This window comes from Seriola dumerili, unplaced genomic scaffold (genome assembly GCF_002260705.1).
Source record: "Seriola dumerili isolate Sdu_G_001 unplaced genomic scaffold, Sdu_1.0 BDQW01001040.1, whole genome shotgun sequence".
Taxonomy (NCBI): Eukaryota; Metazoa; Chordata; class Actinopteri; order Carangiformes; family Carangidae; genus Seriola; species Seriola dumerili.
In genome coordinates, this window is record NW_019175295.1 from 459,652 (window position 1) to 527,362 (window position 67,711).

Here is a 67,711-nt window from a genome sequence, read left to right on the forward strand (position 1 = left end):
GTTGTTGATCAGACTTTGGAGGAATTGCTTTGCATTGATTGGTGTGAGCTTTGAATTTGATTCAAGGGAAACGGATCCAAAATGTCCCGAAACCTGTGCTTGGGAAGCCTCTTCAGATTTCTCACCTGGAGAGTCTTTGAATGATGCTAGGACTCTGATAGTGCGCCTCAGAAACTCATCTTCTTTCAAAAGTGTGACTGAATGGGCCTGGAGTTGCTGAGACAGGTTTGAGAGTTCAGACAGGACAACATGCATAAGTCAAAGGTCACACAGAAATTCTTGGCTTTGCAAACGATGTGCCAGGCCTCTGTAAGTTTACCTCTCTTTGCTGTTTCTTGTTTGGTCTCTCGCAGCATTTTCAAAGTGTTTGTTTAGTGCTTCATATGACCTCCACACGGCCTTTACAGAACGAAAACTGCTGGCCACCCATCGTGTACTTAAAACTCTGCCAATACTCAGGACTTGTGAACCCACTTCTTGTGCTGCCTGCTGAAGTTCACGTGCATTCTTACTGGACTGGCTGTAGAGATTGTGGATCTTCTCCATGAACACCTTGAAGTGGTTGACTGCCTGAATTTCATCGACAGCATCAGATACAGCCAGTTCCAAACGATAGTTCATGCAGTGCCATGTGAAAAGGTTAGGGTATCTTGCAGTCAGCCTGGTTGCAACGCCAGTGTTCTTGCCTAGCATGACACTGGCACCATCAAATACAAATGAGACCCAATTCTTTTGAAGCCATTCTTCACTGAAGCCTGCAGTGTTTAAACACTTCAACAGAGCTTCCTCTATACCCGCTGCTCTTTGGCTTTCCAGCTCAACTAAATCCAGAAACATAAATTCAGGAGTAGCTCCATCTATAGAGGCTTTCACATAGACAATCATGACAGATTTGTGGCTGAGAGATGTAGCCTCATCAATGAGAACAGACAATTTGCTTGAAGATGACACAATAGTGCCAACAATTTTTTTCTGCATCTCTTTTGCTATGTGTTGCACAATTGCTGTGGAACTGTACCTCGAGTGCAGACTAGTACCCATGTTGACACCATTTTTTTGCTGAAGCTCAATAAGATCATAATGATCAGTGAAAGGTCGGTTCATTTTGGGAAGATAGTATGCTGTTCTGAATACAGCATCAGTCTCGGCTAACACAGTCTCTGACATAGTTCTTACTATATTTCCAAGTTGATCCCGTTTTCCTTTTTCTGTGAGCTCCTGAGCTATTTCGTGCGCCCTAGACGTCTCATGTCGCCGAATTTTGTTCCTATAGGACGCTAGAGCTGTTAGTCTGTCACTTGTGCCTGAGCACTGGATTTTAAAAGACACCCACTCCTCAGATGTTGATACCCTCTTCTCTGTGAGGACACCAGTGGACTTTGTGGCACTGCAGATAGCACAACCTGGATGTAAACAAAAACGTCAATAAATAACAACATAATACATATTGTCCTTTTTCTATTTATATTGGCATTAAGACTACAGAACAGGGCCAAATCCAATTAATGAACTGTATACAACCTTCAGCTATGGCAAAGAATCAATTTTTTAACAATTTCATTTTCAAATTCACTTTAACTTTGTACATTTAAATTGTTTTTTTTTTCAGCTTAAATGTTTTCTAATATTACCTACCTTTCCGTTTCTCCATTCTAACCAAGGATGCCTGCTTTTAAAATCCCTTGCCTGACTTTCACTCCACACGGTTGGCCAGGTTAAGCTCTTGTCTGTACACACATACAGAGAGACAGAGAGAGAGAGAGAGAGAGAGAGAGGCGGAGAGAGGGAAAGACAGGCAGAGAGAGGCGGAGAGAGAGAGAGAGACAGGCAGCAGTTTCACCAAACCACCAGTTCGCTAGTGTTAGTGCCGATCATCTACTCTTACAATAGCGGTTAGTATTATTAGGACACACATGAGTTCCACTTACCAGGCACGGCGCTAGCGTTAGCAGGCTCCTCTTGGCTGCCATCAGATACTAGAGCCTCTTCATCAGACTCTTTCTGAGATGTTTGCTGCTCCATCTGTCCTATCCCCCGAAGCGGCGGCAGTATTTACCGGACGAGCATTGAAACACTGAAATAGAGTCAATTGGTTCTTCTTTCGTTTCATTGCTTTTTCTTTGATGATGAATAATGTTCACCCATTAGTTTACTTTTTCCCGCCAGAAAAATTTCAACTTATGTAGGTTTCACGTCACGCCTGACGGAAGCCCCTGTGGTCCAAAACAGCCCGCTTCGTGACCGTTCGCGACACAGATTTTAAAGGGAATTGAACGTTATGTCAAAAACCCCTACTGATACGTATCTTTGCGCATTTTTTAGTGGTTGTACGGTAAGTTGGGACCTTTTCTAGTGGGTATACGGTGTATACCTGCGTATCACGTAGACTACACTACTGCAGAAGAGACTAAGCATCCACTCATTCTGTCAAAAGATTAGTACATCTCCATGTTCATATTGAGGCACATTCACCAACAAGTGGGTCATGGTGGAAGAAATCTCACTCTATCAAAGCTGCGCAACAATTTTTGGATAACAAATTCCAATGCAGCTGTGAGGAAAATTATAACACAATGCTGCTTCTGCAGGCGATATAAGGGAAGAGTAGGCGAGCAAAAAATGGCAGACCTACCAAAGGAAAGGCTTCTTCCTGATCTCCCTCCCTTTACAAATGTCGGAGTAGATTACTTCGGGCCTTTGGAAGTAAAGAGAGGTCGAAGTCTCTGTAAACGTTATGGTGTCATCTTTACCTGTCTTGCAAGCAGAGCCATTCATTTGGAAGTCGCTCCATCCCTGGACACTGATGCATGTATTAATGCTATACGAAGGTTCATCAGTCGAAGAGGACAAGTGTCCAGTATGCGTTCAGATAATGGAACCAATTTTGTGGGAGCAGAGAAAGAGCTGAGGGAAGCGCTATCATCATTAAATCACAACCGGATACAGAGAGTTCTTTTGCAAGATGGCATCCAGTGGAACTTTAACCCACCTTCAGCATCACACCATGCTGGTGTCTGGGAACGTGCTATCCGCATGGTGAGGAAAGTTCTCACTTCTGTGCTGCATTTGCAAACTCTGGATGATGACGGTCTGCATACAGTCCTGTGTGAGGTTGAGTCTATATTGAATGGTCGTCCCCTCACCAACCTTTCAGACGATCCTAATGCCCTCGAACCTCCCACTCATAACCACATTCTTCTGTTGAAAGGGAAACCAGTCATGTCACCTGGACTTTTTAACAAGGATGACATGTATGTGAAAAGGAGATGGCGACAAGTGCAGTATATTGCAGATCTATTTTGGAAAAGATGGGTACAGGAATACCTCCCTCTGCTGCAAGAACGCCAGAAATGGAATCAGACAAGGAGAAACTTCATTCCAGGAGACATTGTTGTTGTTATGGATTCTGCTGCTCCTCGTGGATCTTGGCTTCTGGGCAGAATTTTGAAGACTTTCCCGGACAAAAAAGGATTAGTACGCTCTGTGCGTCTCCAGACAAAGACAAAAATTTTGGAAAGACCTGTCAGTAAGCTTTGCTTATTGCAGGAAGCCAGAAGCACTTAGGGATGAGAGATAGTGACCTTGAGAAAAAAAAAAAAAGTTTTTCTTTTTTGTTGTTATTGTTGTTAGATTCACTTTTATATGCATGTCACTCAAGTTATGGCTCTTTGTTTACATGTGAAGGTAATTGTAATGTCTGTTGTCATTCAATTAGGGGCTGGCGTGTTAGAGCCATTTGTATATTTGTGTGTGTGTGTTAGAGTAATGCACTGGTTGCCACTGTAGGTGGCGTATTGAATGGCAACACATGAAATGTATAAGTAGAAGAAGAGGCAATTACTCCTCAGGTGTGCTGCTTACCGGGGAGAAGCACACAGTTTTTGACCGTCACAGTTTAGAGCCCAATGTTTACGCCTTTTTGTTTATTTTCATGCAAGTTATTGGTACAACCTATGTGAGTGAATATCAAAGGCTGTTTTGTTACACTGTAAATAAATACATCGTAATCGTAAGCACAAGTCGGATGTTTTGATTTATCATATGGAGCCACCTTATGACGATGCGTCAACTACGCATCCCGGTAGCAGCCCCTCACTGTGGCTTAGGTTTATTTTGTTGAACCCAAGTCACTACAATAATAATAATAATAATACTTCTGTCTCTCACCTTCATGATTGTTGCTGACCTCTTGAAGTTGACGTCTCCTCACCGTCTCTGACCTGCAGTCAGAACTAGACTGGATTTCATCAGACCAGGATCACGTGACGTGGATGAAGATCTGTGAACCAATCAGCAGGACGTAGAGCAGTGAGCACACTGTTAGATATCTGCTGCTGTGTTACAGCCACGGCTCGGACACATGGAGAGACTGGACACATCTTTATTTCCTGTCACAGTTGCACATGGTGACGACCAGAGAAACACAAAGAACTTCACTGCTGAACTCGTTACAGAGAATTAAGTGTTCACTGATCAGGAAACAGCAGCATCTCTGTCACATAATGAAGACGACAGGTCACATTGAACGGACTCACATCAGCCCAGATGTTACACCCTGCTGAGCTGATGGAGATTCACACACATCTAACACACTGAGGAGGACCGGGTCATGTGACTGTGTTTACAGAGACAAACTAATTCATTTTTAACAACAGCTTCACTCCCTGTCACCCATCAGATACAGTGTTCACTGGGACAGTCACATGACAGAAAACATAACACCGTCAAACTGCAGAATCAACAGACAAAACGTCTGCTCACGAACTACTCAGCAGCACCTTTTCATCACGAGACCACATTCACCTGACGTCACATCAACAGAGATTCTGACTGATTGTTTCTGTTCGATCGATGAGCAACAGAAACCTGATGAGAAGTCGACTCATATCTCAAGGTAAAACCACATATTTGATAAACCATTAGCTACAGCTAACGTTAGCATACCACTTCTTAGCTATAATTACTGTTTGACAGAGCTGCGTGATACAAGACGAGAGAAATGAATTCATTCTGAAACATCAACACAGAGCTCAGACATGTTTAGTTCAGTCTGGAAGTGAAACACTGGATGGAATCAAGCTAGCCAAGTGGCATTAGCCACCCTGCTAGCTCTTCACCTGGTGAGGTTAGCAGTGAAGCTCCTCTGTCATGTGACTGTATCATTGATGCAGGTTGATTATGAAACCAGACAACGTTAGTTCATGTTTAACCAGTGGATTCATGTGTCATCTGACAACTTTAGAAGCGCTAACTCTGACATTTATGTTATTTGTAAACTTCCTGTTTGCTAGCCTAGCATTAGCTTACAGTGTTTCCAGTGTGGGCCTGTCCCCACCTTTAGCACCTGGAGAACTCATCTGTCCATTAATCAATGTGGTCAAAAGAAGGTGAAGTAAACAACGACGACTCACAGGATTCATTCAGAGACATTAAAGTGTTCAAGACTTCCCGCCCTCAGTGTGACGTCAGAGGAAAATGGCCGCTGTGTGTATATGGTCTATTCCCCAGGTTTTCTGTTGCACATAAATCTGTAGTCTCCACCCTCTGTGACATCACTATGACATCACTGGGGTTATTCTCTCAGACAGTTATCCTCCTGTTTTTACAAGCTAAGTGGAATAAAATATGATTTATGTAAAGTAATAAGCAACACTCAGAGTAATGTCTGTCAGAGCAAAGTACTGATGAATTATTGGTAAATTATTTGGAGCATATTGACAATAATATTCAGTTTGACATGTGTATGTGATATATGATGTGTCCAAACTCAGTCTGGGCAAACAGCTGTGACATAACAGCAGATCATAGTTACAGTGAGGAGTCGATACACAGGTGGACAGGTGGACAGGTGACATGAGACAGACACTGTTCACAAGAACAAACAGTCATTTGTCCTTTCAGTGACAAGTCTTCATTAGCTTTAATAAACAGCATGGCTCATGGCTGAGTATGTGGACGTCCCAGTGAAGACAGATCACATGACGATCACATGATGGTGACTCTCTCAGGTGAGACGTGGGCGGCCGAGCCCACCGGCTCCAGGCGCTGGCAGCGGTACTGACTGCTGTCCTGGCCCCGCCGGATCCGATGGAGCTTGCGGGCGACACAGGGGAGCAGCATCAGCACTTTGCCCAGGATGACGCACACCGGCAGGGCCAGGGCCACCACGAAGCTGGGGGGCAGGTAGAAACGGTAGGCCTCCTCCTCGAAGGCTCGCTTCCAGCCGAACAGCAGGCCGTGGAGGGTGGCGATGAGCAGGGCGATGTAGCCCAGAGTGGACTAGAGCAAAGACAGGGAGCAGGTCAGACACACAACTCCAGCTACACTGCTGCATTCCCATGAGACACTGTTTACTGTTATATCTCTGAGGTGTCCCTCCCCAGGGCGAACAGGACAGGTACAGGGGGGTGTGAAGGGAGAGATGTAGGGGACAGGTGTCTGCTGCTGTTCTAAAAACAAGTACAGGTTAGTTATTGCAGATTTTTTTTTTTTTTTTAAAGTATATTTTTTTGGGCTTTTTTATGCCTTTAATGGACAGGACAGTAGAGAGACAGGAAATGGGGAGGCAGAGAGAGGGGGAATGACATGCAGCAAAGGCCGTCTGATGCGGGACTCGAACCGGGGCCGACTGCAGCGAGGACTGTAGCCTCTACACATGGGGCGCCTGCTTAGACCACGACGCCCCAGTTATTGCAGATTTGAGCACTCGCTAACACCAGAGGTGTAGTGCCATTTGTCCAAGTACCAGAGCACACCTATGACGTGCGCACATGCGTGCACGGGCACAGTTAAGTTGTGGCTTGTTTCTATGGTTATGTAACCACTGTTGCTACGGCGACAAGTTTACACAGAGCAGTGAACAGTGATCACATGATCAGATGTCAGACTGACTGTATGAACAGGTTCATTAAGCTTTATGAACATTAGGATGTATATGAATTAAGACTATGCAGGTATATATTAAGGTGTACGTCCAGTATGATAAATATATACTGTATATATATATTATTACGTTTTCATTTACTGACTTGTGTCGAGCAAATGAAACCACATTGGAAACACCTCTTCAGAAGAGAAGCTAAGCTAACCGGCTAGGCTATGAAAACGTAGCTAAGCTAACAGACTAGGCTAAGCTAGCTTTCTGTCCAGGTGTAACAGACGACTCTGTCATGTTTCTGTGTAAAAGCATCACAGATACAGAAACTGTCAGAGAGTGAAGGATGAATGAAAAGATGTTTTTACTGATGAACCATCTGAGCAGCTCAGAGGCTGCCGGCAGCTACCGCCTTTTAAGGTGGAATGTTTTCCTGTGTGTTCCTCAGTGTATGATTGACGTTTGGAAATCAATCAATACACCTTAAAGGTCAATATGGAAACTGTGACCATTAGTTTCTATCAGCTCTCTACATGACAGACTCTTTAGTGATCAGATCTTCAAGCTCTTAAAAATGTAGATGATTTTCAACCTGATCATGTGACCTGTGGAGATTTTATTTCCTCACGTGGAGAAATAAAGTGGCTGAGCGTCACCTACACCATGGCCAACATGCTCAGCAGTTCCAGGCAGAAACACAGCTCTGAGAGGAGGTTCAGGTTCTTAAACAAACCTGTGGAGCTGATGGCATCAAAAACATTCTCCTTCCTGCCAGAGTCATAACTCAGTCAGATGTTCAGTCCACCTCAACTCAAGCTGCAGAACACACAGACAGTGTCAGCCTCTGGTGTGTGTGTGTGTACCTGTATGAAGCTGAACTCCCTCCAGTTGAGCGTGCTGTGGACGGAGGGGATGGAGGTGATGGCCAGGAGGGACAAGAGCCCCAGACTCATGATCCCAAAGGAGACGTACATCTCCACCCTCCACACCTCCTCCTCGTTCCAGGCGTTCTCCACATTAGCGTGGACCTGCAGACACACCGGAGTCACCACAGTCATCACCTGTCACCTGTCACCTGCAGGAGGAGGCTGGGACACAGGTCAGCTGCTTCAGCTCTGTCGAGCCTGAACAATACGACCTGTCTCAGATCTGGTTAAACACATTCATTCAGGAACATGAAGCACTGATGGTGTTCAAAACTACATTTTTATCACCTCACAAATAAAGCTGGACTCACCTTGAAGCTCTCATGAGGTCAGTTTACTGCAGAGTGTATGTAGTTAGCCTATCTTAGCATAAAGACAGGTAGCATTGGAGCTAACCCGGCTAACCTGTCTTCCTGTGCACAAAGAGAAGAGGAAACATGATGATTTGAGGTTTTAGGGAGAGTTATGTGCTGGAACAACAGCAGATCCATCTGCCTGATACTCATGTGCAGCATCCCTAGCTTTAGTGTGGGATGCCAGATCCAGTCTGTGAGAGCAGGTTTTGTTTTAGTATCATTCAGGTACAACAGTATCAAACCTGGCAACATCCCTGTGACGATAAGAAGCTGTGTCCACCTGAACTTACTGGAAGGTCTCCCTCTGCTGACAGTTTAACTGCCATAAAATATATTCATGTTGTCATCTGCTCACATCATTTATGATTTATTTTATGACATGATATATTTTCTTTTATGTGTTTTGACTCTATGCAGGACGTATTGCACTGGGACACTTTAGGTGATAACAGTTTATATAAACACATGGATTGAAGGAAAGGTTCTTTTGACTGTTAAAGTTGAAGTTAAAGGAAGTGACACTGAGGAAGCCTGAACTCTCTCTAACAGATAACAGACTGACACTGATCATATTCCTCAGCTTCGTGTGGTGGAAGTTGAAATGTGTGAGCGTCTGTGTGGACCTCATGTCGTTCCCTCCGCCCCACTGACCTGCTGGTAGGCGGTGTTGAGCAGCAGGTACCTCTCAGACCTCCTCATGGGCAGACAGAGGCTGTAGAGGACGTGCACCGCAGCCAGGAAGAAGCTGAGCAGACCCATCTGTTTGCGGCTCTGCAGCCAGCCCTCCAGCCAGTGAGGGAAGTGCCTGTACTTGGTGCCGTAGTAGAGCTGGTGGGCGGCGGCCAGCTGCCCCGCCAGGTACACCAGAGCCAGGAGGGTGATGGCAACAGTGGGCAGAGTCCGGTTCACCATCTCTATGGGGATCTTGTAGAAGTCACTCTGCTTGTATTTCACGTACGGGTGGATGATGTCTCGTACAAAAGAGTAAGCAAAAAAGAAGATGGAGAGGGCCACGGCTGCGAGGACGGGGCCCTTCCAGCCAGGAAATAACTGCAGTGGCATGTTCTCAATGTCCCGCGAAGAAGACAGAGTCCCCATGTCCACAGGCTGGAAGCTGAGCTGACGGGCCAGCTCCATGATCTGCTGCCGGGCCTCCACAGAATCACTGCAGATGAACACCTGCATACAGGGGGAAAGGTTTGTTGACAGTGATAAAAATATAGAATATTTCCCTTTAAACCTTCAGACAGTCAATTTTATTTCCCTCTGTACACAACAAAAATAATTCTCCTCTAAAGCGTTCAGTTTGATTTCCTCCCTAAATGAATGTCAGTCTTCTCTAGAGCGTTTCTGAAAACACACTGCTGCTTCATCAGGTAAAAATAAATAATCATAATATTTAACTTTATTTGTTCATACAAGAAATGCAGCTGAAAGTGAAATTAACATACAAACTGGGACAGATAATCATCATGGTCATAATTAATGGAAGATAAAATGGAAAATTAAACCCACCTGATAATAATACAAATAAGATCAAAACAAAGATTATCATCATTATCACTATTATTATTACAGAAGTGCAGCAGTGTGAATTAGATCTTGTATCAGGAGAGTGAGAGCAGGTTAAAGTTGAGGTGAAGAGATGAGGTTTTATCTGTCTTTTAAAAACACTCGGTGAGCTTCTTCTTCGGTGGTATCTGGAGGTGATGTACTCTGGGCTGGTTCTCCTGCAGCTGCTGCTGGACCTGGACCTCAGTGTTCTCTCAGGTCTGTAGTGAACCAGGGAGTTAGTGATGTAGCTCTGTCCCATTCAGGTCTTTGTGTTTAAGGAGGAGGCTAGTTCTAACTGTAACAGGAAGTTAAACTGGACTGACGTGGTCTCTCCTCTCGGTTCTGGTTCTGGGTTTAGAGTCGCACTTTAGCTGTTTCTAAGACTTTCATCACCCTGTTGAGGTGGGACCTGAAGCACAGATCTGAATCTAAGACAACACAGAATGTAACCTCAGAGTTAATCCAGGGTTGATCCAGAGCAGTTGTGTTTTGGTGTAGGGGAAGACCGGTAGGATTTCAGGTGTGTCAGTTATTGCCCGACAACAGGTAGTGATGGAGTTCACAGCTGCAGCATAATTTGGTCCAGCAGAGATGTACAGTTGTGTGTCAACATGTAACCATGGCGACACACTGCACGTTGTGCCCCGTGATGTATTAAAGTCTCATCTGTGAAAAAGGCTGAACACCTGTTGGTTCAGATTAAACACACACAGGTGTCCTCTACCTGTACCTTCAGGCACAGGTAGAACAGTCAGGTAGAGAACAGTCAGGTAGAACAGTCAGATAGAACAGTCAGGTAGAACAGTCAGGTAGAGAACAGTCAGGTAGAACAGTCAGGTAGAGAACAGTCAGGTAGAAACAGTCAGGTAGAGAACAGTCAGGTAGAAACAGTCAGGTAGAGAACTGTCAGGTAGAACAGTCACGTAGAGAACGGTCAGGTAGAGAACAGTCAGGTAGAACAGTCAGGTTGAGAACAATCCTGTAGAGAACAGTCACATAGAGAACTGTCAGGTAGAACAGTCAGGTAGAAACAGTCAGGTAGAACAGTCAGGTAGAGAACAGTCAGGTAGAACAGTCAGGTAGAGAACAGTCAGGTAGAACAGTCAGGTAGAACAGTCAGGTAGAACAGTCAGGTAGAGAACAATCAGGTAGAGCACAGTCAGGTAGAACAGTCATGTAGAACAGTCAGGTAAAGAACAATCAGGTAGAAAACAGTCAGGTAGAGAACAGTCAGGTAGAGAACAGTCAGGTGGAGAACAGTCAGGTAGAACAGTCAGTTAGGTAGAGAACAGTCAGGTAGAGAACTGTCAGGTAGAGAACAATCCTGTAGAGAACAGTCAGGTAGAACAGTCAGGTAGACAACAGTCAGGTAGAACAGTCAGGTAGAACAGTCAGGGAGAGAACATCAGGTAGAGCACAGTCAGGTAGAGAACAATCAGGTAGAAAACAGTCAGGTAAAACAGTCAGGTAGAAAAAGTCAGGTAGAACAGTCAGGTAGAGAACAATCCTGTAGAGAACAGTCAGGTAGAGAACTGTCAGGTAGAGAACAATCCTGTAGAGAACAGTCAGGTAGAGAACAATCAGGTAGAAAACAGTCAGGTAAAACAGTCAGGTAGAAAAAGTCAGGTAGAACAGTCAGGTAGAGAACAGTCAGGTAGAACTGTCTGGTAGAGAAAAGTCCGGTAGAACAGTCAGGTAGGGAACAGTCAGGTAGAACAGTCAGGTAGAACAGTCAGGTAGAGAACAATCAGGTAGAGGTAGAACAGTCAGGTAGAACAGTCAGTTAGAGAACAGTCAGGTAGACAACAGTCAGGTAGACAACAGTCAGGTAGAACAGTCAGGTAGAGAAAAGTCAGGTAGAACAGTCATGTAGAACAGTCAGGTAGAGAACAGTCAGGTAGAACTGTCTGGTAGAGAAAAGTCAGGTAGAACAGTCAGGTAGAACAGTCAGGTTCTCTGTTGTTGTTGTTACTGTTGTTGTTGTTACTGTTGTTATTGTTACTGTTGTTGTTACTGTTGTTATTGTTACTGTTGTTATTGTTACTGTTGTTGTTACTGTTGTTGTTGCTGTTACTGTTGTTGCTGTTACTGTTGTTGCTGTTGCTGTTACTGTTGTTGTTACTGTTGTTGTTACTGTTGTTACTGTTACTGCTGTTACTGTTGTTGCTGTTACTGTTGTTGTTACTGTTGTTGTTGCTGTAACTGTTGTTGCTGTTACTGTTGTTGCTGTTACTGTTGTTGTTACTGTTGTTGTTACTGTTGTTACTGTTACTGCTGTTACTGTTGTTGCTGTTACTGTTGTTGTAACTGTTGTTGCTACTGTTGTTGCTGTTACTGTTGCTGTTACTGTTGTTGCTGTTACTGTTGTTGTTGCTGTTACTGTTGTTGCTGTTACTGTTGTTGCTGTTGCTGTTGCTGTTACTGTTGTTGCTGTTACTGTTGTTGTACCTGTTGTTGCTACTGTTGTTGCTGTTACTGTTACTGTTACTGTTGTTGCTGTTACTGTTGTTGTTACTGTTGTTGCTACTGTTGTTGCTGTTACTGTTGTTGCTGTTGCTGTTACTGTTGTTGTTACTGTTGTTGCTGTTACTGTTGTTGTTATTGTTGTTGTTACTGTTGTTGTTGCTGTTACTGTTGTTGCTGTTACTGTTGTTGTTACTGTTACTGTTGTTGCTACTACTGTTGTTGTTACTGTTGTTGTTGCTACTACTGTTGTTGTTGTTGTTGTTACTGTTTTTGTTACTGTTACTGGTGTTGCTACTACTGTTGTTGTTACTGTTTTTGTTTTTACTGTTACTTGTGTTACTGTTGTTACTGTTGTTGTTGGTACTGTTGTTGTTACTGTTGTTGCTGTTGTTACTGTTGTTGCTGTTGTTACTGTTGTTGTTGTTGATACTGTTGTTGTTACTGTTACTGTTGTTGTTGTTACTGTTTTTGTTACTGTTACTGGTGTTGCTACTGTTACTGGTGTTGCTACTACTGTTGTTGTTACTGTTTTTGTTTTTACTGTTACTTGTGTTGCTGTTGTTACTGTTGTTGTTGTTGATACTGTTGTTGTTACTGTTACTGTTGTTGTTGTTACTGTTTTTGTTACTGTTACTGGTGTTGCTACTGTTACTGGTGTTGCTACTACTGTTGTTGTTACTGTTTTTGTTTTTACTGTTACTTGTGTTGCTGTTGTTACTGTTGTTGTTGTTGATACTGTTGTTGTTACTGTTACTGTTGTTGTTGTTACTGTTGTTGTTGTTGTTACTGTTGTTGGGACTCCATCATTCAAGAGACCAAATGTTTCTTTGCTCCACTGGACAAAGGAACTCACACTCCACAGTTCCTCACCGTTCACACCTGGGGACGACCCTTCCCCCCACGGACCTTACTGGCCAGCCAGTGTGGGTCAGCGTGTGACATGTGACCCCCAAGGGTGTCACCAAACAAAACCAGATCTCTGGCCCTCTTCTCGCTCTCTTCTCCTTTGGCTTGCTCTGGAGAGCAGCTCCAGCTCTCTCCTTTCAGTTTTTCAAAGGGCAACAAGGTCCGAGCCCAGGTCAGCCCTGCTACCTGAGAAACCAGCTTTCTCGCCAGCCCGCTACCAGCAGCCTGCAAACTCTCTTCTACTCAACAGCAGCGACCTGCTTCGGATTAACTGTGTCACGACCTGGCTCAAAGCCATGACAAAAACGAGGAGACGTACGGTTTCCATAGCAAAAGCAACATGATTTTATTACAAACAATATAAAAGTAGGAAATTGGACCATAGTCAAACACTAACTAAACTAACAAATAAATTAACTAAACCAAACACAAGGCGCCGAGGGATCGCGGGCGCAGTCGTGCAGCCGTGCCAGGTAGGACCCATAGTCATGCAGGTCAGAGAACGTGTGAGGAGTAATGCCGGCTTTTATATCCTGTGGACTGGCCAGGTCCACCCAGGTGTGGCAAGCCCCACCTACGACCTGTAGGAAAGGACAAGACAACACAACACAAAAGAAACCAACACAAAACCCAACAGCAGGCCCTAGAGGCAGGAGGCCGTCACAACTGTGAGTGAACCAAGTTCTCTTCAGAATCAGCAGCTACGACACAAGGCCAGCTGGTTTTCCAAGCAACAGGAGTCTGTAGCAGAGTTAGCATGGAACAGCTAACTCTGTGAGGAGAAACAAAGGCGATAACTGCAAAAGTAAACACAGCCAGACAGGACTTTACTCACCAGGAAATCTCCTAACTCAACTGGACTTTAACACCAAACACTGGAGAGGACCTCTTTGCTGGTTTCCAAGGACTGGGTAACGTTAACTGACTGGGCCTAACCTTTCCCCAGCACAGCATAGCACCGCACAGCATTGAACTAAGCAGCAGAAGTCTTAACTTTGTTAATGTACTTGTTGATTGATGTCTTGTTGTTGTAATGTTTGCTTGGTTGTGGTCAGTCATACAGTTAATCAGGTACCGTATGTTCACACACATAGTAGTAGTCTCAGCTCTAGAACCTGCATGAAGCTAACCACCCCCCTCTAACCTGGTACCTTTAGATTACATGAGCTAGGGCTAACAAAGAAACTCAACCTTCCCTCCACACAACCCAGGTGGTCCAGCGGCCATTTGAGTAGTTTCTTTGTTTACCGCCATCTTGTGTAGTCTTCTTTGTTCAGATCATGTGGTCACAGTGACCACTTTGAATCGGCCATCTTGCCTTTGTTTGTGTCCTCACAAACACACACACAAACACACACACACACATACACACACCTGTATATACTAGATCAGACATTGTGTTTTACTCTGCTCCATTGTAAATAAATGCCTTTAAGTATAACTACTGGTGTGTTTAATGTTGCACAAGCGTGAATATTGCCAACCTCTACTTTGTAGAATTCCAATCCTTCAACTTTAACTTACTGTTGATTTGGCAGTTTGGTTATAGTTAGTAAGCTAATTGTTAATCAGAGTTCCAGATTAATGGTAATAATTTGAGACTAAAACCATATTGGCTATTTTGCCTATTAGTTTAGGCTGGTGCCCCGTGAACTTTAATTAATTTTAAAGTTATTATTTAATATTAATATTTTTAATATTAATATTTTCTTAATTTATGATAGCCAATAAATTGATAAACAACCAAAATTCAACACATAGTTGGTGTCCAGCTCATGAGGTAGAGCTCAGACCTAACACTGTTTTGTGTTGTTGTTGTTGTCAGGTATGTGTGATAGGTGTGGGTGTACCTGTGTGCTGGCATCCTTGGGGCAGCTCTGCTGCATGGCCCAGGCGGAGATGACGTTGAAGCCTTTGACCACGGTGGAGTCTGGCAGCAGGGAGGACAGGTACTCAGCGTTGGATTCTGGGTACTGGTTCACCCTCCTGTTGTTACTCACGTCCACCAGGATCTTTCCTGTAGGAAACATACGAGTCTGTAGATTAATACATTGAATATACATTAAAGTGCAGCTGTACATTAGACCTCTGAGTCTGAGGGAGTCTCTGCTGCTGCATGAACAGTCAGTGTATTTAAATGAAAGCATGTCATCACATATGTATGATCTGCTTCAGTACGGCCACCAGTCAGAACTACACCATCACCTTCATGTTGCTCTGTCTATAGGATGACTGCATCATTAGTGCAGTATTCATTAATATATACAATCTAAACCTCATACAAAATGTTTGAGCTGCAGCTGTTAGCATCAATGTCTGAGACACAGAAAGAACCAGAGAGAAAACTAATGAGTCCACACTGACAGACTCTGTCCCCACTGGTCCTCATGTGTCCTCTCTTACACACTGTGTATACTGATATATCTATACATCCTGTCACAGTGGATCTACACTGTCAGAGAGCAGACACATCTGAAGCTCAGCGGAGGTTTTAACACTGAAGATCCTCAGTGTGACTCAGACCCACTTTACCTGCAGCTCAGGTTCAGGTGTTCACTCTCATCACAGGCTGTGATGAAATCACTCCCTCTACAATCACTGTACAGTGAGTGTGACGGGAGGAACCTCCTCTCCTGCAGCAGCTCGGTGGACTGGGAGGATCCGGATCCTGTGACCTGCTCTCAGTGTGTCTGTGTAGTTGTGTAGTTGTGTTGTTGTGTTGTTACCTTCCAGTAGATGTTTGAGGTCCCACAGGACGGAGTAGTGCTCACGGCGGATCGCCAGGAACACAACGCTCGCCTTCCCCACGGCGTCCTCATGGTGCGTCACGTCCACCACGTGAGGAAACGACTGGGCTGCCAGTTTGGGGTGGCGGCTGCCTACCACCACATGGAAGCCACAGCGCAGCAGGCGGAGCGTCAGACACTTGGCGAAGTCGCCGGAGCCCAGGATGGCCACTGCCGGCTGACAGGCGGCGCCCGCGTCTCCGATGCCGTTCTTGGTGCCGTTGGGCAGGAAGCAGGCCTGGGGATGGTGAGAGGGGCAGTGAGAGGAGGAGGAAGTGAGGAACACAGGGCTCCGGCTGTTGCCCATCATAGAGATGGAGTCCATCCTTCTTCTCACTCTGTGGTTCACTGAGAGGACGACTTCACTGAGGGAAGAGAAGGACAAGCGGAGCATTGATTATTCATCAGCTCTTGTTCTTGACGTCCTGATCAGACTGACTCTGCATCAGCTGATCCCTGTGGTTGTAATTAGCACCAATCATAAAGCAGGTCGTCACTGGTTACCACTAACTGGACACATAAAGATGATGTCATCAGTCAGAGTCCGTTCTGCTCTGGATTATTATAACAATTATCTATTAATGACTTATTAACAATAATAAATGACTTATTAACCAATCAGAATCTGCTTATAAAGGATTTATAAATATTTATAACTAGGTTATTAATTAGGTTTTATCCAAAATTATAACTGGTGAAAGGAGCTTTATAGTAACTCATTAATAATGATGATATGTTTCACACTTTATAATAAAGCTTATTTACCAGTTTTAAATGGTAGTCAACAGATTAATGAGTAATAATCATTAACTTGCTCTTTCCAAATAGTGATCCTGCATCAATGTATGAAAACGGTTATAGCTTGTTTATAATAGTTTATTTATGACCTATAAAGTGTTAACTGAATTATTAACCTGATTATAAAACATTAATAAATCCTTTATAAGGGTTGTCTGATTGTAAAGTGGAACCCAGAGACTTACCACAGAATAGCTGTCAAACCAAAAGCTGCTCTTATTAATTACTTATAACTGATCATCAGGCATGATTAGAGGATTTATTAAACATTGATTAAACGAAATTACAACGTATAAACTCATTAGAAAGTGGCATCAAAACACAGGCCCTGTGTGTGTGTATGTGTGTGTGTGTGTGTGTGTGTGTGTGTGTGTGTGTGTGTGTGTGTGTGTGTGTGTGTGTGTGTGTGTGTGTGTGTGTGTGGTGGTGGTGGTGGGGGGGGGGTAATAAAGGCCGGTGTGTTCTACATTGCTGACCCCTCCTCTCCTGCAGCAGCTCAGTGGACCGGGAGGATCCGGATCCTGTGACCTTTTCTGACTGAGACCTTGTTCCGGTGAAGGACGCGGAGCGGCAGCTGCAGCCTGTCCGCACCTGTAGCGCTGCAGCACGGCGGCCGCTGCCGCTGCTGCCGCTGCTAACGAGCAGCACACTCAGCGACATGACGACACGCTCGCTCACAGAGATGAAGAACACACAGAGGGACGGTGTGCTACTCACCTGTCCTTCACGTGGACGATGTGTTCACGCAGAGACGTTGACCAGTTGCTAACTGTCCATCCTGATGCTGATGCTGCTGCTGCTCAGCCTCCGCTGTCTGAACACATGCTGCGTTCACGTCCTGTCGGAGATAAGAGGGGCCCATACAGAAATGGAATATATGACATATATGTCACCTACATTAATATCACATATATACATCCTCTGGATATATAAACATATACGTTTATAGCATAGATGATTTACCAATAGTAAAATTGGTGTATGTACAATAATAAAAATATCTGTATGATGAATTTTTATATGGTGTTATGTGTTGCGTAAAAACAACATACAATTTAAATTTCTATGATTATGGATATTTTTCTTGCCTTTTAATGTCTATCCTATCTATAATAATAATAATAATAATAATAATAATAATAATAATAATAGGTTATATATAATAGCTACAGGCTTTAGATGGATATATATTTATGTAACATATGTCTAAAAATAAAATCATACATACATTAACATATGGCTGGACATATAAGTCAATAGGTCTTTTATCCCATTATTATTTAAGATATGTTATATTGAGATATATTTGATATGTGCATATATTTCATATATCGATATTCAATATATGTACATACATTAAATTTGCATATGGGGTGCTTCTCAAAATAATGTGTTAGCATAGCATGTAGGTAATGTATAAACTGAGATAAAATACAATAACAATATAGACAAAATAAATGTAACTTTTTTTTTTTTAATCTTTTTTAATGTAAATAAATTTTTCAGATGGATTGTCTATAGATGAAAAGTCTGCATAAGGCAAAAAACAAGATATAAAACAAGATTTACAAAAACGACATTGACTTCTATAGAAACGATCAGAGCTACAATATTATTACAAAGTTTTCAAAATCTTTGTTCTGCATGAAAAAAGAATTGATGCTACACAGACAATCTGAATATTTGTTAACCAGCCTTTCACGTTATCTCTCTCTGAGGGTTTGATCCCTCTTTTGATAAGAGAAGAATAAAATGCTATTGTGCAGTATTTGCCCTGAAACAGGTTTTCCAGGCAGGATTTAAAAGATATTTTTCTGTGGCACAGAGGAAAGATTTCAGATTTTTCTACTGAAATCCCAAAGCAACGAAAAACTCCTGAGTGTTTGATGTCTGTGGTTCACTTCCTGCTTTCCTCTATACCTTTCTGTGAAAACCAGGCTCTGTTAATAATAAAATAAAGTTTTATTTTAAAGATAAAATTAATAAAGTATCACACCACCACCAGTCTGGACCTTTGACACGGGGCAGGTTGGGTGGAGATCATCCGCCCTCGGCTGGAGGCGGAGGGACTTGAACGCATCTTCAGAGAAGACTGTCTGACAGGCTGAACTCAGGGCTGTAAACCCTCCTCAGCACCTGACGTGGTCACATCCACCATGTCGGTTGTGGAGGGAGCCGTGCTCGCCCTGTTACTCCTCTGTGTGTTATTTATTATCCGGGTTTTTGTCGTTGTGAAGACTGGATCGCAGTTCAAACCCGGAACCAGAGGTCCGGTCTCTGTGCTCGTCGTCGTGGGATCAGGTAACGTTACTAACGTAAACTCACGTCCACGTACTGTCATATCTGCTGCTCTCTGACGTCATACAGATTAACTATTACCTCAGACATGTTCTAGTGACAAACCATTTATTGAACTTCACGACGTGTCACATATTACGTCAAATTCTAGTGCAGAAGGGAGATCAAGCGAGTTCTGCCGTTAGCCGATTTCCTTAGCTTCCATGCTAACAACAAGTATCGTACTGGACTGTACCAAAATATCGGTTAGGATGGGGGTGGTCATCATTACTGTTTTCTCCAGACAGGAACAGTATCTGATTATAGTAAAGACAACAGATAAACTACATGGTCATAATTACGTAGACACCTGCTAATGTGATGTCATCACTCCGGTCATTAACCTCCCGCGGGAACAGCCTCATCACCTCAGGGGACTTTGAACCAGACTGCGCGGATTTGGTCTCATCCAGCCTCCAGAGAACTAGTGAGGTCCAGGACTGAGGTTTGGTGAGAAGGCTTGGTTCTGGTCCAGGTCTGTCCTGATGAGCTGGACTGGGCTGAGGACAGGGGTCAGGGGTCAGGTCTAGTTCCTCCTGTTCAGACTGGGTGAACTGGCTTTGAGCATGGGGGAAGGTCTACAACACTGGGGTTTAGACCAAACCAGGAGAACAGCCCAGACTACAGACTACAAACAACTCAAATACTATCTGAACATATGAAGGGTCTATTAATCTGAAGAACACCTCTGTCTTTCCTGTTATTTAACTTTACATCATTCAGTGTCTCAGTGTTTCTGAAATTAATGCACAAAATAATTATCAATTGCAGATTTTAAAAACAAGGAATCATTGTTCGACTTGTTGAAATCTATAATCTAATCTATAGCAATAACAAAGGGCTGTCAGCTGTTCTCTGTGGTAGTGAATGCCATCAGTTAACATTATCTTATGTCTTATGTGATCACTCTCTTTGTCTTTATCTCGCTTCACCAAATAAATAAAAAAATATATACCTTCTTGTTTAATACATTGAATCTATATGTTAAACTGCAGTGAAGCTGAATGTTCACCAGTGTCATAATGTTTAGATAAAAACAGGGAGTATTCAAACATTTGACCGTGGATATGAAGTGTTTATGAGAGATGCAGAAGAATCTGTAATGGTTAATTGGAATAATACATTTGTTCCATGGTGTGTGTGTGTGTGTGTGTGTGTTACGGTCCAGGCGGTCACACCACAGAGATCCTGCGGCTGATGGACAGTCTGTCTTCAGCTTACTCACCTCGACACTATGTCATCGCTGACACTGACAGGATGAGCGAGGAGAAGATCTGCTCCTTTGAAAACTCTAGACCACACCCAAACTCTAAGTCACAGGTACGTCACAGCTACACACCTGTACACAGGTTCATTATTACGTCTTTATTTAAACCTGAAAATCATATTATATCAATACAGTTAATAAATAACGTATCAACAAAATTAATTAAAGCAGGTTCAAAGAGAAGTTAGAAGATTTCAAATGAATAAGTTTGTACAGTGATTTGCAGTGAGTCATGGGGGATAAAGCAGATCTTCTGACATGGAGTGTAAACCAGTCATCACTGTTACTGTCAGAGAGAGAGAGAGAGAGAGAGAGAGAGAGAGGACACAGTGCTGAGTGTTGGTGAGCAGCTGAAGTCTGTACAGGACGTCACATGATCTGAAACTGACAGAACAGTTTCCTCCACAAGGTGTTTCTACAGAGACAGGAAACAGTAAGTCAGTCGTTTACCAGCTGTGACAGCACAGCTGGACTTGTGTGACACTGGTGGTGATAACTAGCGAGTGATGGGCTGCGGTGTTGGTGTTCACCAGCAGGTGGTGCTGGCGCTCTTCTCGCCTGAGCCTCTCTGCTCCTGACACGGTCTCAGGTAGAAACAAACTGGTTCCTGCTTGATCTGTGTGAGAACTACTTTCTGCTGCGGATGAATCTGGGTCTGTGGATCGTTCTGGTCCTGATGTGTTTGAATCTTTTCCTCTGTGTGGGTCTGGAGACAGGAGGAACAACATGTCTCTGATCCTGGACTGACCCTCTCTGTCCCTCAGTTCACCATCTGTCGGATCCCCCGGAGCCGGGAAGTCCATCAGTCTTGGACCTCGTCTGTGGTCAGCACCCTGAAAGCCCTGAGGTTCTCCCTCCCCCTGGTCTTCAGACTCAGACCTGATATGGTGAGTGAGACCAGACCAGTCCGCTGTTAGATCTGCACCCTCAGTGACACAGTCACAGTCCTGCAGAGTCCTGCAGAGTCCTGCAGAGTCCTACAGAGTCCTACAGAGTCCTACAGAGTACTACAGAGTACTACAAAGTCTTACAGAGTACTACAGAGTACTACAGAGTCCTACGGAGTCCTACGGAGTCCTACAGAGTCCTACAGAGTCCTACAGAGTACTACAGAGTACTACAGAGTACTACAGAGTACTACAAAGTCCTGCAGAGTCTTACAGAGTACTACAGAATACTACAGAGTCTTACAGAGTCCTGCAGAGTCCTACAGAGTCCTGCAGAGTCCTGTAGAGTCCAGTAGACTACTGCAGAGTACTACAGAGTCCTGAAGAGTCCTGCAGAGAACTACAGAGTCCTGCAGAGACCTACAGAGTCCTATAGAGTCCTACAGAGTCCTATAGAGTCCTACAGAGTCCTACAGAGTACTACAGAGTACTACAGAGTACTACAAAGTCTTACAGAGTACTACAGAGTACTACAGAGTCCTGCGGAGTCCTGCAGAGAACTACAAAGTCCTTCAGAGTCTTACAGAGTACTACAGAGTACTACAGAGTCCTGCAGAGTCCTACGGAGTCCTACAGAGTACTACAGAGTACTACAGAGTACTACAAAGTCCTGCGGAGTCTTACAGAGTACTACAGAATACTACAGAGTCTTACAGAGTCCTGCAGAGTCCTACAGAGTCCTGCAGAGTCCTGTAGAGTCCAGTAGACTACTACAGAGTACTACAGAGTCCTGAAGAGTCCTGCAGAGAACTACAGAGTCCTGCAGAGTCCTACAGGGTCCTGCAGAGTCCTACAGAGTCCTGCAGAGTCCTGCAGAGTCCTACAGAGTCCTACAGAGTACTACAGAGTACTACAAAGTCTTACAGAGTACTACAGAGTACTACAGAGTCCTGCGGAGTCCTGCAGAGAACTACAAAGTCCTTCAGAGTCTTACAGAGTACTACAGAGTACTACAGAGTCCTGCAGAGTCCTACGGAGTCCTACAGAGTACTACAGAGTACTACAGAGTACTACAAAGTCCTGCGGAGTCTTACAGAGTACTACAGAATACTACAGAGTCTTACAGAGTCCTGCAGAGTCCTACAGAGTCCTGCAGAGTCCTGTAGAGTCCAGTAGACTACTACAGAGTACTACAGAGTCCTGAAGAGTCCTGCAGAGAACTACAGAGTCCTGCAGAGACCTACAGAGTCCTATAGAGTCCTACAGAGTCCTATAGAGTCCTACAGAGTCCTACAGAGTACTACAGAGTACTACAGAGTACTACAAAGTCTTACAGAGTACTACAGAGTACTACAGAGTCCTGCAGAGTCCTGCAGAGAACTACAAAGTCCTTAAGAGTCTTACAGAGTACTACAGAATACTACAGAGTCCTGCAGAGTCCTGCAGAGAACTACAGAGTCCTACAGAGTCCTGCAGAGTACTACAGAGTCCTGCAGAGTCCAGTAGAGTACTACAGAGTCCTGCAGAGTCCTGCGGAGAGAGTACTGCAGAGTACTGCAGAGTACTACAGAGTACTACAGAGTCCTTCACAGTCCTGCAGATAACTACAAAGTCCTGCAGAGTACTACAGAGTACTACAGAGAACTACAGAGTCCTGCAGAGAACTACAGAGTCCTGCAGAGTACTACAGAGTCCTGCAGAGTCCTGCAAAGTCCTACAGAGTCCTGCAGAGAACTACAAAGTCCTGCAGAGTCCTACAGAGTACTACACACTCCTGCAGAGTCCTGCAGAGTCCTACAAAGTACTACAGAGTCCTGCAGAGTCTTGCAGAGAACTGCAAAGTCCTGCAGAGTATTACAGAGTACTACAGAGTCCTGCAGAGAACTACAAAGTCCTGCAGAGTCTTACAGAGTACTACAGAGTACTACAGAGTCCTGCAGAGTCCAGTAGAGTCCAGTAGAGTCCTACAGAGTACTGCAGAGAACTACAGAGTCCTGCAGAGTCCTGCAGAGTACTACAGAGTCCTATAGAGTCCTGCAGAGTACTACAGAGTACTACAGAGCCCCTCTCTCCTGCAGCCACATGCAGATAATCCACTGATATAAACAGAAAAACGTCCTCATACAAACATAACAATGTTACATAACGAGATCATGCTCTTTGAGTTACAAGCCTCTGTCTCATTCATGGACACAGTCTAATTGTGACGCAGGAAATGTGATCAGTGCAGAACCACAGTCATTATTCCAGTCACAGCTGAGACCTGGTGTCAGGCTGCTGGAGCTGGATGTAGAAGACAGATGGAAGATACACTGAGTGACAGTCTGGAGACAACTTGTCCAGAGAAGACCAGGTGTGTTTGTACAGGATCCTGTGTTCATATGTTCATCAGCTGCAGTAGGTTCACACAGAGCTGCTGTGTGAACACATGTTGGACAGCTGTTTCTGTCCGCCTCCTCACTGTCTCTATAGATTTAACCCTAAACTTTTACTCACCAATCTGCTCTCAGTAATCTATCATGATGAAAGAAAATATGTTTTTGCAAATTTTAGTAAATCTATTAAAAGTCAAAAACTGAAATCTCTCATTAACTCAATCTCTCCTCAGACTCTTCACTGTGTCTCTGATCTGAGATCAGCTGCTTCTTGTTTCCTTTAATTATAACTGAGATGAGTCTACAACTTGATGGAGTTCACCTGTGGTAAAAAACACCTGATTGGACAGTTAGGAAAGACACACACCTGAGTGTATGATGTCACACAGTTCACCTGCAGGTCAGGAGCTTACTAACTCAGATAAAGACATTGAACATGTAACAGAGAGAAAAGCATCAGAGAGTCTCTCTGTCTGTTAGATGTTTGCAGTGTTAGTGACATTACATGATGGTTGTTGTTGTTGTTGTTGTTGTTGTTGTTGTTGTTGTTGTTGTTGTTGTTGTTGTTGTTGTAGTTGTATCTGTGGGTGTCGTGCTGACGCTGTATGAACCTCCTCTACCTGAGCTTCATGTTCACAATGTGTCTCACAGTGAAAATCAAACCAGTCTGTTCACCTGTACACAGAGCTGATACAGTAGATAAGGTTCAGTGGAGCCACACACACACACACACACACACACACACACACACACACACACACACACACACACACACACACTGACACCAGCTGTCTCAGGTAGAAAGTGACACAGGTGTTTGTGTTGAGCAGCTGCACAGACAGACAGAGACTCAGAGACGACATGTCAGACAGATTATTAATGATAATGAATGCTATCTTCTCATTAAAAGAAGAGAACAGCTGTGAGAACAAACACATTCACTCTAGAGAAACAGGAAGTGTCTTTTCTTCTTTAAACTCCATTTCACACATTAAAGGTGTAATTGAAGTGATCAGACGTGATACTGTGTTACTGATCTACAGTCAGTGTGTTACTGATCTACAGTCAGTGTGTTACTGATCTACAGTCAGTGTTACTGATCTACAGTCAGTGTGTTACTGATCTACAGTCAGTGTTACTGATCTAGTGTTACTGATCTACAGTCAGTGTGTTACTGATCTACAGTCAGTGTTACTGATCTAGTGTTACTGATCTACAGTCAGTGTGTTACTGATCTACAGTCAGTGTTACTGATCTACAGTCAGTGTGTTACTGATCTACAGTCAGTGTTACTGATCTAGTGTTACTGATCTACAGTCAGTGTTACTGATCTAGTGTTACTGATCTACAGTCAGTGTGTTACTGAGTGTGTTACAGTGTTACTGATCTAACTGGTCTCAGTGCAGCTGCTGAGTGTCTGGCCAATCAGAGCTGCTGTTTAATATAATATATATAAACGCTTCAAACAGGTAACTGATAACTGAAGATAACGATTAAAGATAATAATGATTGATAGGAGCAATAATCTTTCCAATGGATCAATAACAGTCTACCCAGAACAGCTGAGTGTGATCAAACAGTCCATGTGTCCTCTTCAGAGTTGGTCCATTGAAGGTCAGTTGTGTAGTGTTGAAATAGTTTTAAACAAAGTTTAGTTTTGATCGAGAAATTAAAAGTAATTTAAAGGACTTGATAATAACTATAATATACACACAGAAACACACATATTCAAGTGTTTTGAGCCTGAACACAGACAGAGGGTCAACACTCCCACCCCCACCCCACAGAGAACCAGAGGGACTACCTGTAAAATAGATCATCATCATCATCATCATCATCATCACACACAGAGATTAAACAGATACTGACTCTGTGTGTGTGTGTGTGTGTGTGTGTGTGTGTGTGTGTGTGTGTGTGTGTGTGTGTGTGTGTGTGTGTGTGTGTGTGTGTGGGTTTTTCAGGTGCTGTGTAATGGCCCTGGGACTTGCGTTCCCCTGTGTGTGGCAGGACTGCTGCTTGGAATTCTGGGAATGAAGAAAGTCCTGATTGTGTATGTGGAGAGTATCTGCCGGGTCCAGACTCTGTCCCTGACGGGGAGGATCCTGTACCCGGTCTCAGACTACTTCTTTGTGCAGTGGTCCTCTCTGAGGGACAAATACCCCCGCTCCATTTTCCTGGGAAGAATCGTGTGAAAACATGGGTTACATCTTATGAAAACATCTGTCTGCTGTATGAATGTGAATAAATAAATCTATTTTTATTGTCTGAGCATGAATCATTCTGTGTGAGGTCTAACAGTGCACCTGCTGTTACACAGGAAAACATTCACCTTCCTTCTTTAATGGGATTAGTTAGGGGAATGAAACGTGCACGACTCACTCTGCTGTCAGAGCCGGACTGTATCTGCACAAGCTTTAAACAGTGACACACAGACTCACTCTTTAAAAAAACTACTGCTCAACAATCAACATGGCCGCAAGCAACATCCAGATCACAGGTCAAAGGTCAAATGTGCTGCAACAACAGACAGTGACGAAGGCGCCTTGGACCATAGATCATATTCTACAGGATCTCCTAAAGCAACGTGACACAAATTAGTGAAAAGGTGGAATGACTAATCCAAGTATACATTTTATATTATATAATACATATATATATATATATATATATATATATACAGTATATATTATATATAAAAATAATCTATATAAATAAGGGTTTTCTCTCCTTCCTAATGGAGACAGATCTGTGTCGCCCTGATTGTTCATTACTGAAGTTTTTGCTTGAAAAAACATGTTTTCTCTTGAATGTTGTTTCGTGTGTCAGGACCATTGTCAGTGCTGTTTGTCTTTCTTTGTGTCGTGGTTCCTGTTCCTGGACAGAGCTGTGGACAGGAAGAGCTCCGAGACAGGCTGTTAAACCAAACCACAGAGGAGGAGGAGCAGGAGGAGGGGCAGCAGCAGCAGCAGCCTGACATCTGGAGTTGTTTATAGACTCACTGAGATGCAGCTGTTCACATGATCAGAGGAGGGTCCATCACCTCAGTGTCAGTCTGGTCCTCACTTCATCAGTGATGGAGTCACACTGAACTGACTGTGACACAACACAGATTTAACCCTCTGGAGTCCATTGTGATGATTTCTTTATACATTAATGTGTCTTTGTGCAGCAGCTGCTGAACTGTCCTTGCCCACATGCCTTGTTTCCTTTTCTCAGCACAAACTCCACTGGAACTCTGACAAATATAATACAGTCTATTTACAATCAAAGGGGTTTTATTTTTGGGCCTTTTTCACTAAAATTATAAAACAATGGAAATCATGGAAAATATGAACAATTCAAACTGTGTGATCGTGTGTGAAAGTCACACATCAGCACGTTGAACTGATTTCCTCAGCTGGTCTTGACATGTAAAATTATGTAACTATAAATAAAACAGTGGCTACAGACGGACTCCAGAGGTTAAACTGACTGTATGGAGGCAGGTGAGTGATGGAGAGTCAGACAGCTACTGCTAGAGAGCTGATAATGTTTAAACCCTCCTACATTCAGTCCACAGTCTCATACTGTTGTATAAGTGTGTCTGTATGACCGTCACTGAAGCACCGTCTCATCCCACAGTCACAGTCTGATTCACCAGAGGCAGAGTCTGTCTTCAACAAGTTTCATCACATTTCAAAACCTGAAGCCTCAAAGTCCACAGCTCCACCCCCGAGTCACAGTCCAGCTCCTCTGCTCAGGTATAACATGTATTTATAATATATGATATATAATAAGAGTGGCTGTTGTTCTGCCATAGTTTACTGAGTTAAACTATTGGGGCTGGTAAAAGTAAAAGTCTCCAAGTGTAGAGGAGTAAAGAGGAGTAAACATTGCAGTAAAGGCAGTAAAGGTTGTTGTAGTCTCTGATCCAGCACCAGAACCTCCACCTTCTCTGAGGAGGACCTAACTCTGAACTCCTCTCTGACCTGGAGTGTGACCCGCCCTGAAGAGAGGAGCATCAGGAGGGGGAGTGGCCACAGACACGGAGGCCGCTCTGATTGGCTGCTGGGGCTGTTTTTCTGCAGCCTGAGTCTCCAGCAGGGTCCGTGCTGCTCTTCACTGTGAACGGTCTCGGATCTTCTCCCCCGGTCTGGGTCTGTTCAGGGACCCGAAGCAGCTGCTGATCTACGGGACTTTTCTCCACCAGACTACGAGGATCTAAGTTTGTGTTTAAGCGCGAAACCAAGACCATGACTCATTTTAATAAAGGACCCGCGTACGGATTATCAGCTGAAGTCCGCAGCAAAGTAAGTGACTTTAGAGTTAACAAAGAGTCCACACACACACACACACACACACACACACACACACACACACACACACACACACAGACACACAGTCCGTTACCTCCCGTTCTTCAGACGAACTTTACCGTCTGCACTCGGGCTGCACGAGCTCTCCGAAGTTTTCCGAACTTGTTTAGTTGGTGTCCTGAGCTCGGTGGTGTCCGGAGTCCTGAATGAGGCTCCGTCTCTTTAACTTGACTCCAACAAAGGCAGGAGACAGGAATGTGACCCACATCTCACTGCGAGGTTTCCCGCTGGATGGAGGCCTGCCCGCAGGACCACATAGAACCAGAACTCTATAGAGTCCAGGACCAGGTCTACAGACTGTCTGCAGATCAGTACCCGGGTCTGAGGTGGACCAAGACTGTCCTCTTAGTTCAGAGACTCTGCGTGTTTTCATATGCAGTTCAACTGGTAGAGACCGAGAGTAATTCACTGATTGAACCTGATACAGCTGCTCTGTCTGTCTCTGTGCCTGTTTGTCTCTGTGTCTGTCAGTGTCTCTCTGTTTCTCAGTGTCTCTCTCTGTGTCTCAATGACTTTCTGCGTCTCAGTGTCTGTCTGTGTCTCAGTGTCTCTGTCAGTGTCTCTTAATGTCTCTCTGTCTGACTGTCTCTGTCTCAGTGTCTCTCTGTCTCAGTGTCTCTCTGTGTCTCAGTGTCTCTCTCTGTGTCTCAATGACTCTCTGCATCTCAGTGTCTGTCTGTGTCTCAGTGTCTCTGTCAGTGTCTCTCTTCGTCTCAATGTCTCTCTGTCTGACTGTCTCTGTCTCAGTGTCTCTCTGTCTCAGTGTCTCTCTGTGTCTCAGTGTCTCTCTCTGTGTCTCAATGACTCTCTGCATCTCAGTGTCTGTCTGTGTCTCAGTGTCTCTGTCAGTGTCTCTCTTCGTCTCAATGTCTCTCTGTCTGACTGTCTCTGTCTCAGTGTCTCTCTGTCTCAGTGTCTCTCTGTGTCTCTCTCAGTGTCTCAATGACTCTCTGCGTCCTAGTGTCTCTCTGTGTCTCTGTCAATGTCTCTCTGCGTCTCAGTGTCTTTCTGTGTCTCTGTCAATGCCTCTCTGCGCCTCGGTGTCTCTATCTGTCTCTCTGTCAGTGCCTCTCTGTGTCTGTCTCAGTGTCTCTGTCTGCCTCTCTCTGTCTGTCTCTGTGTCTGTCACAGTGTCTCAGTCTGTTTCTGTGTCTCTTTGTCTGTCAGTGTCTCACTGTGTCTCTATGTCTGTCTGTCTCTGTCAGTGTCTCAGTGTCTCTTTGTCTGTCAGTGTCTCTCTGTGTCTCTATGTCTGTCTGTTTCTGTCAGTGTCTCTTTGTCTGTCAGTTCTTCACTGTGTCTGTCAGTGTCTGTCTGTCTCTGTGTCTCTCTGTCTCTGTCAGTGTCTCTCTGTGTCGCAGTGTCTCTATGTCTATTTCTGTGTCTCTCTGTATCTGTCAGTGTCTCAGTGTCTCTCTGTCTGTCAGAGCCTCACTGTGTCTGTCAGTGTCTCTCTGTGTCTCTGTGTCTCTCTCTGCATCTCAGTGTCTCTCTGCGTGTCAGTGTCTCTCCGTGTCTCAGTGTCTTAGTGTCTCTCTCTGTGTCTCAGTGTCTCTGTCTGTCTGTCTCTTTATCTCTGTCTGAGTGTCTCTCTGCGTCTCAGTGTCTCTGTCGATCGTTCTGTCTCTCTGTCAGTGCCTCTCTGTGTCTGTCTCAGTGTCTCTGTCTGCCTCTCTCTGTCTGTCTCTGTGTCTGTCACAGTGTCTCAGTCTGTTTCTGTGTCTCTTTGTCTGTCAGTGTCTCACTGTGTCTCTATGTCTGTCTGTCTCTGTCAGTGTCTCAGTGTCTCTTTGTCTGTCAGTGTCTCTCTGTGTCTCTATGTCTGTCTGTCTCTGTCAGTGTCTCTTTGTCAGTGCTTCACTGTGTCTGTCAGTGTCTCTGTCTGTCCCTGTCAGTGTCTCTCTGTGTCGCAGTGTCTCTATGTCTATTTCTGTGTCTCTCTGTATCTGTCAGTGCCTCTCTGTTTCTGTCAGTGTCTCTGTCAGTGTCTCTATGTCTCTCTGTCAGTGTCTCAGTGTCTCTCTGTCTGTCAGAGCCTCACTGTGTCTGTCAGTGTCTCTCTGTGTCTTTGTGTCTCTCTCTGCATCTCAGTGTCTCTCTGCGTGTCAGTGTCTCTCTGTGTCTCTGTCTGTCTCTGTCAGTGTCTCTCAGTGTCTCAGTGTCTGTCAGTGCCTCTCTGTCTGTCTCTGTATCTGTCTGTCTCTGTCAGTGTCTCTCAGTGTCTCAGTGTCTGTCAGTGCCTCTCTGTCTGTCTCTGTGTCTGTCAGTGTCTCTCTGTCTCTCATTCTCTCTGTCAGTGTCTCTCTGTGTCTCTGTCTCTCTGTGTCTCTGTCTGTCTCTGTCAGTGCCTCTCTGTCTCTCTGTGTCTGTCTCTCTCTATGTCTGTCTCTCTCTGTCTGTCTCTGTGTCTGTCTGTCTCTGTAGTGTCTCTGTCAGTGTGTCTCTGTGTCTCAGTGTCTCTCTGTTTCTGTCTTTCTCTCTGTGTCTGTCTTTCTCTCAGTGTCTGTCAGTGCCTCTCTGTCTCTCTGTGTCTGTCTGTCTCTGTCAGTGTCTCTCAGTGTCTCAGTGTCTGTCAGTGCCTCTCTGTCTGTCTCTGTGTCTGTCAGTGTCTCTCTGTCTCTCATTCTCTCTGTCAGTGTCTCTCTGTGTCTCTGTCTGTCTCTGTCAGTGCCTCTCTGTCTCTCTGTGTCTGTCTCTCTCTATGTCTGTCTCTCTCTGTCTGTCTCTGTGTCTGTCTGTCTCTGTCAGTGTCTCTGTCAGTGTGTCTCTGTGTCTCAGTGTCTCTCTGTTTCTGTCTTTCTCTCTGTGTCTGTCTCTGTCAGTGTCTCTCAGTGTTTCTGTGTGATGTGGTGCCACGTAGCAGTTTGATGACAGGAGCTCAGTGTTCCAGCTGCTCAGGGACAGTCGGTGTAATGAGTGAGAGACAGTGAGGGGGACAGAAGTGTTGGACTGCTACATGTCTGAAGGATGACATCATCACTGTGCAAGCAAAGCCTCCATCAGGTTCACATCAGCTACATGTCGTCTGGTCTATGAAGAGATATGAAGTGAAGATTATAAGATGAAACTTTGATGCTTCAGTCATAAAGAACAGTCGGTTCGTCTCTGTGATCCTCTGAACGTGGATGATGTCATTAACAGTTTCAGAACAGAGCGTGAAGCTAACGTGTTGCACAGAGTTTAAAGCTGCTGCTGATTCTCCAGTCGGACTTTTACATGTTTAATGTCATTAAAACTGTCACTAACAAAAACAACACAACTGATAATATCCTACAATTATCTACAAATATACAGATAACCCTAACCCAGGCTGAAAAGAGACGGCAACAACAACAACAACAACAACAACAAGCTACAGGCAGTCAAACAAAGACTGAATTAGCTGGAAATGAGAAGAGCTCTGGATTGATTTCATCACTGAACCTTGATGTAAACGAATTTATATCTGAGTGAACGTGATTTCAGTTGGTGATGTGTTCACTGTCTTTTCATGGAGAAAGATGATCATCCTATTAGATCTATGATGTTAGTTAGCATTCACCACATTAGACTACACAGGACATTAAAGTGATGAGGTTCATGTGAAGGGAACTAAAGAAGACCATAACACAGTTTTACATGCTGTCAGTCATAAATCTCTGACGTTCACTGTGTTATAACATTAAAACAGCTGATTCTATTTCACCCTGTAGAGTCAATCCAGTACTGACACTAGTATCAGAAATACCTCTGATACTGACTCATGTACTGGATCAGGTATCAGCCAGTAACCGAGCGCTCTGATCTGACTCCATGTTATTTATTAATAAAGTTTTTAGTTTCCCTCTATGATAAAGCAGCAGTTTTCAAATCACTTCTTCTTCTCTGATCTAAAACAGTAGCCTACACCCGAATTACTATGCAGCCACTGGCAGCTACAGTTTTAGAGCAGAGAAGAAGATGTTACATGTCACAGTGTCCCACCAGTAAAGTCATCATGTGCAATATGTCAGGCTTTGATATGGGGGATGGGGGGAGGGGGGGGGGCTCTGTGTCAGGAGCTGGGATTAGAGATTATTTATTCATAGATTTATTATTTATGACTCAAAGTCAGATCAGATGATTAAAGATTCTGTGGTGTTTCCTGAGTCATGCAACAATGACATCATCACATCACATCCACACAGGGTCAGTAGTTCACAGCTGTTTATTTTATTTGATGTATTGGTATTGGATTAGTATCAGCTGATACAGGTTCAGGTATCAGAGCGTCTCAACACTGTGTGTGAACTGTGTTCCCTTCATCTGCTGAAGTTCAGTGAAGCCAATTTCTCTGGCCCCTCCCACCCATGACATCATAGACATGGCTCAGAGGTATGTTTCTACGGTAGCAGCTGCTGTGCTAGTGTCTGACTGTAGCTCCAGTGTTAGTGTTAGCATTAGCCAGCCTGATAACTATCGTCAGACAAACAATATTGTACATGAAGAAGATGAATTCTTCGTCATTAGTAGTAAACACACGAGCGCGCCAACACCTGTGTCATACAGTACACACTAACACAACAGTAACACACTCCCCACCGACACACACTAGCGCCTCTAGTGGTGGAGCTGTTAGCTGTTAGCTGTTAGCTGTTAGCTCTGCTGAGCTCAGGTCCCACACAGTGACTGTCAGGGATAATACGTGTGATTGTAGAGAGTCAGTGTGGTTAAACACATGGTCATAGAACGTCAGCTCGCAGCTCTCTGATATTTAACGTCAGGACTGGACCAGAGACTCAGACTGGAGCAGACACACATGATGTGAAGGAGAACAAGCAGTTTGTGGTTGACCCATTAAAATCTGAAGCATGTGTAAGGTCACTGTGGAAAATATTCCCCCAACAGGAAGTGACTCATCTGAACTTTGAGGAGTGGAGCTGCCATTTTGAGAGGTTGACTCTTTGCTATGTGAACACAGATCAGAGGACGTCGTCTTTGTTTGGTGTAGATAGTGAGGCCACTGTCCTGAGCCTGGACGTCTCTGTCCACAGGATCAAGGTTCATGTTGTGCTGTGATGCTGGTGTCAGTTATATTGAGACATATTTGGTACAAACCACTGTTTCCTCACAGTGGAGTTTCCTTCACTTTATCTCATTTTACAGTTTCTGCTCCCAGTGATGTCTCTGCTATAATTCATACAACTCTTTCTTTGTAAATTGGAATCTGCTGCGTAGAACAGGTGGTTTATTCAACCAATCAGCTTCCAAACACTGTCTGTCAAAGTCACTGAGGATCAGTATCAGTCGGATCAGTTTCAGCTGAAATCAACCTGATCACATGTCAGAAGTGTGGGGATTGAAACCCAGATCCAAGACGCCAAGAACCAAGTACCTGAAAAAACAATTTAATTTTGGTTCTGCTTATCGTCTCCTACACATCTACAGGGACGTACATATCTATCTGCCGGGACCTGTGCTGTTATTTTCTTCTTAAAATGCCTCAATTCAACAGTTTAATCTCTTTACATTTGCTTGTCGTGACAGAAAATCACCTGTGGACCAGGTGTGTGTGTTCACAGTGTGTGATGTCCCTCACTAGTAAAATACAGGACAAACAAAGATGCATGTGTTTGTCACCAGACACTAAGATAAGACAGCAGTTAATTAAATGAACTGCTCTACACTGATCTGTATCTTCTATATTTTAATGCATGTCTGTAAATGTTTTATTGTAAATACTCTTTACTTTGTGAATCTTTGATTAACGTTTAAAAGGATTTTGGTTTTCTAAACATCTGACCTCTTTAACCATTTTGGAAAAGAAATAGAGAATCAATAAGAACCTGAATCAATAATCAGAGTCAGAATTGATAAATTCAAACGATACCCCACCCTACATGTTGATCCTTTCTTTACTCTGCTGTGTTTGTCCACTCAGCCTGCTGCTGTTGCTAAGCTGCTGTCAGCTGTGGGGGCGGGGCTCTGCAATGCAGCATGTCACTGCGTAACATTATCATCAACATTATTATTATCATTATCATTAACAGTAACATCTGTGATCTGAATGAAACATGTTGTCAGGTTTGGCAGTCTGCACTCGACCAAAGATCATCTGTGAGGGAAGAGGCTCCATTCCTCTGTCCAATCAGAGAGGACTGAGGTGATTAACTGATCACATCAGGTTCAGGTGTCACCCAGTTTATCAATATCAAATCAATAATCTAAGATGATCATATTGGTAGTATTGAAACAGACCCTCAGATCAAGCAGCTTGTGTAAAATCCGATGTTCAGCTTCTGCTGCTGTAGGTTTTACTGTGAACACTCAGTGGTCAGTTTATTAGGAACACAGTCCAGTGATAACTCCTCCTCTAACATTCAATTGTGTTGGAGAGGAGACACTGAATCTCAGAACATCGTCTTTGCACCACAGCAGATGAAGGTGAAACTGCTCATTAGGATTTTAATTATGTACTAAAGACTGTGAAGTTAACGAGGTTCTCGTTCTGTAACTCGTTAAGTAACTGTTACTCCATGTAGCTCTCATTAGAAACAGTAAATAAACTGGAACATCTACATCTTTACATTCATTACTATCATTACGTTTCATGATGATTGATAAACACTCCTGGTGAAGTTCATGTGATTTGATAGAAAGCTCCAGTGTGTTTAGATCTGTTTTCTGTGGTTTCCACAGATGAGACTGAAGCTCACAGTGTGTTGATGAGAGGACTGGGCAGTGTCTCTGATTGGATGGTTTGAGGTGTGAAACTGATCTCAGATCAGCCTCAGTGTGTTCAGTGATGTCTCCTGTCGTCTGTCACTCTCAGTGTCCTCTAGCTGGTTGAGTTTTGTCCTTTGTCCTGTGATGTGTCCACAGTGAAGAGTGAGGACCAAATTCTACTGGACCGGTCCTGTGTGTCCACTGTAGACCTCTGGTAACCCCTCCATACAAAGAACCACAGATGCTCAGACCTTCAACAGAATCCTCTGAGATTCACTTTGAGTTTTCAGGTTCAACAATAATCTGAATGTGCAGAGTCCTGCCCCCTCCTCAGTCTGAGCTCAGTTCAGTAACTGCGGCTCTGAACAAAAGGAGGACAGGCAGGGGCCCATCTGTGCTCCATTGCATAATGTGTGATCAGTAGTCCAGCTCCTCTCTGAGCTGCAGACTCCACATTCCTCACATTCTTCAGCTCCAAGCCCCCGACGAGGACCAGCTCTGAAGCTCACTGTGCTCAGGGAGCATCACAGTGTCTCTCAGGCTGATAACACACGTGTGTCGGCTGCAGCTCCAGCTTCATAGTAACAAGACCAGGTCAGAACCAGGTCTACGTCTGGACCACTAAGATCCTGGTTTTATAAAATCACATCAGTTAAAGACTGAGCTGAGATCTCAGCTGGATTCACTGTAACACAATCAGAAAGAGAGTCAGAGGCTCAGTCAGAACAGAGAGGTGAGTCTGTGGAGGGAAATCCAACACTGGAGACTCTCCAACAGAAACTCACTGAGGTTTGACACCAGGCGCTGTGTAAACAGAATCTGAAAAATCAGTAAATCAGGTGACCGAGGGGCCAAGATGGCTGCACTGCTCCCGCCAAGTCTGTCTGAGAGAGCAGGAACCAATGAGGAAACTCCAACACTCCAGTGTCAGGCTGCGTCCACACTGATTTTAAAACATCAGATATGATCTCCATCCACGTTAACACGCCTGAAAACACACATCACATGACCATTCACTACACTGAGCATGTGCGAGCTGGTGTACACAGGAAGTAGATTGTCCCTTCTGCAGTAAATCCTCTGAAGGAGGAACAGCAAAGACAGTTGTAGCATTAAAACAGAGAATGTAAGTGAACAACAGCTGCAAAGACAACAAGGTCAGTGACACTGTCATTTATTATCATGTTGTATTCACCACTGGTAGTCCAGGCTGATGAGAGCCAATCAGGAGAGGCCGTGGCTGTGACCTCATCGTTCACAAAGCTCTCAGTTTCTGTCCAGATCATGACACAACCCCAGAGTTTTCAAAATAAAACACAACCCCAGAGTTTTCAAAATAAAACACAACCCCAGAGTACAGGTGTGTTTGTGTAGAGGAACATGGCTCCTCCTCTGCTCTGGAGGTATGTAGCCCATCCAGCTCAGTCAAGCTGAGACGCTGTTGTTACGTCATGCTTCAGTGAAACAGGATGTGAATTGTGAGACTGGACATTAACCAGGAAGATGCTTGGTGGAGATGTTCTGTGCTGGTTAGCCTTTAGCCTTTAGCCTCCATGCTTCACCTGCAGGTGGCGTGCTCCTCTGGTGGTCCATGGTAATGTCACCTCACAGGGTGCTGTTGTGATATCTGACAGGAGCTGAAGTCGTTCTGTTTGAACCACAAAGAGGTTTAACAACTGCTCTCTGTAGCAGCAGACAGTCTGAGAATGTGACATGGAGAAGGGAAAGAAAAGTTGATGCTTCTCTGTCAAACATTTTTATTCCTCCACGTTGGCGACAGTCAGAGCAGCCATTTTGTTTTCAGGTCATCTGTTTCATTCTCGTGGACAATATATCTCATATCTCAACCGAACTTCTTCAAATTTGGCACAAACATTCACTTGGACTCAAGGATGAACTGATTAGATTTTGGTGATCCAAGATAAAAGGTCGAGGTCACAGTGACCTCATGAAACATAATTTCTGCCCTATGAACTTGATAAGTGTGTGTCAGTCAGTGACAGTGACAGTGTGTCTGTCAGTGACAGTACGAGTGTGTCAGTGACAGTATGAGTGTGTGACAGTCAGTGACAGTATGAGTGTGACAGTCAGTGACAGGGTGTCAGTCAGTGACAGTACGAGTGTGTGTCTGTCAGTGGCAGTATTAGTTTGTGTGACAGTACGAGCGTGTGACAGTCAGTGACAGGGTGTCAGTCAGTGACAGTACGAGTGTGTGTCTGTCAGTGGCAGTATTAGTTTGTGTGACAGTACGAGCGTGTGACAGTCAGTGACAGGGTGTCAGTCAGTGACAGTACGAGTGTGTGTCTGTCAGTGGCAGTATTAGTTTGTGTGACAGTACGAGCGTGTGACAGTCAGTGACAGGGTGTCAGTCAGTGACAGTACGAGTGTGTGTCTGTCAGTGGCAGTATTAGTTTGTGTGACAGTACGAGCGTGTGACAGTCAGTGACAGGGTGTCAGTCAGTGACAGTACGAGTGTGTGTCTGTCAGTGGCAGTATTAGTTTGTGTGACAGTACGAGCGTGTGACAGTCAGTGACAGGGTGTCAGTCAGTGACAGTACGAGTGTGTGTCTGTCAGTGGCAGTATTAGTTTGTGTGACAGTACGAGCGTGTGACAGTCAGTGACAGGGTGTCAGTCAGTGACAGTACGAGTGTGTGTCTGTCAGTGGCAGTATTAGTTTGTGTGACAGTACGAGCGTGTGACAGTCAGTGACAGGGTGTCAGTCAGTGACAGTACGAGTGTGTGTCTGTCAGTGGCAGTATTAGTTTGTGTGACAGTACGAGCGTGTGACAGTCAGTGACAGGGTGTCAGTCAGTGACAGTACGAGTGTGTGTCTGTCAGTGGCAGTATTAGTTTGTGTGACAGTACGAGCGTGTGACAGTCAGTGACAGGGTGTCAGTCAGTGACAGTACGAGTGTGTGTCTGTCAGTGGCAGTATTAGTTTGTGTGACAGTACGAGCGTGTGACAGTCAGTGACAGGGTGTCAGTCAGTGACAGTACGAGTGTGTGTCTGTCAGTGGCAGTATTAGTTTGTGTGACAGTACGAGCGTGTGACAGTCAGTGACAGGGTGTCAGTCAGTGACAGTACGAGTGTGTGTCTGTCAGTGGCAGTATTAGTTTGTGTGACAGTACGAGCGTGTGACAGTCAGTGACAGGGTGTCAGTCAGTGACAGTACGAGTGTGTGTCTGTCAGTGGCAGTATTAGTTTGTGTGACAGTACGAGCGTGTGACAGTCAGTGACAGGGTGTCAGTCAGTGACAGTACGAGTGTGTGTCTGTCAGTGGCAGTATTAGTTTGTGTGACAGTACGAGCGTGTGACAGTCAGTGACAGGGTGTCAGTCAGTGACAGTACGAGTGTGTGTCTGTCAGTGGCAGTATTAGTTTGTGTGACAGTACGAGCGTGTGACAGTCAGTGACAGGGTGTCAGTCAGTGACAGTACGAGTGTGTGTCTGTCAGTGGCAGTATTAGTTTGTGTGACAGTACGAGCGTGTGACAGTCAGTGACAGGGTGTCAGTCAGTGACAGTACGAGTGTGTGTCTGTCAGTGGCAGTATTAGTTTGTGTGACAGTACGAGCGTGTGACAGTCAGTGACAGGGTGTCAGTCAGTGACAGTACGAGTGTGTGTCTGTCAGTGGCAGTATTAGTTTGTGTGACAGTACGAGCGTGTGACAGTCAGTGACAGGGTGTCAGTCAGTGACAGTACGAGTGTGTGTCTGTCAGTGGCAGTATTAGTTTGTGTGACAGTACGAGCGTGTGACAGTCAGTGACAGGGTGTCAGTCAGTGACAGTACGAGTGTGTGTCTGTCAGTGGCAGTATTAGTTTGTGTGACAGTACGAGCGTGTGACAGTCAGTGACAGGGTGTCAGTCAGTGACAGTACGAGTGTGTGTCTGTCAGTGGCAGTATTAGTTTGTGTGACAGTACGAGCGTGTGACAGTCAGTGACAGGGTGTCAGTCAGTGACAGTACGAGTGTGTGTCTGTCAGTGGCAGTATTAGTTTGTGTGACAGTACGAGCGTGTGACAGTCAGTGACAGGGTGTCAGTCAGTGACAGTACGAGTGTGTGTCTGTCAGTGGCAGTATTAGTTTGTGTGACAGTACGAGCGTGTGACAGTCAGTGACAGGGTGTCAGTCAGTGACAGTACGAGTGTGTGTCTGTCAGTGGCAGTATTAGTTTGTGTGACAGTACGAGCGTGTGACAGTCAGTGACAGGGTGTCAGTCAGTGACAGTACGAGTGTGTGTCTGTCAGTGGCAGTATTAGTTTGTGTGACAGTACGAGCGTGTGACAGTCAGTGACAGGGTGTCAGTCAGTGACAGTACGAGTGTGTGTCTGTCAGTGGCAGTATTAGTTTGTGTGACAGTACGAGCGTGTGACAGTCAGTGACAGGGTGTCAGTCAGTGACAGTACGAGTGTGTGTCTGTCAGTGGCAGTATTAGTTTGTGTGACAGTACGAGCGTGTGACAGTCAGTGACAGGGTGTCAGTCAGTGACAGTACGAGTGTGTGTCTGTCAGTGGCAGTATTAGTTTGTGTGACAGTACGAGCGTGTGACAGTCAGTGACAGGGTGTCAGTCAGTGACAGTACGAGTGTGTGTCTGTCAGTGGCAGTATTAGTTTGTGTGACAGTACGAGCGTGTGACAGTCAGTGACAGGGTGTCAGTCAGTGACAGTACGAGTGTGTGTCTGTCAGTGGCAGTATTAGTTTGTGTGACAGTACGAGCGTGTGACAGTCAGTGACAGGGTGTCAGTCAGTGACAGTACGAGTGTGTGTCTGTCAGTGGCAGTATTAGTTTGTGTGACAGTACGAGCGTGTGACAGTCAGTGACAGGGTGTCAGTCAGTGACAGTACGAGTGTGTGTCTGTCAGTGGCAGTATTAGTTTGTGTGACAGTACGAGCGTGTGACAGTCAGTGACAGGGTGTCAGTCAGTGACAGTACGAGTGTGTGTCTGTCAGTGGCAGTATTAGTTTGTGTGACAGTACGAGCGTGTGACAGTCAGTGACAGCCCGAGTGTGTGTGACAGTCAGTGACAGTACGAGTGTGTGTCTGTCAGTGACAGTTTGTCTGTCAGTGACAGTATCAGTTTGTGTGACAGTACAAGTGTGTGACAGTCAGTGACAGTACGAGTGTGTGACAGTCAGTGACAGTACGAGTGTGTGACAGTCAGTGACAGTACGAGTGTGTGTGACAGTCAGTGACAGTACGAGTGTGTGTTACAGTCAGTGACAGTACGAGTGTGTGACAGTCAGTGACAGTACGAGTGTGTGTGACAGTCAGTGACAGTACGAGTGTGTGACAGTCAGTGACAGTACGAGTGTGTGACAGTCAGTGACAGTACAAGTGTGTGACAGTCAGTGACAGTATGAGTGTGTGTGACAGTATGTGTGTGTCAGTCAGTGACAGTATGAGTGTGTGACAGTCAGTGACAGTATGAGTGTGTGTGACAGTATGTGTGTGTCAGTCAGTGACAGTATGAGTGTGTGACAGTCAGTGACAGTACAAGTGTGTGTGTCAGTCAGTGACGGTATGAGTGTGTGTGTCAGTCAGTAATCACCTCCACATTAATCATGCTCCAGTTTAATTAATGATACATGATCTAATAGTCTGTAACTGTGTTATTGATAAACAGGTTCAGTTCAGTGGAACAAGCAGCTGTCTGCTCTGTACTAAGAGAACAGCACATTCCTCAGGTGACCTCAGGTGACTTCAGGTCAGCTCATACTCGACATGTGGTTGAAATGTTTAGTGAGACTCTGACTGGACGACAGGAGAGCGTTCTCCCATGAGCCTCTCTGCTCAGGTCATGACCTCTGACTGACTCATCAGGCTCTGACAGACCGAGGAGCATCTGCTGTTTAATCAAAAAATCATATCAAAGTTAATATGATCATCAAACCTCCGCTTGACCCTGGTCTGCCTAGTAGTGACCCCACACTAAAGCACAAGTTACAATGGAAACAGTATTGACAGATCTCTACTGATGCACAGTGTATATAGTGGCCAAGCCCACGCTTTAGGCCACTGAGGTGCTCCACCACGGATTAGTTAATTGACGCACATTTTCACCTTCCGATTAAATGAAATATTGTCCATTCAGTACTTGCCGGTTGTAAATTGTCCATTTATTCCATGTAGTATTTCTTTTCCATTCAAGCATTAATAGTCCAACAACAGCTCACAAATTCACAACTCAACTGCAGCTCCTCTGCCTTGAGTTTCATGTCACCAGGTGAATACAGAGTAGGTTCGGTGAGTGTGTGTGTGTGTGAGTGCGGGTGTGGTCAAAAATCTGTTTCCCTTTCCGGGTGGCACCTGAACCTACACAGGTTAGTTCCTACTTATAGTAGATGTCTTAATTGGCTCCTACACACCGGCCCCTAATTGTAAGTGGTAGACAAACATTACAATTCAACACAATAATACAGGAGCCAAATGTGAAAATCTCAAATATGTACATGAGTATGCAAATAACATCATTCAATTTACCCCTCTTGTATTAAGCAAAGCTTAGTTACAGGTCTCTCAATAATGTTGCTTTTAGTCTGTAGCTTGACAGAACGCACTAGGCCCCTTTTATCAGGAAAAACCTCCAACACCTTTCCAAGAGGCCAAGAACCACGTGGAGCTGATGAATCCATGATGACTACTACATCACCAGGAACTAAACTCCTTTTCCTCTGGTTCCACTTCTGTCTCTCTTGCAGCAATGGCAGATATTCCCGGACCCAGCGCTTCCAGAACAGATTAGATATGTATTGAACTTGCTTCCATCTGCGTTTCACATACATATCAGATGGATCAAAAAGTCCAGGCGGCAAAGCTGGTTTTCCTTTCAGAAGCAGGAGATGATTTGGTGTGAGAGGCTCCAAGTCATTTGGATCGTCAGACAACTTGGTGATAGGACGATCATTAAGAATTGCTTCTACTTCACACATGACAGTGTGGAGTCCATCATCATCCAACATCTGCTGGTGCAAGACTGACTTGAGTACACGTCTTACTATGCGTATCATGCGCTCCCAAACGCCACCATGATGAGAACCCGCTGGTGGATTGAAACTCCACTCAATGCCAGCCGGCATGAGAGCTCCTTGAATCTGCTCATGATTCAATGCAGCAAGAGCCTCTCTAAGTTCTCTTTCCGCACCGACGAAGTTGGTTCCATTGTCTGACCTGATATGGACGACTTGACCTCTCCTGCTAATAAACCGACGAAGAGCATTTATACATGCGTCAGTCTCAAGGGAGTTGGCCACCTCCAAATGAACTGCTCTACTTGCCAAGCAGGTAAATATCACTCCATATCGTTTGTAAGTTGTTCTGCCTTTCCTTACTTCCACAGGTCCAAAATAGTCCACTCCAACATTGGTGAATGGTGGTAGATCTGGGCTAATTCTTTCCTTAGGAAGGTCTGCCATCTTCTGCTCCATAGCTCTTCCATTAAAGCGTCTGCAAAAGCTGCATTTGGATATGATCTTCCTCACAGCTGAGTTGGCACTAGTAATCCAAAACTTCCTCCGCAGTGCAGACAATGTATGGTTTCGACCACTGTGACCCAATAACTGGTGGATATCTTTGAGAATAAGCATAGAAATATGCTGCTCTTTGGAGAGGATGAGTGGATGTTTTACCTCCAAAGGCATTGCTCCCTTGCTTAATCTCCCTCCAACTCGTAAGAGTCCGTCTTCCAATATTGGATCCAGCTTATAGATGGAACTTTGTCTGCTTACTGTTCTTCTTTCAGACAACAGGGAAGAAATTTCGTCCTGAAATCTTTGTTGCTGACAATAGCGAATGATTGCCAACTCTGCCTCCACCAGATCATTTGGCATCAAGATGTTCCTATGTTTGATCGCAGTCTTTGATCTCTTTACTTGAGTATTTACACAGGCCTCCAAACATTTTCTTGAACGACTGCGTTCCAACAAGATTCCTTTCAGCCGGAGAAACCACGCCACTGACACCTTGAGATTTTTCCAGTCTGAGAAGTAACTCATAAGTTGATCAGTGGCAGTAAGTGAACCGTTACCAACAACATTCACCAAGGCATCCCTTTTTACTTCTGGATCGTCCGCATCCACTTGGACATCACCACCATAATTTGCTGGCCAGTCTTTCTCAGACTTCCACAAAAACTTGGGACCCTCCAGCCAACTATGGTTTTGCAGAAAGTCTGACACCTTTACTCCTCTGGAGGCAGCGTCAGCAGGGTTGTCCTTGGAGCCAACATGTCTCCACTGGGAAGGGCTTGAAACTTCTCTTATGGCTGTGATCCTGTTCGCCACAAATGTATGGAAACGTTTGTCTTCATTATTGATGTACTTCAAAACTGAAGTGCTGTCTGTCCAAAACACAGATTCATCAAAGTGAAGTTGAAGCTCTGACTTTAACATCACATCCATCCTAGCAGCCAGAACTGCAGCTGTTAGTTCCAGTCGTGGAATAGTTACAGATTTTAATGGTGTAACTCTGGCCTTTCCTAATAAGAACGCAACATGAGCCGTACCTTTGGAGTTCTGCAGCCTGATGTAAGTTACAGTGCCATAACCATCTTTACTGGCATCTGCAAAATGATGTAGTTGCCTGTGTATGGGTGCACCAAAGTCTTGCGGCTTTATGCATCTATCAACTCTGAACGATGCTAACAACTCCAGATCTGCCAACCATCTTTTCCACTGACTTTCGATATCTGGTGGCATGACATCGTCCCATCCACAGCTTCTCCTGCAGAGCTCTTGTTGCATGATTTTTGCAGACAAAGTGACTGGTGCCAACATACCTAAAGGGTCGTACACTGAGCTGGCTGTGGACAACATGCCACGTCTGGTTAGAGACTGCTGCTTCACTTCCAACTTGAACTTAAAGGAGTCTGACTCGACGCACCAAAGCAGACCTAAAGCTCTTTCCATAGGAAGATTGTCTCGATCCAGATTCAGCTCTTTCAGATCTTTAACCCGTTGCTCTTCTGCAACTGTCTGCAACACTGCCCGACTGTTGCTAATCCATTTCTCCAAATTGAAACCACCTCTTTTACAGAGAGCCGAGAGATCTTTTATGATCTGGATGGCCTCCTTTTCTGAGCCCAGGCTCATCAAACAATCATCCACATAAAAGTTTTGCTTGACAGCTTGAACAGTCTCAGCAGAAAAGTCAGACTTGTTGTCATCAGCAGTCCGCCTCAGCGCATAACTAGCGCAACTGGGTGATGAAACAGCTCCAAACAAATGCACCGTCATCCTGTAGTCCTGAAGCTCTCTGCTCATGTCCCCTTGTGGCCACCAGAGAAAGCGCAGAAAATCTCGATCCTGTTCTGCAACCTTCACCTGGTGAAACATAGCCTGTATGTCACCCATAACTGCTACAGGCTCCTGCCTGAATCGAGTGAGAACTCCAAGCAGTGAACTGGTAAGGTTGGGTCCTTGCAACAGTTCTCCATTTAATGATGCTCCTTTAAATGTGGCACCACAGTCAAATACCACTCGTAAGGAGCCTTTTCTGGGATGATAAACACTGTGGTGTGGTATGTACCAGATCTTTCCACTTTGCAAATGCTGCTGAGGAGCTTGCTCCGCATATCCTTTATCAATAACCCCGTTGAGAAAGCTTGAATATTCCTTGTGCAGTGTTGGGTTACTGACAAACCTTTTCCTCAATCCAAGTATCCTTTGTTTTGCCACTGCAAAGTTGTTTGGAAGAAGAACATCAGGTTTCTTAAGAGGCAGCTTCAGGGTGTACCTCTCATTCTGTAGCTCTGCAGAGGATTCCATGACTTCCAAAAACTTAAGGTCCTCTCGAGACATTTCTTTGTCCTCTGAGGTTTTTTCATTAAAGTCATGCATATACTGATTCTTCAGCATGATTTCCAAGTTAGACACTGAAATCCTGTTCACCACAACAGAGGAAAGCTCCATGTCAAGACTGCTGCCATTTCCACTTCCAGTTAAAGGGCCATTGATAACCCATCCCAAAACTGTTCTTATAGCGTATGGGCTATCTCCAAAACTGTTGACAATTTCCCATGGTTCCAATAACTTGGGAGCGTTGGTTCCTATCAACATGTCAACATTGGCGTTTATACTTGGAATATGGACTTTCGACAGATGAGGCCACCTTTTAACATCTGCGGCAGTAGCAATATTGTCTGCTGTGACTGGCATCTTCTTCTGTGTGAGGACTTCTGGAAGGAGATAAAAGTTGTTTTCCTCAAGACCAGACACCTCCAAACCCAATAAGGAGTGTGCAGGAACAACTTTTTCCTGTCCCATTGTTTTCAAAAGAAAATGGGTTCTTTTCCCTGTAATGTTCAACTTCTGCATAAGATCTTCTGAACAGAATGTAGCTGAACTTCCAGGGTCCAGAAACGCATAGGTCTGTATGACCTCACTTCCCTTGGTGGACTTAACCTTCACCGGCACAATAGAGAGAATGCAGCGATCCTTTCCGGCCCCTGTATGCCCACATGTCTGAGGGAGAGTTGATGGTTCTAACTCCACATCTGCCTTCTTGATATGGAGCACAGTGGGATGTTGTTGCTCACAAACTTCACAAATCATGCGCTTATTACAGGTCCGGCTAAAGTGTCCGGTGCATAAGCATCCAAAACAAATGCCTTTCTCCTTCAGAAAATTAATTTTGTCTCGGTGCTTCTTTCCTTTGAACTGTTGGCATTTTTCTAAAGGGTGAGCACGTGAACAGCAATGACAGTTTTGGCTTTCCTGTTTCTTGAAGTCATTTTGAGTAACCTTGTTTTCCACGGAGTACATGGGTGCTACTGTAGTGGCAAAACTGCTTCCTTTCGCTCCACTCCTTGACTGTAGCTTTAGCTTGTTGGTAGGATTTAAACCAACAGATTTTGGTGTTACGACTTCAAGATCTCCAAAGATGGGGTCAGAAAGAATCCTCACATGCTTTTCAAGAAATAAAACCACATCCAAAAAATGAGCTCTGTCACGGGAGGCTTCCATAATGTCATAGGCCTTAGTTCTCCATCTTACCCTGAGCTTGAATGGCAGTTTGGAAATGATCAGTCTCATATTAGTTGGCAAATCCAACTCGTACATGTAATGAAGTTCTTCCATAAGATTGCAACATCCACGCAGAAACAAAGCATAAGCTTGTAGAGCTTTGACATCCTCTGACTTGATTGTTGGCCAAGCCAGAACCTTTTCTGTATATGCAGCTGAAATCTTGTAATCATTTCCATAATGTTCCTTGAGAAGACCCTTTGCCACAATGTAGCCACGTTCAGGAGCCATGTGTTGACAGCTACGAACCAATTCCTTTGGCTGTCCCCTTGTGAATTGTTCCAGGTAATATAAGCAGTCAGCTCCACTAGCTTTGTCCTCCACTCCTTGTTCGAATGCTTTAATGAAAGCTTTATATTGAAGTGGATCTCCTTCAAATACAGGAATGTCTCGTGTTGGAAGAGACAATAAGCGCTGCTGGTGAACAAGAGTAGTTGTGATTTCATTTTGCTTGTGCATAATAGCAATAACATCTCCAGATGTAATTTCATCACCTCGTAGGTTTGCATGTTGCCTGTTTTCCAAAGCAGTTGTTGTACCAGCTTGCAAACCTTGTGATGTTTTTCCATGTTTTTCATCATATGCATCAGCATCTTGTTTTATTGCACTTGAATCATGTATTTGAGTTGGCTTTGGGTTAACGTCCATTGATGGCTGTTTGTGCTGTGGCAATGACCAATCCTTCTGCTGTGATTTGCTTGCAACGGGCTCATATTCCTTTACTGTGGGGTTAAGAGTGTTAGGTGGTTTCAGCTTCCTCTTTTCCCTTTCAAAATATGAGTTCATGCCATTTGAGGCACGAGAGGAACGTCCATCTGAAGCCTGCAAAACTGCTAGCTTAGCAGTAGATGCTGCTAACTCAGTTTCCAACTTGAGCTGTTCCTTTCTCCTCCTTATTTGTTGCTCCTGTTCCTCCAATGCATGTTGTTCCTTTAATGCTGCCATCCGAGCAACAAGTGCAGCTCTTTCTGCTGCTGCTTTAATTTGTGCAGAGGAAGTGGTACTTGATTTGTTACTGATGTAACTTTTGTTTGAATGTTTACCCACATTGGAAACACTATCATCAGGATTAATTTCATCACCACAATCACCATTTTCATGATTACCTTCATTTTCAGGCACACACTTTTCATTTTTCAAAACCCACTCTTGTGTATTGGCAATAAATTCATCATTGAACATCATTTTTGCTTTGAACCATGTTTCATGTCTTTCTTTTTCATCCTGGGGCAACAAACTCATTATTGAATCATGCACGCATTTTATATCATCACACAATTCAATGAAACCATCAAGAGCATTTTGTACCTCAGAACCGTTTCCATTTTGCATTAAACCTTGTATCGTTTTTCTTAAATTGCTAGCCTTATTTAGCTTAGATTTTCTACCATTTTGTAACCTGTCTAACCTGTCAGCAAGAGCTTTAGCAGTAAGTTTGACAACCCGCTTGCCTTGCGTTTCACATTCAGCAACAGTGTCCTGTTTGCCAACAGCTGGCGCGCTCACAGCTGATGTTATGTCCGTGTCCGCAACGCACTGCTCCATGTCCATTTTTATAGTCCGACGGTCAAACAATTGTTACAAAATTACCAACACAAAGTTTTGATCATCCCCTTCAGCAACCAATGCATTGGACTTACGCCTTATTTTTTGTGTGCACACAACTAAATGGCCATCTAAACTTGCGGTAGCGCTACCTTACCTCCGTCAGATGAAACAGCTGTTGTGTGTCTCCGGCGGCGGGAAACTCCGCGACGTTCGAACCGAATCCTCCAGTCAGCAGCCTGTTGAGATGAGATGTTCTCCGGTGTCCTGGTCAGCCGATGAGCAGATGGACCTCAGCAGATGAGAAGATGCACCGCATCTCCTCTCCGGCGTCCCAATCAGCTGATCAGCCGCAGCTGGCTGCGCGCTCCAATCACGCGATCCGTCTGCTCTCTCGCGTTGCCGCAAATCATGGCAAACTTCTTCTCGATTAACTAACAAAACGGACAGATTTTTGACTGAAAGTATAGTGGCCAAGCCCACGCTTTAGGCCACTGAGGTGCTCCACCACGGATTAGTTAATTGACGCACATTTTCACCTTCCGATTAAATGAAATATTGTCCATTCAGTACTTGCCGGTTGTAAATTGTCCATTTATTCCATGTAGTATTTCTTTTCCATTCAAGCATTAATAGTCCAACAACAGCTCACAAATTCACAACTCAACTGCAGCTCCTCTGCCTTGAGTTTCATGTCACCAGGTGAATACAGAGTAGGTTCGGTGAGTGTGTGTGTGTGTGAGTGCGGGTGTGGTCAAAAATCTGTTTCCCTTTCCGGGTGGCACCTGAACCTACACAGGTTAGTTCCTACTTATAGTAGATGTCTTAATTGGCTCCTACAGTGTAAATACTGTGATATCATCCTCAGGTGAAACTGGATCAGTAGATCACACACAGATACAGCAGACTGTCATTAATGGAGAACATCACTTCTTTTGCGTCCTCATTTAGACTGATGTTTCTATTAATGGAGGTTTGTAGTAACAAATAAACCCTTTGACCTTTTTAAAGGTGTGAGGATTTAGTTTGTTCACCACACAGCACTCACTCTTTATCCCTAACCTAATGTGTGTGTGTGTGTGTGTGTGTGTGTGTGTGTGTGTGTGTGTGTGTGTGTGTGTGTGTGTGTGTGTGAGTGTGAGAGAGCAGCTGCTGTATGAAGGAAACAGGCTGGTTGTTTGTGGGAGGTGAAGTCAAACAGATACAGAGGTGAAAACAGACCAATCATCTACGTCTAACTGTAGTTTGTTATTGTTGTTATTGTTGTTGTTGTTGTTTTCATGATTATCATCATCATGATTGTGGAGCAGAGTGTATCCTCTGGTTCCCAGTGAGATCAAACAACAGGATGTAGTTGTTGTTTGTCATCAGGTCTGTTCTTATATAAATTCCCTCTCCAGTGACAGGAGGAACGGTTGTCATGGTGACATGGGGTAGTTCCCAGCTGCCCTTTGATTCCTCAGTGTCAGTTTATATATATATTTCATCCAGCACTGACAGATATTTAACAGATCAGCAGTTTCCTGCCTACTCCTCATCTGACATCCTGTTCCTCAGGACGAGTCCTTCAGAATAAAAGCTGCTCTAGGACAAGAACATGAACATGTGAGACAACAGCTCCACAAACTTCACCGTCAACACCTCGCTTCCTCTGGTCCTCACAGACACTCAGAGGACACACCCACAGTCTGAAGTCCATCCAATGAGCTTCATCCGTTTATACTGAGATGGACAGTGTGTCCACTGTTAGCAACACATTAATCCCTGTGAGGTCACTGAACGCATCACAGCTCAGCTGACCGCAGAGGTGCACCATCAGGAGAGACAGACCAGGCAAATGTCTGGGGCCCTCAACAGGAGAAGTGGCCCCTGATGGCTCCTATAGGCCCCTGATGGCTCCTGGAAGCCCCTGATGGTCTCCTGGAGGCTCCTGATGGCTCCTGATGCTCCTATAGGCCCCTGATGGTCTCCTATAGGCCCCTGATGGCTCCTGATGCTCCTATAGGCCCCTGATGGTCTCCTATAGGCCCCTGATGGCTCCTGGAGGCCACTGATGGTCTCCTGGAGGCCCCTGATGCCTCCTGATGCTCCTGATGGCCCCTGATGGCTCCTGGGGGCCCCTGATGGCTCCTGATGCTTCTGATGCTTCTGATGCTCCTGATGCTCCTGATGGCTCCTGAAGGCCCCTGATGGCTCCTGATGCTCCTGAAGGCCCCTGATGGCTCCTGATGCTTCTGAAGGCCCCTGATGGCTTCTGATGCTCCAGATGCTCCTCAAGGCACCTGATTGCTTCTGATGCTCCTACTGGCTCCTGAAGGCTCCTGATGGCTCCTGATGCTTCTGAAGGCTCCTGAAGTTTCCTGAAGGCCCCTGATGGCTCCTGATGCTTCTGAAGGCTCCTGAAGGCCCCTGATGGCTCCTGATGCTCCTGATGGCTCCTGAAGGCCCCTCTTATTGACACATTTTGCACTGACAACTCTAAACTGCCTTAAACCTCCATAAATACTCGACACAGTTCACTGCTCCACCCCCTGAGGAGACTGATTGCCTGTGAGACATTCAGGGGACACCTGGAAATTGTAGTATCTACGCATGCTTGCATGTGAGATGTCCAGGGGACATCTGTAAATTGTAGCTTGTTAACAAACCAAACAGTCAGTTGTAGTGAGTAAATGAACAATTGCCATCTCTTGTCGTCATAGCGCTGACAGCTGCTATGAAACACATGCCTGCAGTTCATCTGGTGCTAAATTAGTTAGCCACAAAGCTAGCTGATGTGATTTCTTACCAGTGGCAGACAGTTACTGAGTTACTAACACATCATTATTTTCATTCTGTCTGGATGATGTATCAGTACAGTTACAGTCAGTGGATTAGGTCCAGCTGTAAATCTCTTCTTCTATCCTGAAAGGTTGGTTGTTGTCGTTGTTCCTCTCCACAGTGTGTGTGTGTTGAGTGGTTATAGATTAATGAAGCCTGTCTGTTTGCTCACCTTGGTTCAGTGTGTGTGTGACACGAGCCAATCAGCTTCACTCAACTCCTCTGAAATGACCCCTGACTGAAACTACCCCTGACAGAATCTACCCCTGACTGAAACTACCCCTGACAGAATCAACCCCTGACAGAATCTACCCCTGACTGAAACTACCCCTGACAGAATCAACCCCTGACAGAATCTACCCCTGACTGAAACTACCCCTGACAGAATCAACCCCTGACAGAATCTACCCCTGACTGAAACTACCCCTGACTGAAACTACCCCTGGTTGTTCACTGTGCTGGGCAGTAGCACTAACTCCACTAACCTATTTTCCAAATGTGTGCAGTTTTGTACTGTCATCAGGAAATGCCTCTGGGTACAGAGATGAAGTGGGGGGGTGGGGTTGGGGGGGTTGTCTGGTTTCCAATGGTAACCTTCCAGATTTCCCTCCGAGCTCAGTTTAATGGCTCCATCAAGAGAAGTAGATCCTGTTTCAGTGGCTCAGTTCTTGGCAGAGCTGCTGCAAAGGAGAGAAAAATGTCTTCCCTCTAATCATCCAGGCTCTGTGAGCTCACACACACACACACACACACACACACACACACACACACACACACACACACACACACACACACACACACACACACTAAAAGCTTTAACCCTGATACTGTGACCTAAGGAGATGTAACCTTTAACTCTGTCCTTCCACTGAGTCAGTCTGGAATAAAACATCCTCTTTAACAGGGGGGTGTGAGGAGGAGGGGGGGGGGGTCATGGAGGAGGTAGTTAGTAGTTATTTACAGTTTAGTTTGACATGGGTTAGTTAGTTAGTTATGGATTAGTTAGTTATAATTTAGTTAGTCATTGTTTAGTTTAGTTATAGTTTAGTTAGTTATAGTTAAGTTAGATATGGGTTAGTTAGTTATAGTTTAGGGTTAGGGTTAGTTAGATATAGTTTAGTTGATTAGAGCTGAGTCAGTAAATCAGATGATCAATCACCAAAATAAAAAAAGATAATTAATGAATCGAGTCATTTTTCAAGTAAAAATACCAAATGAAACTAAATGTGTTTGGCTTTTGGACATTTTATCACAGTCTAAGTGATTAACTGAGAAAGTAATCACAACACTAATAATAAATTAAATAATTGTTGTTTGTAGAGCTAGTTTTGATCCAACAGGTGTAAACCACAGTAAAAGTGTGATCTGGTAAAATGCACCAGTGCAGAGCAATGTTCTTTCTCCATGTGAAATACACTGACATGTTTTTATATTCATCCTAAACCTCATCATGTGTTCACTTCAGGAACCCTGAGATCTGTCAGTGCTGCTTGTTTCTGTTGGAAAGGACTTTCTATTCTCTCTGTTACCACAAACACTTTGGATTTTATAGTTTCATACGTGGGCTGCCCCCACAATGTGTGTGTGCGTGTGTGTGTGTGTATGTGTGTGTGTGTGCTCTGACACATGTTGTTTGAAGATGTTCAGTCTGTTAGAGTCACCAGTTTAGCTGCATGGACAGACTGTGGTGCAGTGATCTGCTATTGTCATGGTAACAAATCCAGGTCCAGGTGCTGGTCCAGCAGCTGGTTTACACATCTGATGCTAGTGTTAGCGTCACTGTCACACTAATACGTTCTAATAACAAAGACTTACTAACAACCAGGGGAGGAATTTCACAGCCGCCGCCATGACCCCCTCCCCCTGGTCACGATGCCCAGAGAGAAATTGTACGCCCCTCTACTCCTGTAACAATGTTCTGTCTCTAACTTACAGCAGATCTCACTCAGAGATCAGGGTTTTTCCTGCATAGAAAATCGGGAGGTGGCCGCCTCCGGACAAAATTCAAGCAGACCTACTTATTTTCTCGGTACTCGGTGGATTTGACATTTGTAACTGCAATTGCAGCTGTACACTACTACAGCAATGTAGTTAGGTCTCAGGTCTCTGATCTAGTCTCTGGTCTAGTCTCTGGTCTGGTCTCAGGTCTTTGGTCTGGTCTCAGGTCTCTGGTCTGGTCTCTGGTCTCTGGTCAGGTTTCTGGTCTCAGGTCTCTGGTCTCTGGTCTCAGGTTTCAGGTCTCAGGTCTCTGGTCTGGTCTCTGGTCTCTGGTCTCAGGTGTCTGGTCTCAAGTGTCTGGTCTTTGGTCTCAGGTCTCTGGTCTGGTTTCTGGTCTCTGGTCTCAGGTGTTTTGTCTCAGGTCTGGTCTCTGGTCTCTGGTCTCTAGTCTCTGGTCTAGTCTCTGGTCTGGTCTCAGGTCTTTGGTCTGGTCTCAGGTCTCTGGTCTGGTTTCTGGTCTCTGGTCTCAGGTGTTTTGTCTCAGGTCTGGTCTCTGGTCTCTGGTCTCTAGTCTCTGGTCTAGTCTCTGGTCTGGTCTCAGGTCTTTGGTCTGGTCTCAGGTCTCTGGTCTGGTTTCTGGTCTCTGGTCTCAGGTGTTTTGTCTCAGGTCTGGTCTCTGGTCTCTGGTCTCTAGTCTCTGGTCTAGTCTCTGGTCTGGTCTCAGGTCTTTGGTCTGGTCTCAGGTCTCTGGTCTGGTTTCTGGTCTCTGGTCTCAGGTCTCTGGTCTCAGGTGTCTGGTCTCAAGTGTCTGGTCTTTGGTCTCAGGTCTCTGGTCTGGTTTCAGGTCTCTGGTCTCTGGTCTCTGGTCTGGTCTCTGGTCTGGTCTCTGGTCTGGTCTCTGGTTTCTGGTTTCTGGGCTCTGGTCTCAGGTCTAGTCTCTGGTCTGGTCTCTGGTCTCTGCTCTCAGGTCTGGTCTCTGGTCTCAGGTCTCTGGTCTGGTTTCTGGTCTCTGGTCTCTGGTCTCAGGTGTCTGGCCTCTGGTCTCTGGTCTCTGGTCTAGTCTCTGGTCTGGTCTCTGGTTTTTGGTCTCTGGTTTTTGGTCTCTGGTCTCAGGTCTCTGGTCTCTGGTCTCAGGTGTCTGGTCTCAGGTTTCAGGTGTCTGGTCTAGTCTCTGGTGTCTGATCTGGTCTCAGGTGTCTGGTCTCTGGTCTCTGGTCTGGTTTCAGGTCTCTGGTCTCTCGTCTCTGGTCTCTGGTCTGGTCTCTGGTCTCAAGTGTCTGGTCTCAGGTCTCTGGTATATTCTCTGGTCTCTGGTCTCTGTTCTGGTCTCAGGTGTCTGGTTTCTGGTCTCTGGTCTCAGGTGTCTGGTCTCAGGTGTCTGGTCTCAGGTGTCTGGTCTCTGGTCTTTGGTCTCAGGTGTCTGGTCTGGTTTCAGGTCTCTGGTCTCTGGTCTCTGGTCTGGTCTCAGGTCTCAGGTCTCTGGTCTTTGGTCTCAGGTCTCTGGTCTGGTTTCAGGTCTCTGGTCTCTGGTCTGGTCTCTGGTCTCTGGTCTGGTCTCTGGTTTCTGGTCTCTGGTCTCAGGCCTAGTCTCTGGTCTGGTCTCTGGTTTCTGGTCTCTGGTCTCAGGTGCCTGGTCTCAGCTGTCTGTTATAGTCTCTGGTCTCTGGTCTCTGATCTGGTCTCAGGTCTCAGGTCTCTGGTCTCAGGTGTCTGGTCTCAGGTGTCTGGTCTCTGGTCTTTGGTCTCAGGTCTCTGGTCTGGTTTCAGGTCTCTTGTCTTTGGTCTTTGGTCTCAGGTCTCTTGTCTCAGGTCTCAGGTCTCGGGTCTCTGGTCTCTGGTCTGGTCTCTGGTTTCTGGTGTGTGGTCTCAGGTCTCTGGTATAGTCTCTGGTCTCTGATCTCTGATCGGGTCTCAGGTGTCTGGTTTCTGGTCTCTGGTCTCAGGTCTCTGGTCTCTAATCTCTGATCTGGTCTCTGGTCTCAGGTGTCTGGTATAGTCTCTGGTCTCTGGTCTCTGATCTGGTCTCAGGTGTCTGGTTTCTGGTCTCTGGTCTCTGGTCTCATGGGTCTAGTCTCAGGTCTCTTGTCTCAGGTCGCAGGTCTCTGGTCTTTGGTCTCAGGTGTCTGGCCTCAGGTCTCTGGTCTCTGGTCTCTGGTCTTTGGTCTCAGGTCTCTGGTCTCTGGTCTGGTTTCAGGTCTCTGGTCTCTGGTCTGGTCTCTGGTCTCTGATCTCTGATCTAGTCTCAGGTGTCTGGTCTCAGGTCTCTGGTATAGTCTCTGGTCTCTGATCGGGTCTCAGGTGTCTGCTTTCTGGTCTCTGGTCTCAGCTCTCAGGTCTCTGGTTTCTGGTCTCAGGTGTCTGGTTTCTCGTCTCTGGTCTCAGGTCTCTGGTTTCTGGTCTCAGGTGTCTGGTCTCAGGTGTCTGGTCTCTTGTCTCAGGTCGCAGGTCTCTGGTCTCTGGTCTTTGGTCTCAGGTGTCTGGTCTCTGGTCTTTGGTTTCAGGTGTCTGGTCTCAGGTCTCTGGTCTGGTCTCTGGTCTAGTCTCTGGTCTCTGGTTTCTGGTCTCTGGTTTCTGGTCTCTGATCTGGTCTCAGGTGTCTGGTTTCTGGTCTCTGGTCTAGTCTCTGGTCTCTGGTTTCTAGTCTCTGATCTGGTCTTAGGTGTCTGGTTTCTGGTCTCTGGTCTGGTCTCAGGTGTCTGGTCTCTGGTCTGGTCTCTGGTCTCTGGTCTCTGGTCTGGTCTCAGGTGTCTGGTCTCAGGTCTCTGGTCTCTGGTCTAGTCTCTGGTTTCTGGTCTCTGGTCTCTGGTCTTGTCTCTAGTCTGGTTTCTGGATTCTGGTCTCTGGTCTCAGGTGTCTGGTCTCAGGTCTCTGGTCTCTGGTCTAGGCTCTGGTTTCTGGTCTCTGGTCTCTGGTCTTGTCTCTCGTCTGGTTTCTGGATTCTGGTCTCTGGTCTCAGGTGTCTGGTCTCAGGTCTCTGGTCTCTGGTCTAGGCTCTGGTTTCTGGTCTCTGGTCTCTGGTCTTGTCTCTCGTCTGGTTTCTGGATTCTGGTCTCTGGTCTCAGGTGTCTGGTCTCAGGTCTCTTGTCTCAGGTCTCTTGTCTCAGGTCTCTGGTCTCTGGACTCTGGTCTCTGGTCTAGTCTCTGGTCTCTGGTCTCTGGTTTCTGTTCTCTGGTTTCTGGTCTCTGGTCTGGTCTCAGGTGTCTGGTCTCAGGTGTCTGGTCTCGGTCTCTGGTCTCTGGTCTCTGGTCTCTGGTTTCTGGTCTCTGGTCTTGTCTCTAGTCTGGTTTCTGGATTCTGGTCTCTGGTCTCTGGTCTCTGATCTGGTCTCAGGTCTCTGGTCTAGTCTCTGGTTCCGTCCCTCTGGCCATCATCAGTTAATTAGATCAGTTGAGTATCAACTGAAAGTGAACTGGAGCAGTCTTGATGGATCAGCTGATTTCCTGATGAGAAAAGTAACAGCTGCACAGCTTGTACTGATCACTTATTATTGATATTTAATGATGATGCCATATGTGTCAGATTGCGCAGAAGTACGACCCTCAAAAGGAGGAGGAGCTTCGCTTCTGGATCGAGGAGGTCACAGGGATGTCGATAGGAGAGAACTTCCAGAAAGGTCTGAAGGACGGAGTCATCCTCTGCGAGTAAGTGTGTGTGTCTGTCTGTGTGTCTGTCTCTGTGTGTGTGTGTCTGTGTGTGTGTCTGTCTCTGTGTGTGTCTGTCTCTGTGTGTGTGTGTCTCAGTCTGTTTGTGTGTGTGTCTGTCTCAGTGTGTGTCTCAGTCTGTATCTCAGTCTGTGTCTCAGTCTGTGTGTGTCTGAGTGTGTGTGTCAGTCTGTGTGTGTGTGACTGTCTCTGTGTTTGTGTGTCTGTGTGTGTGTGTATGGGTGTGTGTCTCAGTCTGTGTGTGTGGCTCTGTCTCTGTGTTTGTGTGTCTGTGTTTGTGTGTATGAGTGTGTGTCTCAGTCTGTGTGTGTGTGTCTGTCTCAGTTTGTGTGTATGAGCGTGTGTCTTAGTCTGTGTGTGTCTGTCTGTGTGTGTCTCAGTCTTGGTGTGTGTCTCTCTCTCTGTGTGTCTGTCTCAGTCTGAGTGTGTGTGCGTGTATGAGTGTATCTCTCAGTGTGTGTGTGTGTGTGTGTGTGTGTGTGCCTGTCTGTGTGTCTCAGTCTGTGTGTGTGTTTCAGTCTGTGTGTGTGTCTCAGTCTGTGTGTGTGTCTCTCTCTGTGTGTCTGTCTCAGTCTGTGTGTGTTTGTGTCTCTGTGTGTGTGTCTCTAACCCTGGTTGTGTCCCTCTTCTCAGACTGATCAATAAGCTTCAGCCTGGTTCAGTGAAGAAAATCAACCTGTCACAGTTGAACTGGCACAAGGTAAGACATCACCTGTCACTAGAGGTCAGAGGTCAGAGGTCAGACCCTGATGAACTGGACCTGACTCCCCCCCTTTGTGTCTCTGCAGTTAGAAAACCTGGGGAACTTTATCAAAGCGATCCTAACCTATGGCCTGAAGCCCAACGACATCTTCGAGGCCAACGACCTGTTTGAGAACGGGAACGTGACCCAGGTCCAGACCACGCTGCTTGCTCTGGCCAGCATGGTAAGTGAACGCAGCACAGAGGGTCCAAACTTGCTTAAGGTCAGACTCAGACCCCCTGCTGACATGAACTATGTGGTCTCTGTCAGGCCAAGACCAAAGGGATGGACACCAAGATTGACATCGGGGTGAAGTACGCAGACAAACAGGCGCGACACTTCGACGACGAGAAGATCAAGGCTGGGCAGTGTGTCATTGGACTGCAGGTAACCAAGACCTGGTCCTGCAAGACCTGGTCCTGCAGATAACTAAGACCTGGTCCTGCAAGACCTGGTCCTGCAGATAACCAAGACCTGGTCCTGCAAGACCTGGTCCTGCAGATAACTAAGACCTGGTCCCGCAAAACCTGGTCCTGCAGGTAACCAAGACCTGGTTGGTCAGGTATTTTCCTCAGAGAGTTTATTTCTCCTGCAGTGAAACACTCATGGGACTCTCCATCACAGGCTAGGCTAAGCTAGGCTAATACTTAGCTCTGTGAAGCAGGACCCAGTCTTTTCAGTGACAGAATCAGGTTTAGAGTCCAGCACAAACAGTTCCAGGTGTATAACAGTGCAGCTGTAAAGGCTAGTATACTAGACCAATCAGTGATGAGCACTGTTCCTGAACTCTCAGAGGGTGGACTAAAGTTACTGTGGTGGAAACACCTGAAACTAGAATGTCAGCCGTTTTATTTTAAAGAAGTTGTGTTGGCTCTGATGACAGTCCTATCATTGTCATATTGTTGTCCTGTCATTGTCCTGTCATTGTCCTATTGTTGTCCTATCATTGTCCTATTGTTGTCCTATTGTTGTCCTGTCATTGTCCTATTGTTGTCCTGTCGTTGTCCTATTGTTGTCCTATCGTTGTCCTATTGTTGTCCTATCATTGTCCTGTAATTGTCTTATTGTTGTCCTATTGTTGTCCTGTCGTTGTCCTATTGTTGTCCTGTAATTGTCCTGTCATTGTCCTATTGTTGTCCTATCATTGTCCTATCATTGTTCTGTCATTGTCCTATTGTTGTCCTGTAATTGTCCTGTCATTGTCCTATTGTTGTCCTGTAATTGTTCTGTCATTGTCCTATTGTTGTCCTATCGTTGTCCTATTATTGTCCTCTCACTGTCCTATTATTGTCCTGTCATTGTCCTGTCATTGTCCTATCATTGTCCTATTGTTGGTCTATCATTGTCCTATTGTTGTCTTGTCATTGTCCTATCATTCTCCTGTCATTGTCCTATTGTTGTCCTGTCATTGTCCTATTGTTGTCCTATCATTGTCTTGTTGTTGTCCTATTGTTGTCCTATCGTTGTCCTATTGTTTTCCTTTCATTGTCCTATTGTTGTCCTGTCATTTTCCTATTGTTGTCCTATCATTGTCCTATCGTTGTCCTATCATTGTCTTGTTGTTGTCCTATCATTGTCCTATCGTTGTCCTGTCTTTGTCCCTGTGTCCTCAGATGGGGACCAACAAGTGTGCGAGTCAGGCTGGGATGACAGCATATGGAACCAGGAGACATCTGTATGATCCAAAGACCCAGACGGACAAACCGTACGACCAGACCACCATCAGCTTGCAGATGGGAACCAACAAAGGAGCCACTCAGGTCAGACCCTGATCCATGTGAATGATGTTATGAACCATGTACAAGAATTAGTCCAATCAGATCAGCTCATCCAGAACCAGCTGAGCATCTGTTGTAAACTCTGCTGGTCTTGGTCTGGTCCTGGTCTCCTGCAGGCTGGCATGTCAGCTCCTGGTACCCGCAGAGACATCTTTGACCAGAAGGTGGCGCTGCAGCCGCTGGACAACTCCACCATCTCCCTGCAGATGGGCACCAATAAGGTGGCGTCCCAGAGGGGCATGAGCGTGTACGGTCTGGGCCGACAGGTGTACGACCCCAAGTACTGCGCCCCCCCGACGGAGCCGGTCATCCACACCAACGGCAGCCAGGGCACTGGCACCAACGGGTCCGAGATCAGCGACAGTGACTATCAGGCCGAGTTACAGGAGGACGAGTACCATGGCGGTTACCATGACAACTACAGCTCCCACTACACCGAGCAGGGCATTGACTATTAGCGGCGAGGTCCGCCTCCAGAGAAGTATTAACGTGTATTCTACACAACAGAGCAAGTCTTTTGCTTCCCTCACTAGTCTTTACTCTCCTGAAGCATAAATAAAGCGTCTCCTTCTTTGACCCAAGCGGCGGCGGGTGGGAGGAGTTACAGTAGTGTAGTTCTTGCAGCTGTCTCACTGATGGAGCACTGACGTAGTGATTACTGTGTTCAGGTGAAGCTGCTGCCTTCCTCTGTTTTTATTCATGGACTGAGACGTCACTGATCATGTGATCATGTGTCGTCCTCATCAGTAGGCTGCCCCCGCCCGCCCCTTTGTTCTGTCTGTATTCACATACCAGCCACTGACTCCTCATGTTTTTACCACATTTACTCTGTAGAGTTTATAATGATGAATCCTGAAGCTCCGTCTGTCCCCCTCCACCTGTCATCACATGACCTGTCCCCCTCCACCTGTCATCACATGACCTGTCCCCCTTCACCTGTCATCACGTGACCTGTCTTCATATCATTCCCAAACTGTATTTATTGGGATGACTCTTGTTACAAACTGTTATATGGTTCATAAAGAAAATGGTATGTTATAAATAAAACATTAAATCCTTCAGTTCTGGCTGAAAACTGTTGTTCCAAATGTTTCAGACTCAGTCAGAGGAGGTGCTGCCTTCACTGTCTCCACAGTGTTAACATATGAGGAGGTGCTGCCTTCATTGTCTCCACAGTGTTAACATATGACAACATCACACTGACAACATGGAGGGAGAGACTGAGGAGGAAACATCCCTCTGGTTAATAAGCAGCAACACTCATGCTGATATCTCTAGATCATATGTATCTGACTCAATTCAGACAAGGTGGAATGTAAATATAAATATAAATATACATGTAGATATAAATGTAAATATAGATATAAATATAAATGTAGATATAAATATAGATATAGATATGAATATAAATTTAGATATAAATATAGATATAAATATAAATATAATATAGATATTCATATCATGGCTGACTCAGTTTTAAAGGGTAGTTTTGTTTATCATGATTAAGACCTAAGAGTCAAACCAATAATGAATACATCCTGCTAACAAACATTGGCTGTCTAAAATTTCATGTCTTATTCCATTATTCCATATATAAAAATATTTATAGATAAATGTGTATATACTCATATTAATAGATAAGGGCACATTATTAAGTCCATAAAAATCTAATGTTTCAGCAGCCACATGAAACAGACACTAATGGATAGAAACATAATAAAAGAGCTGATTTAAAGAAAAACACAAATAGAAAATAATAGTAATAAAAAATTAAATAATTAAAAAATAAAAATAATAATAATAATAAGACCGAATAGCCATAATCTTTACAGTGGTTCTGCTCAGTAACACACTGTGTTCGTCGTGCAGGTTGAGGAGATACTGTATATTAGAGCCCGATCGATATATCAGTCTATCACAGATATATCAGTATCGACGCATATATTCTCTGATATGGGCTGATATGAATACTTTTATTAAGAAGCAATAATGCAGTGGAAATGCTCGGGTCAAGTCAAGTTATATAGGCAGCATTTTATGTATATTTGATCCTTTGTTTTCATTCAAGTTAGGTATAATATATATATATATATATATATACACATTTTTGTTCTTATGTTTTTATTCAGTTATTTTATTTAATTCCCAGTGAAATTTACCGTTTCAATGCGCTGATGTCATTTTGGACAATAAAGTTCATTGTGAAACTAAAACATTCTGCTTTCATTACATATCTTTTTTACAAGTGTTTATATATACACATACAGAATATATAACATATATATATATTGCCCAATATATCGATTTTTTTACCACTATCAGCATCAGCCCCAAAAATCCAATACCGGTCGGGCTCTACTGTATATTAAAATATAACTGTCTGTAGACTAAATATATTTACCCACAGGTAAAGGTGTGTTATAAAGTCATTGATTACTGGTAGAATAGAAAAGTGTGATAATACTAATGAGACCTGTGTACCTGAATACTCGTGGGTATGTAGAGGGTGTGTAAAGTGCAGCTGCACTGATGTTCTTCACTACGGTCAACACACTGTAGTTTATTATAGAGTCAGACTGAAGTTTGTGTTTGTGCACAAGAAACTGATCAAACTGATCAGAAAGTGATCAAGAAAACATCTGGAGAACATTAGAGGACGAACTCTGCATGTGTTGTTCCTCTGAAGAGTAAAATGTCTCCGTCCACTGAGCTGACTGATATGAAACTCACCTCCTCACCTCTACCTGCACCTTTAAAGACTTTTTTAAGACTGCATTTACCGTTACAGCACTTCTGTCTAAAGCAAAACGCTCATGTGTAGATGAAAAACTGAACCTTATATTTGAAGTTTTCCCTTGAAGATCAGTTTTGGAAACAGTTTTGGAAACAGTTTGAACCTGGAGAAGCTCTGTGATGAAGAATGAAATAAACATCACGGCAGGACGTCAACTGATCACACTCTGAGAGTAAGTGAGAGAGAAACTGTAAAATGCTCCATCTACACTGAGGTGAAGGCAGCTGCTCTGATTAAAGGTCACTCACACACACGATGCGTTCCAGACACGTCGGAAAATCAGACTCTGAATTTCCATCAGGAAGAACTGTGGAAAGACCCGGAGCCTTCCTCAGGTCGGGTTTCAGAGCAGAGTTTTCCAGGAAGCTGTGACTCTATCAACATGTGGACAACATAGCGGCTCACAGCGGAGACATTGTTTACAACTACAACATGATGGAAACCCTCAGAAACACAGTGTGAGTCTCCAGTTAGATTCATTCTTCACCAACACACAGAGACAGAATCATAGCGGAGCATCTGTTATAGAGGACATGTTATATACAGGTGGTTTAAACTGCAGTTACTCTGATGTGTCTACAAACAGTTGAACAGGCTGAGTTTATATAAACTCTGTCTCTGTGTGAAACAGTCAGTCAGAGCAGAGAGCTGTTCAGTCAGATTCTGGTTCTCTGATGAACTGGATCTGGACTCAGACAGTCTGTTGTTGAAAGACAGACCCACTGATTTCCTCACTGAGGGACTCACACACTGAGCTCTGACTCACCACCACATCTGTAAACTACTCAGTGACACTGACAGCCATTATCAACCAGTCCTCTGTTAGCTGCTCATCCCTCAGTCAGCTGAGAAACGACCATGGTGATGCAGCTGTGCAGGCTGTTGTGTTGTGACTCGTACAATTCATCTAAATATGATCTAAAGCTCAATATGTTCAAGTGCAATAACCAAATCTCAGGAAGGTAAACTGTGTCTCATTGTTGTTCATTGTTCATCATCATTTTAGATTTTTTCTCCGTGAAAATGAAAAAATGAAAAAACGTGACTTATATCAAAACATCTGCCAAAATAATCTCAGTATGATTTCTTTTGCAGCTTCATCTTAAAACAGCTGTTCCATTCGATCATTAGGTCAAAACAAAACAAGAGACAGAGAAAGAACACAGACCAACACGTCCTACTGGTTCCTAATATGGGTCAAGCTAAAAAATACTGGATCCTACGTTTCCCATAATGCAACTTGATATCCTACAACAGCCAGCAGCATTAAACCTTTTTGGACCACTTTACAATCAGACTAAAGGATTTATAAATGTTTCATAATTAGGTTATTAATTCAGTTGTTCACACTTTATAAATCATTAGTAAAGAATTATATTATCATTAATTTCACTTATGAGTTCCTACCAATTATAACTGGTAACTGCAGCCTTATAGTAAAGTGTAAAACACATCATCACTTGTTTATGAGTTACTGTGAGGCTCCTGTTTCCAGTTACACATGGTAGTAAGTCATCAGTCAGATTATGTATGAAAGCTGTTAAAACTTGTTCATAATGTTTATTTATGATTTATAAAGTGTTAACAACCTCATTATTACCCTGATTATAAAACATTTATAAATCCCATAGTCTGATAAAGCGACGCCAAACTCCACACATGTAATCACTGACACAGGGTTGTGTTAGTTTAAGTGAAGTGACTTGAAGAAGCATCAGAGTTCTTCTTCTGTGGTGTTTGTTTATACGCTGTAGAACCTATTTACTGTCTCATTAATGGTCCATGTAACGAGCTGAGGTCGTGTCAGTGACTCAGGTTAAATGAGCGGAGGCTGAGTGTCTGCTCCATGGCTTCAGTCTGGACTTCACCAAGTTTACAACGCAGAGCGAGCAGCCAATCAGCTTCGTGAGAATGTAGTGGCATTCATTCAGAGCCCCTCCCCACCCCGGCCCTCCCCCTGCCCCCCACCCCTCCCCCGCACAGGAATAATCACTGCTTTGTGCTGGACTGCAGAATCCAGGGTGAAAACGCAGGAGTCATTATAGAGAGAGTGCAAACGCTCGGTAACCGCGGCAACCACAGAGGCCCTGAGAGGAAAACAGGCATAAAAAACAACCAGCCCCCCCCCCCCCACACACACACACACACACACACACACACACACACACGCTGCTAGAGGCCAGCAACATCTGAGAGTCAGAGTCAGATACTGTATAAATGATAATTTTCACTGTTCAGCTGAGAGGGCTACGATGAGAGACTGAGAGTCTCACCTGCTCAGGTAAAACCACCTACACTGACACACATCAGGTGTGTGTCTGGTACTGACAGTGTTCACACACTGTCTCACAGCTGATCTGTTCTCCTCTTCATGATGCTGGGATCAGCCCTCGCCTCCACGTCTCCATGTTGTCTCAGCTGGGACCTGATCAGTGAGACAGTCAGTATCTGTGGAAACACTCAGAGACTCTGCTCCTCTGAGGCTGTAACTCAATGCTCCTCTGCACAGTGAGGAGGAGCAGGAGGAAGAGGAGGAGGTGTGCAGTCTCCTGGCAGACACATGGAGGACTGGGACGGTGAGAGGGCGGAGGTGAACGTTTGATTTCCTGCAGCTGATCACCCACAGATGACGGTGTGGGTGGAGCTTCAGCTCAGTTTCTATGTCAAACTCAGTGGAGGGAAAACTATGACACAAAATGGCCACCCAGCTCAGATCAGCAGTGACAGTGCTGTTTACAGTTATTACTTTACATCTGCATGAGAAGAATACAGCACGTCTGTCCCGGAGCTGTCATCACTCCTGATAGCAGCAGTGTGGAGGAGTTTGTGTCACCTGGTGGTGAGGGTGCAGACTACAACCAACTCAGCCCCCCCCCCCAAACATGTAGGAGAATCTACTGTGGCCTTCAGGTAATGGTGAAACACAGAGCTCCTCTCTGGAGCCAGAGCTGGGTTTGTCCTCTTTGGGCTCCTGTAGAAACATGACGACCTGCTCCCTGTGCAGACATGAAGGATCAATCTGACGTAACGACAACACAATGAAAATATGATTATCAACATCCCATCACCTCCATAAATCCCACACACTGCTCCTTTTGTCGCACTGACGGTCACACAGAGTTTCTCTCACTGTTTTCAGACTGATCAGATAATTAATCAATAGAGATAATAATAATAATGACGAGCAGATCCAATGCACCACAGCTCCTGTCCACACAGACAGAGTTATAGAGAGAGACCAAACGCTCAGTAACCGCAGCAACCACAGAGGCCCTGAGAGGAAAACAGGCATAAAACACAACCAGTCCTAAGGATTTATTTCTCAGGTTTCTACAAACTGTGGAGGAATCAGTGAACATCACTTTACAACATCACAACCTCTTTGACCCTCACGTGATCCTGTACAAGTTTAATCAAGAAGACTGGTGTAACTTAGAAGAGAAAGGAGAACTGGAGAGTTTTATAAATATGAAGGACAAGTACAATCTGGGGAAACATGACTTGTACAGATATTTACAGTTAAGGGATTATTATAAGAAATAAATTAAAAGAGATTCTTCCATAGAAGCGAGTGGTGTGACCCAAATCATAATCAAGTCTTACAAAGGAAACCCAATCTGACTTATATCTGCACTATATCAAGCATTAACAGCAAATAAGAACTCAACCAACTATATTAAGGAGAAATGGGAAGCAGAATTTGGTATAGAAATCACAGACATAGAATGGCAAGGTATGTGGAAGATGTATCAAACATCTGCCAATTCTCGGACATGGAGGGAGTTCTCCTGGAAGAACTTAACACGCTACTTTATCACACCTAAGATTAAGAATAAATATTCAAATACTAATTATAAGTGCTGGCGAGAATGTGCTGAGTTAGATGCGGACCATGCTCATGTCTTTTGGAAATGTTATAAGTTGTCAATGTTTTGGGAAATGGTGCATAATACTCTGCAAAAGATACTAGGATATAATATTCCTATGGACTGTAAAACTTTATACATGTGTAATTTCAATGAGGGAAATGTGCATGTAAGTGATAGCTATCTGGTAAAGATTTTACTGATAGCCAGTAAAAAGGCTATAACCAGAAAGTGGAGTAAACCAGATCCCCCTAACCACGACCAATGGTTGGAAATAGTGGAAGAAATCTACGCAATGGAGAGGATGACATTTTGCATGAGACTATCTGTGTGGTGTGGTGTGTGTGTGTGAATGTGTGTAACTGCATGTTTTTTTAGCCAGCTGATGGGATGTATGACAAGGCATGGTTGGTCAGAAAAACTCCTTTAAAGGCGGACATTTCGACTATTGTAGTCCTTTCATTTTAATCCTTGAATTTGCTACCTAGGTACAAAGTACAAAACATGGTAGGTTGGTATGTGTGTGTGTGTGTGTGTGTGGTGCATTTCTGCATAGCCAGACTAGGGCCAGGCAGAGGCCAGACGTCATCTGCAGCTCAGCACTTAAAAGGAACTGCTGTAAGCTGAGTACAAGTATAATAGTAATGTAAACAGAATGTGTAAATGACACAATATAAACGGATAGGTGCATGAGTAATAAATACGGTTAGAGATAGGCTGTCTTTGCTGTGGTATGAGAACGCGACTGGTGACTCTCTTGTTAGTTGTCAATAAGCACATGTGTGTGTTCCCTGAAGAAAACTGAAACTAATGAATACGACTTTCATATTCAGGAGTGTAACTCGATAAAAGGCCCTTGTGAACAAGACAAGATAACTCTGAAACACGATTCCAATAAGAGACACGACATTACAACAGAATGACTATTCTACCGTTTTCCACAATCACACACACAAACAATCTGTCCTACGATAGTTTTATCCCTTAAATAACAACAGGCTGAGTGTCTGCTCCATTGGCTCAGTCTGGACGTTCACCACAGTTTACAAACGCAGAGCGAGCGCCAATCAGCTTCGTGAGAATGTAGTGGCATTCAATTCAGAGCCCCTCCCCACCGCCGGCCCTCCCCTTGCCCCCCACCCGTCCCCCGCACAGGAATAATCACTTGCTTTGTCTGGACTGCAGCAACCAGGTGAAAACGCAGGAGTCCTTATAGAGAGAGTGCAAACGCTCGGTAACCGCGGCAACCACAGAGCCCCTGAGAGGAAAACACGGAATCACAATCAAACCAGCCCACGGCACCGATGTGCGGGGAGTCCGAACAGCACAGGACGGCAAGGCCCCATCTCAACACACACACACACACACACTACACACACACGCTGCTGAATACGACGAGCCACAACGGACGGGAGTCAGAGTCAGATTGACTGTATAATGTATATTATTCAGTTTCACTGTTCAGCTGAAGGGGCTACCGATGAGTAGTACTGAGAGTGCCACCTGCTCAGGTAAAAATGGGAACCACTCTAACCTGACAACACATGCCACGGTGTGTGTCTGGTACCTCGACAGTGTTCACACAACTGTCCACAGCTGATCTGTTCTTCCTCTTCATGATTGCTGGGATCAGCCCTCGCCATTGACCAGCGTGCGTCCAGTGTTGTCTCAGCTGGGGACCTGATCATCGGCCGTGAGACAGTCAGTTATCTGTGGAACACTCAGAGACCTCTGCTCCTCTGAGGCTCCAGTAACTCAATTGCTCGCTTGCACAAGTGCCGGAGGAGCAGGAGGAAGGAGGAGCCAGAGTGTGCCAGTCTTCCTGGCAGACACATGGAGGACTGGGAGGTGGAAGAGGGCGGAGGTGAAACGTTTGATTTCCTGCAGACTGATGGGGCACCTCAAGATGCGGTGTGGGTGAAAGCTTCAGCTCAGTTTCTTTACATGGTCAAAACTCAGTGGAGGAAAACTATGACACAAAATGGGCCACCCAGCCTCAGATCAGCAGTGACAGTGCTGTTTACAGTTATTACTTTACATCTGATGAGAAAGAAATACAGCACTGTCTGTTCCCGAGCTGTAATCACTCCTGATAGGCAGCAGTGTGGAGGAGTTTGTGTCACCTGGTGGTGAGGGGCAGACTACACCAACTCAGCCCGCCCCCCAAAACATGTAGAAGAATCTAACTGTGGCTCTTCGGTAATTTCGGTGAAACACAGAGCTCCTCTCTGGAGGCCCATGAGCTGGGTTTGTCCCTCTGTTGGGCTCTGCCTGTAGAAACATGACGACGTGCTCCCTGTGCAGACATGAAGGATCAATCTGACGTAACGACAACACTATGACATTAATATTAGATTATCAACATCCCTATTCACCTCCATTAAAATTCCCACACAACTGCGTCGCATTTTGTCGCACCTGACGGTACACCAGATGTTTCTCGTCCTCACTGTTTTCAGACCTGTTTCAGATAATTAATCAATAGAGATAATAATAATAATGACGAGCAGATTTCAATGCACCACACTCCTGTCCACACAGACAGATGTTATAGAGAGAGACCAAACCGCTCAGTAACCGCAGCAACCACAGAGGCCTGAGAGGAAAACAGGCAATAAAACCACAACCAGCTTTCCCTAAGGATTTATTTCTTCTCAGGTTTCTACAAACTTGTGGAGGAATTCAGTGAACATCTAGTTTTACAACATCACAACCTCTTTGGACCCTCACGTGATCCTGTACAAGTTTAATCAAGAAGAGCTGGTGTAACTTAGAAGAGAAAGGAGAACTGGAGAGTTTTATAAAATATGAAGGACAAGTACAATCTGGGGAAACATGACTTGTAGCAGATATTTACAGTTAAGGATATATTATAAGAAAATGAAATTAAAAGAGATTCTTCCATAGAAGCCGAGTCTTGGTGTGACTCAAAATCATGCCCAGAATCAACGTCTTCACCAAAAGGAAAGACCCA

The 67,711-nt window shown here is 44.9% G+C and overlaps 3 protein-coding genes across 4 annotated transcripts; 2 read left to right on the forward strand and 1 right to left on the reverse strand.

The window, feature by feature from the left end:
- Positions 1–5,985: 5,985 nt before the first annotated feature.
- Positions 5,986–16,181, reverse strand: steap2 (STEAP2 metalloreductase). Its single transcript, XM_022766772.1, has 5 exons — positions 15,809–16,181; positions 14,933–15,099; positions 8,808–9,335; positions 7,738–7,902; positions 5,986–6,279 (listed from the first exon to the last, which is right to left on the reverse strand). The coding sequence occupies exons 1-5, from the start codon at positions 16,176–16,178 to the stop codon at positions 5,986–5,988; spliced, it is 1,524 nt and encodes a 507-aa protein (XP_022622493.1). The 5' UTR covers positions 16,179–16,181.
- Positions 16,182–18,671: 2,490 nt separating this feature from the next.
- alg14 (ALG14, UDP-N-acetylglucosaminyltransferase subunit) lies at positions 18,672–25,800 on the forward strand. 2 transcript variants are annotated; one of them, XM_022766782.1, is made up of 4 exons: positions 18,697–18,967; positions 20,172–20,323; positions 21,035–21,157; positions 25,494–25,800. In XM_022766782.1, exons 1-4 carry the CDS (start codon positions 18,823–18,825, stop codon positions 25,722–25,724), a joined length of 651 nt encoding a protein of 216 aa, XP_022622503.1. In that variant the 5' UTR covers positions 18,697–18,822; the 3' UTR covers positions 25,725–25,800. The 2 variants fall into 2 exon arrangements, with proteins under 2 accessions (XP_022622504.1, XP_022622503.1); XM_022766783.1 differs by lacking the exon at positions 21,035–21,157 and having other exon boundaries at positions 18,672–18,967.
- A 1,805-nt stretch (positions 25,801–27,605) lies between these two features.
- cnn3 (calponin 3) lies at positions 27,606–59,138 on the forward strand. Its single transcript, XM_022766767.1, has 7 exons — positions 27,606–27,821; positions 55,415–55,536; positions 56,191–56,257; positions 56,346–56,483; positions 56,570–56,686; positions 57,913–58,059; positions 58,194–59,138. Exons 1-7 carry the CDS (start codon positions 27,765–27,767, stop codon positions 58,533–58,535), a joined length of 990 nt encoding a protein of 329 aa, XP_022622488.1. The 5' UTR covers positions 27,606–27,764; the 3' UTR covers positions 58,536–59,138.
- The last annotated feature ends 8,573 nt before the right edge of the window (positions 59,139–67,711 follow it).

Coding starts and splice junctions, on each gene's coding strand:
- steap2 (XM_022766772.1), bottom strand. CDS start 16,178: ATGATGGGCAACAGCCGGAGCCCTGTGTTCCTCACTTCCTCCTCCTCT. Junction 15,100..15,808: donor CCTCAAACATCTACTGGAAG/GTAACAACACAA, acceptor TGTTTCCTACAG/GAAAGATCCTGGTGGACGTG. Junction 9,336..14,932: donor CCAAGGATGCCAGCACACAG/GTACACCCACAC, acceptor CCCTGTATGCAG/GTGTTCATCTGCAGTGATTC.
- alg14 (XM_022766782.1), top strand. CDS start 18,823: ATGTCGGTTGTGGAGGGAGCCGTGCTCGCCCTGTTACTCCTCTGTGTG. Junction 18,968..20,171: donor GCTCGTCGTCGTGGGATCAG/GTAACGTTACTA, acceptor GTTACGGTCCAG/GCGGTCACACCACAGAGATC. Junction 21,158..25,493: donor TCAGACTCAGACCTGATATG/GTGAGTGAGACC, acceptor TGGGTTTTTCAG/GTGCTGTGTAATGGCCCTGG.
- cnn3 (XM_022766767.1), top strand. CDS start 27,765: ATGACTCATTTTAATAAAGGACCCGCGTACGGATTATCAGCTGAAGTC. Junction 56,258..56,345: donor CACAGTTGAACTGGCACAAG/GTAAGACATCAC, acceptor GTGTCTCTGCAG/TTAGAAAACCTGGGGAACTT. Junction 56,484..56,569: donor TGCTTGCTCTGGCCAGCATG/GTAAGTGAACGC, acceptor GGTCTCTGTCAG/GCCAAGACCAAAGGGATGGA.